General features: G+C 42.7%; 1 protein-coding gene, 1 non-coding gene and 1 pseudogene across 2 annotated transcripts; 1 reads left to right on the forward strand and 2 right to left on the reverse strand.

The window, feature by feature from the left end:
* Positions 1–22524: 22524 nt before the first annotated feature.
* trnas-gcu (transfer RNA serine (anticodon GCU)) lies at positions 22525–22606 on the reverse strand. Its single transcript has one exon. It is a non-coding gene; the product is annotated as a tRNA-Ser (tRNA).
* Positions 22607–23536: 930 nt separating this feature from the next.
* Positions 23537–25795, reverse strand: marcksl1a (MARCKS-like 1a). Its single transcript, XM_062040493.1, has 2 exons — positions 25504–25795; positions 23537–24913 (listed from the first exon to the last, which is right to left on the reverse strand). The coding sequence occupies exons 1-2, from the start codon at positions 25594–25596 to the stop codon at positions 24371–24373; spliced, it is 636 nt and encodes a 211-aa protein (XP_061896477.1). The 5' UTR covers positions 25597–25795; the 3' UTR covers positions 23537–24370.
* A 41299-nt stretch (positions 25796–67094) lies between these two features.
* LOC133645648 (uncharacterized) lies at positions 67095–70006 on the forward strand (annotated as a pseudogene).
* The last annotated feature ends 2083 nt before the right edge of the window (positions 70007–72089 follow it).

A 72089-nucleotide genomic window follows, 5' to 3' on the forward strand; every position in this document is an offset into this window, starting at 1 on the left:
AGGCGACGTGAAATGGAGACAGGCCGGTGGCGGAGCTAATGAGGGAATTGTGAGCGTATTCGATCCATGGGAGATTCTCAGACCAGGTCGAAGGTTGCTGATGACAAGTGCACCGGATGGCTGCCTCCAGGTCTTGGTTGGTCCGCTCGGTCTGTCCATTGCTCTGAGGGTGGTAGCCGGAGGACAGGCTAGGGGAGGCCCCCAGAGATTTGCAGAATGCCCTCCAGACGGCCGAGGAAAACTGTGGTCCTCTGTCGGATACCACATCAGTGGGGATGCCGTGCAGCCGGAAAACGTGGAGCACTAATAATTGGGCAGTTTCAAGAGCTGACGGCAGCTTGGGGAGGGCCACGAAGTGGGCCATCTTCGAGAACCGGTCCACAATGGTCAAGACAGTGTCATTACCCTCGGAGGGGGGTAGTCCTGTGACAAAGTCCACAGCTATGTGTGACCACGGGCGGGAGGGGATGGGTAATGGGTGTAACAGTCCTGCTGGAGCCTGGTGGGATGCCTTGTTCCGGGCGCAGATCCGACATGCTGCCACAAACGCCTTCGTATCTGCCAGAATGGATGGCCACCAAAAACGCTGGGAGAGGACAAAACTGGTGCGACGAATACCTGGATGGCAAGCGATCTTCGACCCATGTGCCCAATCCAGAACGCTGGAGCGGAGCCGAGGAACCACAAACAACCGGCCTGGTGGGCAGCCCCGAGGAGATGTGTCCGACTTCAGGGCCTCCAAGACTTGCCGCTCGATGTCCCACTGGAGTCCCCCAATGACGTGGGTATGGGGAACAATTGGTTCATGTGAAGAATTCTCAAAGGATGAAGAGTAGACACGGGACAGGGCATCGGGCTTCCCATTCTGAGAACCAGGTCGGAAAGTGATGATAAAGTTAAAACGGGTCAGAAATAGTTGCCACCTGGCCTGGCGGGGGTTCAGTCTCTGTGCGGTCCTTAAGTAGGACAGGTTCTTGTGGTCTGTGTAGATGATGAATGGTTGCTCCGCCCCTTCCAGCCAATGTCTCCACTCCTGAAGGGCCAAAATGACCGCCAGAAGCTCCCTGTTGCCAATGTCATAATTTCTCTCAGCAGGGGATAGGCGACGAGAGAAGAAAGCACAGGGGTGCAACTTCTGGTCGGTGGTAGATTTCTGGGAGAGTACGGCCCCTACACCTGAATCAGAAGCGTCCACCTCAACAAAAAATTGGAGAGAACGGTCAGGGTAACACAGAACAGGGGCAGAAGTAAACAACCTTTTCAGCCTCAAGAACGCGGAATTGGCTTCGGGTCCCCATTCAAACGGAACCTTAGTAGAGGTTAGCCTCGTAAGTGGCTCAGCGACGCGACTAAAATTACGAATAAATCGCCTATAAAAATTAGAGAAGCCCAAGAATCTCTGAAGGTGCTTCTTGGAAACCGGAGTGGGCCAATCTACTACTGCTTTTACCTTAGCGGGATCCGGTCTGAGTCTACCCTCCTCAATGATAAAACCTAAGAATGGAATGGAGGATGAGTGAAACTCGCATTTTTCCGCCTTGACGAACAGTTTGTTCTCGAGCAATCGTTGAAGGACTAACCGAACCTGCTGCACATGTTCGTCAAATGTAGATGAATAAATTAATATATCGTCCAAGTAAACAAAGAGAAAACGACCTGTCATGTCCCGAAAAATGTCATTAATGAAACCCTGAAAAACGCCAGGTGCATTAGTAAGTCCAAAAGGCATGACAAGATACTCAAAATGTCCGAGAGGAGTGTTGAATGCGGTCTTCCATTCATCCCCCTCTCGGATGCGAACAAGATGGTAAGCGTTACGTAGATCGAGTTTAGTAAAAAACCTCGCTGATTGTAATGGAGTAAAAGCTGAATCAAGGAGTGGTAGAGGATACTTATTCTTGATAGTAATCTGATTAAGAGTGCGGTAGTCTATACAAGGCCGTAGGGACTTGTCCTTCTTTTCGACAAAAAAAAATCCAGCGGCTACAGGTGCGGTCGAAGGGCGAATGAGGCCGGCAGCTATAGATGTGTTTATGTATTATTCTAGTGCTTTGAGTTCGGTGTTAGACACCTTGTACATACGGGTCGATGGTAATGCCGCCCCGGCTAGCAAATCAATGCCACAATCGTAGGGTCGGTGGGGGGGAAGTGAGAGTGCTCTATCCTTGCTAAACACCGCCCTTAAGTCATGGTAGTGCTTGGGCACGTTTGTCAAGTCTATGTTCTCTATAACAGCGGTGGGTGGCGGTGTACGAGATCCTGCTGCGGAACGAAGACAATGTGTGTGGCAGGTTACACTCCAATTAATAATGGCCGAACGAGGCCAGTCTATGTGCGGGTTATGCTTATGTAACCAGGTTAACCCTAGAATGACGGGCGCGGACCGTGATGGCACAACAAGAAAAATTATTTTCTCACAATGATTTCCAGACAAGCGCAGGTTGAGTGGGAGTGTCTGGTGGGTTATGCTGGCTAATAGGCGCCCATCAAGAGAATACACCCTCTTGGGCACAAATAGTTTGACAACAGGAATCTTATGGAGTCTCATGAATTCAAAATCCAAAAAGTTATCATCTGCTCCTGAGTCAATGAGAGCGCAAATGTCTATTTGTTGGTTAGACCAAGAAAGAGTACCTTTTAGCTGCATTCTGCCTGCGGCCAACGAAGGAGAACGACGACCTCTGGTGGACGTGTCCTCTGGCGAGTGAGGGCGCACTCGTGGCCGTGCGGCGGGGCGCGGCAGTTCTTTGCAGCGGGAGATGAGATGATCAGCGGCCCCACAGTATAGGCAGAGTTGGAGGTGAACGCGACGTTCCCTCTCGGCGGCGGTGAGTCGGCGGCCTCCCAGTTGCATCGGCTCATCTATCTGCCATGAAGGGGGGTTGTCTTCGAGTTGCTCCGTCTTGCAGATGGCAGGTCTAGCAGGCGCTGATTGGCTGCAAGGTGGGGCTTGTCTTCCTAGTCGATCCCTCCTCTCCTCCAATAGGCGGAAGTCGATTTGCACCGCCAGCTCGATGAGATCATCCAGATCAATCAATCAATCAATCAATCAATGTTTATTTATATAGCCCTAAATCACAAGTGTCTCAAAGGGCTGTCGGGAGTGACAGCGGGATCATCATGTGACGAATCTCGTCCGCGAGACCCAGGAAGAAAGCGTCCAATAGTGCTGAGGGACCCCAGTCACAATCGGCCGCCATGGTGCGGAACTCGATCGCGTAATCCGCGACCCGTCGTGAACCCTGTTGCAGCCGGAAAAGGGATCTCGCTGCCTCTCTACCTGGGAGTCGTCGTTGGAAGATTTGCTTCAAGGATTTGGAAAAGTTCGCGTATGTGGAGCTGGAGGTGGTCTGACGGTTCCATTCTGCAGTCGCCCAGGTGCCAGCACGGCCAGACAGGTGAGAGATCACAAACGCTACCTTAGCCCGCTCAGAGGTGAAAGCGGAAGCGTTTAGCTCAAAATGAAGTTCACACTGCGTCAGGAATTGTCTTACGTCTTCCTTTTCCCCGGAAAAACGTTCGGGTCGGGAAAGCCGTATGTTGCTAGTACTAGCGGGTTGTGTAGGCTGGGTGGATGCCTGGTCAGGCACGGTGGTCGAGGTGGGTACGACGGTGGCTAACAGCATGTTGATTCGCTCCAACATGGCGTCTTGACGCTCCGACATCCCCTGTAGACCTCGGCTCAGGTGGTCAAGCTGGTCCCCCTGCTGGTTGATCCTTTGAGCCTGGCCTTGCAATGCTCTTTTCCAGGGGTCTGTCTCTGCGGGTTCCATAGTTTGGCCGGAACTTTCTGTTAGGGTTTGGTGAGGTGGATCCCAAGGATGCAGAGACGAATTTGTGTTTACAATTGTTCTTCCTTTTATTAGGCGGAAGCACAAGGTAGCAAAACAAAGGCGATGGTGGAAAACACAAAACACACCATGTAAAAAACTACTGAGAGGGAAAAAACACACAAAACTAAAAGCGCTAGACAAGGCTAGGAAAACTATACTTCATGAAAGAAGTAAATAGACTGGATACAAAATAAAACGCTAGACAAGGCTAGGAATAATACGGGCCAACCTGAGATGAAAAGCACACGATGAACTAGTGAGTTCTTTTGGCACGACCAACAGGTTGCAAGCAATGGCAAAGTTCCGGCGCTCACCGGTTGTCAGCAGCCTGGTTAAATAGGCTGTTTTTAATTACAGTCAGGTGTGTGCTGCTGCCTTGCGTCAGCTGCACTCCATACTGTGAACGAGAGAGAGAGTGAACATGGAGTGCAGACAACAGAAATAGGCAAGGACATTTACAGATTACCACAATAGTGACGTCATGAACTTGACAGACAGAAAGAGTATATGGCTCTCACAGGAGGATTTGATTTCTAAAATAAGGAATTTTTCAACACTGGATTTTCAATCAAAGCAAGAAGTCATTAATACTAGGAGACCAACGCCAGAGCTGCCAGATTTGATTCAAAGGTGTGTGGTCTGAGGACAGAAAATAACCCTTAATTTCAAAAGGATTGGTACACTCGAAAACAATGGCTTTGTGGCTGTGCTACAAAGAACATCTTTATTGCTTTCCCTGCCTTTTATTCTCAACGGGTGAGTTTGGACCCCAATGGGATATACCGAGGTGGCGACTTGTCCAGGGTGTACCCTGCTTTCCCCCCGAATGCAGCTGGGATAGGCTCCAGCACCCCCCGCGACCCCGAGAGGGACAAGCTGTAGAAAATGGATGGGATGGGATGGATCTGAAAAACTTGCCAAGAAGCCTCGAAAAACATGAAAGCTCATCTGCCCACATTCAAGGTCAGATTTCTTTAAAAACGTTTGGAATATCACGTATTGATCTAGCTCTAGTCTAAATGAACAACGGAGCCTAAATAAAGCATCCACAATGCCAATATTAAGGAAAATCGTGAGATATTAAAAGACCTGATAAACACCACTTGCTTTTTGGGGAAACAGGAGCTTGCATTTCGTGGCAATTATCTCAATTGAGAAAGAGAGACTTTTAAAACTCAAAGAAAAAGAGAAAAAGAAGGACTTCTATAACAAAATCATACGAATCAGAATCAGAATCAGAATAGTTTTTATTGCCATTGTTTGAGAACGGGTTCACAAACTAGGATTTTTTCTTGGTGCAATCGTGCAACATAAAATACATATAACACAGAATAGGTCCAGAAGGAAAGGCGAATGGACTTAATTTACAAGTAAAGGTAAGATATACTCTCTAGTGCAGGGGTCTCCAAACTACGGCCCGCGGGAAGTCCCAAGTAAAAAAAAAAATATATATATTTTTTTTAAATCTGTCCTATCTGATCCTTTTTCCACCGCTTGTTACTCTCGGTGTCTCCTAGCCGCTCAGGCAAATCATATTGTCTAAAAATGCATTTTCCCATCTATAACGTGACATCATTGCGCACGCGCCGGGCCAAATTGTTTTAACCCAATGCGGCCCTCAAGTCAAAAAGTTTGGGGACCCCTGGTCTAGTGTCTGCTCTGCAGTGCTGTGTTAATTGTGTGCTAAGTGTGTTGAAATGTTTTATTCTTACATCATACTGTGTGTTTTTGTGATTTTGAGCCGGTGCCATTGCATCATACTGTATGTTTGTAAATCTGACTAGTGGGTCAGTGCCTCCCCAACCTCAAACCTCATTGCACATCACTGCGTGGTTTACTGTGCATTCGACACTCATGAGTGTTCAAGCAGGGTTTACTCTTCTAGGAATGTCAAAAATAGCATGCTACCTCATGTGATTAATCACAAAAAAATGATCGCATTCATGTATTGACGCCGATTAATCACACATTTTATTTTGACCCTACATGCTCTTTTACCTTAACCGCGGATAGTTACTGGAAAGGCGGCCCAAGTTGCGATATGGTCAATGACCGAAGAATAACTTGTGCTTAATCTGATTTAAAAATATATATCAATCGGCAGTACTCTTTTTCTATTATGCTATTGATCATATATTATTTGGAAAGATTTCTCACTTGGGGAAAAACATGAAATTACACAAGCCGCAGAAGAATCTTGTTTTCCGAATCAGTATATGTTTTAGTTCAGTTACATTACATTAATAAAACTTTGAATAACTTTTGTTTGTTTTACATCAAATGCTCCAAGTACTCAAATAAGTGTCACAATTTTTCCCCTCAGGAAAAAAGGTGGTACCTTTTAAATATGATGCCAACATGTAAACTGTCATGTCTGTGATCATGTTTTGTTTAGTTATGTTTTGCTTGGTTTTTGGACACTTTTTAGTTCCTGTTTTCACTCCTTTGCTTTTTTTTTGTCCCTGGGCGCCGAGATGAGCGGTCACACTCTCTTTCGCTCCCGATCGGGAATTCAAACAACTGCTCGGATTATCCCACACTTCCTCCATTTTTCTACTGTGGATCTCGGATTTATATTTTAAACCTCCTCGGATACTTTACCCTCTTGAAAATGAGAGTCAAGAACGCGAAATGGACATACACAGTGACTTTTATCTCCACGACAATACATCAGCGAAGCACCTTGGCTTTGGAGCTAACGTGTTAGCATCATGCTTGACTGCACATCGAGGCAGAAGAAACATGCCCCTGACTGGAAGGATAGACATAAAGTCAAAAATACTACTATTACTTCTACTATCAGGAGACACTGAACTCAACCCTGGACCTGCAACAACACGTTTAATGTTGTCCCGACTGGCGAAGACTAGCAATGCTACTGCTAGCGTCGCCATCGAAGCTAACTCGGCTACCGGCTCATCTCAGCTCAAGCTCACCTGTGCTCCAGCGATCGGCGGCTCGGCGAAGGACTTCGCCCCGTCCATCGACACGGTCGGAGGCTCGGCGGTGGAGGACAACCCAGTCATCGGAGAAGGCAGCGACTCAGCGGCGGTGAACGACGCGGCGGCTGAGGTGGACGGCGACCCAGACATCGGTGATGGCGGGGGTCCACGCGGCCTCTCCCCGATCCCAGACGGTCGAGGACGCGGCATACACAGGATTTAGAGGCGCCTTTACACAAACATTTTCGTTGTTCTCTTTCTCTTTGTCTTCAAAAAAGCCCGCCAAAAGGAAATCCACCCCCACCCCCGGCAACCCTACCTGGCCTCCCCCTCTCCAACTCCGCCCCCCCCCCCCTTCCCCTTCACCTGGAGGACGATCAATATGCCTCTCTCTCTCTCTCCTCTCTCTCCTTGCTCTCCAACTTCAACAGCAATAATAACCAACAATTTTTCTGATGCTCTTTTTGGTTCCAGTGGACTACACATCATCCACCTTAATGTGAACAGCCTCTCTGGAGCCAAACTTGACCAAATCAGAGAAATGTTCCTCAACACGAAGGTAAAAATCTTGTGTTTCTCTGAAACCAAATTTGATCAAAGTATTTCTGACTCAGAGATAGAAATAGAAAACTTTTCGGTTATAAGAAAGGATAGGAATAAACACGGGGGGGGGGGGGCATTTGTATGTATATTCACCAGGATATTAAATACATAACTCGCACTGATCTTAACCACAATGACCTGGAATCTGTGTGGGCGGAAATCAAATTTAAAAACGCTAAACCGGTACTAATAGGGACTGTTTATAGACCCCCTAATCAGAGTGATTTCTATGGGGCTTTGGAAGAATGCTTGGCAGGGACAGACAACGTGGAGAAAATTATAACTGGGGATCCGAACACAGATATTCAACGCAAAGATGCGCCTGTCTTCAGATCCTTCAGCAAGTTTTGTAATCTGCACGTTCTTTCCCAGCTAATAGCGCTATCTACAAGGGTGTGGGATTCCACCCAATCAACCATAGATCTCATTCTCACTTCAGAGCGTCCTAAAATAAAAAATAGTGGGGTCATGATCTGTGGTCTTAGCGACCACTATCTAACCTTCTGCACCCGCAAAATAGCTAAACCTAAAGCCAATGGCCACATAACAGCCCAATCCAGATCCCTCAAAAAATACTCCAATGACAATTTCAATTCAAAATTAGATGAGTGGGACTGGTCCCCTGCGCTCGCGAGCAACCTGGTCGATGTTGCTTGGGAGCGCTTCAAAACGGCGCTCCTAAAGATACTAAATGACATGGCTCCCGTGAAAACAGTCAGGATCAAAGCCCGCTCGGAACCATGGATGAATCCGGACCTATTAGCTGCCATAAAAGACAGAGACAGGAAATACTCTGAATACCAAAAATGTAAAACAGAAGTAGATAAACAACCCAATAATATCAACCTCAAATTACTCCTTTCAACTCTCAAAAAGCAATGCAATAAATTAAGAAATAAGTCAACCAACCTGACTAAATCCTTAAAAAAAAATTACATTAACGACAAAATAGAGGAAAACACAAATAAGCCACGTGAGCTCTGGAAAATTCTCAACAACCAGCTTCCTGGTTGCAGCCAGAAACTTAAAACAAGACTCACCAACATCAGCATCAAGGAGGGTGACTCCCTCATTACAGACAAAATGGAGGTAGCTAGCAGACTTAACATCTTTTTCACCAGCATAGCCGCAACTCTTGTCAACAAGCTGTCCCACCACTCTGGTCGATTTGGTGTAGAACACATTAAAGCCTTCTACAGAAATCTAGGAGTATCCAACGATGATTTCAAATTAGAAATGGTCACAGCTGATGAGGTGTTTAAAAAATTGAGCGCGCTCCACCCTAACAAGGCCACCGGCCTTGATAATATTCCCTCCAGATTCCTCAGGGACTCTGCCTCCATCATTGCCCCGATCATCACACACATAATAAACCTATCAATTACACAAGGCCAAGTACCAAAATATTTTAAGATAGCAAGAGTAACTCCCCTCTTTAAAAAAGGAAGCAAATTGGAACCTGGCAACTACCGACCTGTTTCTATTCTCAGTTCCATTTCGAAAGTAATGGAGAAAATAGTTTATGAACAGGTCGATAGTTACCTTGCCACTAATAAACTCATGTACAAATTCCAATCTGGCTTCAGAACTAACCACTCCACTGACACATGCCTTCTCTATCTGACCGACCACATCAAACATGAGGTGGACGCGGGCAAATACTGCGGCATGGTCATGCTGGACCTTCAGAAGGCCTTTGACACCGTTAACCACGCTATTCTGTTGGATAAGCTCAGAGCAATCGGATTTAACAAAACCTCATGGAGCTGGATGCAATCTTACTTGGAGGGGAGGGAGCAGGTGGTAGAGGTGAACGGCACCGTGTCCCCCCCCCTCTCGGTGAGCTGTGGAGTCCCCCAAGGCAGTATATTGGGACCTTTACTGTTCCTAATATACATAAACGACATGTCATCAGCATGCGACTGTGAATTGTTTTTGTTTGCGGATGACTCTGCCCTGCTGGTATCCGGCAAGGACAAGTCACAGGTGGAGAAAATCCTCAGTGCTGAGCTGTGTAGAACTTGCACCTGGCTCGCTGACAACAAGCTATCCATACACTTGGGTAAAACAGAATCCATCCTGTTTGGGTCCCACATCAACCTTAAGAAAGTCAATGACTTCACCATAAAAGTGGGTGACATTGTTATCACCAGGAAAGATGAGGTCACCTACCTAGGTTCCATTCTAGAGGCTAACCTTTCCTGTGATAAAATGGCAACCAAGGTAATCAAAAAGGTTAACCAACGAACGAGATTTCTCTACAGAATCTCCTCTCTGGTCAACAAAAGCACCTTGAGGATTCTGGCGGGAACTCTCGTTCAACTCTTTTTCGATTACGCATGCACCTCCTTGTACCCCAGCACCTCCAAAACCCACAAATCTAAACTCCAAACATCTCAGAACAAGCTAGTCAGATTACTTCTGGACCTCCACCCCAGATCCCACCTCACTCCTACCCACTTCTCTAAAGTGGGCTGGCTCAAGGTGGAGGACAGAGTTAAACAACTTGCACTGAGCCTAGTCTATAAAATCCACTATACCTCCCTGATACCGAAGTACATGTCAAACTACTTCCTTAACGTAAATGACCGCCATAACCACAACACCAGGGGGAGCTCCACTAACCACGTTAAACCCAGATTCCGAACTAACAAAGGTCTTAACTCATTCTCTTTCTATGCCACATCAATGTGGATACTTAGTTGTATATTTTCATATGTTTATTTTACTGGAGGCAAAATATTAACACACTTATAATATATTTGATTATAATTTGTATTTAATCCCCAGGCAAAAGGTGACTTGTTGACTAGCACCGAGTTTCGATGTTCTTTGTATTTTATTCATCACTAAAATCCTCAAGTGTGTCGTTTGGCATTTCAGAGTTTGTAACAGCATGGTTTGGGTTGTCATGCCGGAAGACCCAGCAACACTGTTCTCAGGCCAGGAGGTTTTTATCCAAGATTTTGGAATGTTTGGATCGGGGGTCTCCAACCAGTTTAGATTTTGAGTTGCTCACCAAAAGGTCAAAACATATCTGCTCAAACTCTCAGTATTTAAATGCCTAACTGTTCAATTCAGACAGTGTACCTCTAAATAATGACCAATGACCACAGAATAGAACAAAAACAACCACACTTTTAGCGTGGAGGTCTTATTCCTAATTAAAGTACAACTCAAATGTTGGCAGTCATAAATTAAAACAAAAAAACATTTACTTTTGTCAAAATAGCTCTAACAATGATTTCAAAACCTGAACTATCGACTGATATCGCTAAAAGAGCTCGGTACCTACGCAAAGAGGGAAAAATACAAGCAACATGGTCGTCCAACTGCAAAGTCTACATAAAGCTAAATGGTGCACCTGAGCAGGCACAAGTGCTAATGGTCAGGAGCTTAAAGGATTTGGAAAAATTTGCATTGTTTGCTGATCTACATGTTTTGGTGTTTTTACTATGGTGTGTATAGAGTTGACATCTATTCTGCAAATCCTTACTAACTTTAAATGTATTTAACGACTTAATGGCCCAAGTTTTTTAGCAAAAGAAAAGCCAGCCAAAAGCTGCAAGTGCATTAACTAAGGTGCGTCTCCAAAGTAGCCTTGCTTTTGATTGATTGATTGATTGAAACTTTTATTAGTAGATTGCACAGTACAGTACATATTCCGTACAATCGACCACTAAATGGTAACACCCGAATAAGACATCTATTCTGCAAATCCTTACTAACTTTAAATGTCTATCAAACTTCCCAAAAAAGGACTCAAATTTGCCCACTTGAACATCTGTAGTCTGAAAATGAAGGTAATTGAGTTGAGTAAAATAATGTTTGAAAATGATCGACATATAGTTGCGATTTCTGAAAGTCAATACTTAGGTATTTATACAAGGTTCAATATAATTAGACTTGATAGAAACAGACACGGGGGAGGAGTAGCCTTTTATGTACAAGACCACATTCCAATAAAACGAAGAGCAGATCTTGACTTTACAGATGTAGAAGCAATCTGGATCCAGGTTCACTTCAATCAATCAATCAATGTTTATTTATATAGCCCTAAATCACAAGTGTCTCAAAGGGCTGTACAAGCCACAACGGCATCCTCGGTACAGAGCCCACATACACACACTTGCCACATCTAAAGCCATTACTAATCTGCTGCTGCTATAGACCACCTTCCTCTGATGCAGCATATCTTGAAAACATTTGTGCAATGCTTCAGAATGTTTCTGACACAGAAAGAGAAATGTATTTCTTAGGAGACTTAAATATTGACTGGCTCTCAAAAAACTGCCCTATGAAAAGAAAGCTTAATGACACTGCCACTGCATGTAACCTAGCTAAAATGATCAATCTACCAACCGGAATAAATATGAACAATTCAGGTGTATTGTCTTCAACTTGCATAGATCATCTTTTTAATAATTTAGTAGATAAATGCTCAAAGGCCATGTCAATGCAAATTTGATTTAGTGATCATAACATGATTGCTATGGCAAGAAAAGTGAAATTCCCAAAGTCGGACCTAAAATTAAATATAAAAGACTCTAAAAAAAAAACATTTCTGTGATAATGCCTTTATTGAAGACGTACAGAACATACAGTGGGACAGTGCCATACGTAGATTCATATGTAGAAGAGGACCAGTATCCCATTTCCGTTCAGATAACGGCACAAACTTCACAGGAGCTGACACGCGCAATCGCTGCATTAAACAATGGCACAATAGAAAAGGCTTTAATGCATTACAACATGAGATGGAGCTTTAACCCGCCTTCCGCTTCCCACCATGGTGGTGCTTGGGAAAGCATGATCAAACTAATCAGGAAAGTGCTTACATCTATTCTGCACCAACGAAGCTTAACTGATGAAGTCCTGGTCACTGTCTTGTGTAAAGCAGAAGCAATATTAAATGATCGGCCAATTACCAAAGTCTCACAGGATGCAGATGACTTGGAACCTTTAACACCAAACCAATTGCTCACATTGAAAAGGAAACCTGTTTTTCCTCCTGGGCTGTTTGGGATGTCGTATCGTGCCTCAAGCACTTTCAGCATGTGTTTAAAACCCTCGTTATGCACAATCAAATATGGCCTCATGGCTGCACCTATAAACACACCGATAGCGTTTGTGATGGCTTTAGCCAGGTCTGACTGTGCAACAAGGGGCTGCTTAAATGCTGCGGTGATAAGCGGTTGATGAGCAGCCTTCGTTTTCAGTCCTGTCAGTGAAACACCGAGGTGATGTCGCTTTAAGTGCGTGGCCATGCTAGATGTGTTTCCACAGTCATATGGCTTTCTTGTGCCACAGTGCCTATACACAGTCACGGTTTTATCCACTAACCTCTTTCCTTCATCATTGTATTTGACAGGGAAGCCAAAATGCTTAACCTGACTCTCGCCAGACCCTTGTAGTTCGCTGAGCTCCACACAAGGATCTGGGCTCGAGGGCATTGCAAACTCCTTCAAGATAGCAAAAAATAATGAACCAATCAGGATCGCCGGGCGGGATTTCATAGACGTGACATAGCGCCGAAGCGACTGTTTGATTCAAACAACAATGGCGACACGCAGCGAGGAGTCGTGTGCTGACACTGATTCTGCTATTGCAACTGTTTTGCGACATCGATTGTCTACTGACATTGCTGCGTTGTTTCAGTAAAAGTTCTCTAACTTTTCGGTCTGTCGTTATCCAATATGTGGGCTGTTCTGTTTTGGATTTCCCAGCGTCGCTCTCATCAGCGTCACGGGTTGATTTCAATGTGAGTGGTTGAAGTAGCACGTCATTCAAGATAACGGACAAGTGGTTTATCCAATCATCCATCCATTTTCTACCGCTTGTCCCTTTTGGGGTCGCAGGGGGTGCTGGAGCCTATCTCAGCTGCATTTGGGCGGAAGACGGGGTACACCCTGGACAAGTCGTCACCTCATCACAGGGCCAACACATCACATACAATGATTTTTTTTACAAGGCCCTACCTTCTGAAATACATCTCCTATTGAGAACTCCCAGATCCTTGTGTGGAGCTCAGCGAACTACAAGGATCTGACGAGAGTCAGGTTACAAAATGCTCCCATACAGGGGATTTAAATGGCGCGGGGCGTTCAAGCTCCTCCGTTACTCCGCTCGCCATGACCACGCTGGGTGTGGACTGAACATGCGCACAACCTTTTTTTTTTTTTTTCATAAATCAAACCGCGGATCACGTGTGTGCCGAACCGAAGCTATTGATCCGAACGGATCATGGATCAATGTTGATCAGTTGCACCACTATTATGTATGGCTCCAGGATAATAGTACATTAATTGTTATGTCTTCCATGGTCATAAACAATTAGGGGCCGCTTGTGGTGGAGCCATTGTCCTTAGGTGCCTGAGTGGGGATGTGGAGAAGAAGCCAATGACATTTAGTTGCGCACTGTGAAGTGGCATAAAACACTGAAAGTGATTGTTCCTATAACCCCTTTGTTTCAAATGTTTGTTCCACTTGGGGCGCGGGCATCTTGTCTGACTCACACAATACACAGCCTTCCTTGTCACGTATTCTTCCTTTTCCCGCTTTCCATCCACTAATTCAAACTGATCCAGCAGCGCAATCGAAGATTGTTTTATTTACAATAATCAAGTAACAGAATACTCGGGAAACAAAATAAATGGTAGCTTATATAAAGCTGAGGTCTACAGACAGGTGAGGTCTACAGACAGGTGAGGTCAAAGACGGTATGCTGGTGCCCGACTGTCAATCACGCGCCCAGCGCACTCCTGCCCCTTATAGGCCTGCGTGGGAACTTTTCACCACCTGCAAAGGGTGCACACTGACATACACAAATCAATCACTCAAAAATAATAAAATAAACATGGATTCAAGTATGGCCTCTATTTGGCTCCTACACACTGAAAGGGACAAGCGGTAGAACATGGATGGATGGGTGATTGCACTCAGGTATGGTGCACCAGAGACTTATTGTTTTTGGACCGCAGGCTGACGGCAATGTGAGTTTTGTGTTATAAAAATGTATGCTAAGTTTGAGATTAATTTAAAAAATGGACTTTTGTATCACAAAGGAAGTTTGTTTATTCTTGTATTTAACGACTTAATGGCCCAAGTTTGTTAGCAAAAGAAAAGCCAGCCAAAAGCTGCAAGTGCATTAACTAAGGTGCGTCTCCAAAGTAGCCTTGCTTTTGATTGATTGATTGATTGAAACTTTTATTAGTAGATTGCACAGTACAGTACATATTCCGTACAATCGACCACTAAATGGTAACACCCGAATAAGTTTTTCCAACTTGTTTAAGTCGGGGTCCACGTAAATCAATTCATGGTACAAATATATACTATCATCATAATACAGTCATCACACAAGTTAATCATCAGAGTATATACATTGAATTATTTACATTATTTACAATCCGAGGGGTGGGATGAGGAGGGTTTGGTTGGTATCAGCACTTCAGTTATCAACAATTGCATCATCAGAGAAATGGGCATTGAAACAGTGTAGGTCTGACTTGGTAGGATATGTACAGCGAGCAGAGAACATAGTGAGCCCTTCCCCATCAGCTGCAACTGTGGGTCATCCTCATGGATGTCTCTCTATGTCCACTACTTGCTGTACATATCCTACCAAGTCAGACCTACACGGTTTCAATGTCCATTTCTCTGACGATGCAATTGTTGATGACTGAAGTGCTGATAACAACCAAACCTAACCCCCCCACCCCCTCCCTCCACATCCCACACCCCGGATTGTAAATAATGTAAATAATTCAATGTGATTATCTTGTGTGATGACTGTATTATGATGATAGTATATATCTGTATCATGAATCAATTTAAGTGGACCCCGACTTAAACAAGTTGAAAAACGTATTCGGGTGTTACCATTTAGTGGTGAATTGTACGGAAAATGTACTTCACTGTGCAATCTACTAATAAAAGTTTCAATCAATCAATCAATCAATCAATCTGCATTCAGCTGCAACAACGACACAGTTCAAGTGACATTAAACAAACAACAACACAACACAAGAAGAAAAAAAAAAGCACAATACAGCCGCAAAGCACTACTTAGGGTGACAAAAAGTGTCATTTGCAGACACCATCTGGAATGATCAGCATGTGGCTGTGACGTAACCGTTACCTTCTGTAGAATGATCGAAGGCAAGTTCTTGGTTTATTGTAGGCTGTTTTCGTATGTGGGTTTATTGTAGGCTGTTTTCATGAACTTCCTCCCAGCGCGGTAACAACACACACTCACTCACTTTGAGTAGCATACACACGCCACGTATTCATCTAAGGTTTTTCCAATAAACCTTGTAAACCGCAGTCCTGCCCTGGTTGTCGCCTCCTTCCCTTCTCTGAGATACAACAGTACGTTCTGGCCAACAACATGTCGGAACCAGGCGACAGCAGCAAGCCCCAGGCCCAGATAGCCATATCTTCCGACCTACCTATCCTTAGCTCCGTCGTTAGCGAACACCAGGTTCTGTTTACTGCCCTTGAGGATCATCTTGAGAGAGCTTTTACCAGACTGTATTCCAAGCTGGACAACATGTGCCCCGGGGCCAGTTCTGGACCGGTGGTACCTCCACGTGCTTCTCCAGTTCTTGGACCCGAACACAGCATTTTGGAACGAGAGCCCAGGATTGCCAGCCCTAAACCCTTTGAAGGGGTTCTTGGTACAATGTGACCTCATTTTTCGGCACCAGCCCTCCCGTTATTCCTCAGACGGCGCCAAGATTGCATTTATTTTTTCCTTACTTTCGGGCCCGGCTCTCAAATGGGCTACAGCTGCAGTTGACAAGACCATTGGGCTCAACTCTGACTATTCTGCGTTCCGTGCAGAATTTCGGGCTGTCTTTGATCACCCCAAGGATGGGGGGGACGCGGCCGGACGTCTGCACTCCATCTCGCAGGGTTCACGTTCCGTGGCAGCCTAGACCTTAGAGTTCCGGACTTTGGCGGCAGACAGCGGTTGGGATGACCGGGCGCTCCAAAGCGCATTCCGTCGCGGCCTTTCCGATGAAATTAAGGACGGTCTACTGAGGGACAGACCCACGTCCTGCAAAGACCTCATTGAACTGGCCCTCCAATTTGACATTCGACTTTGTGAAAGAGCAGCAGAGCGAGGTCAGAGAGGTGCCTCTAGGAACCAGACTTGGCCTACCTTCAAGACAGAGGTGGACCCAAAAGATCAGGCTCACCAGCAGAGGGGATCCTGGTGAGCCATACTTTATTTCCCCGTAAAGAGGAAAACCCTGACATTCTGCTACCCGCTACTTTGGCCTGGGACAAGAGGAACATTCAAGTGAAGGCATTTGTGGACTCGGGAGCTGACGAGAGTTTGTTGGACTACACGTTCGCCCGGGAGATGGGCATTCCCCTGATATCCTTGGACAAGACGCTGCCTGCACAGGCTCTAGATCAGACCTGGGCATTCTGCGGCCCGCGGGCCGCATCCGGCCCTTTGTGCGTCCCTGTCCGGCCCACGTGAGGCCAATTATAAATTACAAAATAAATTTAAAAAAGTATCTATGTCGAGTGTGCAATACAACGGTGCTGCTTTTGTTTTGAAAATCGTTATTTGTATTACTTCCGTGTGGACGTATGCGTGTGCGTGATGGTGAGTGAATGTGAACAGCTGCAATTACAAAATAAAGTTGAAAAAACATCTATGTCCTGCGCGCAATACAACTGTGCTGCTTTTATTTTGAAAAGTATTATTTATGGGCGTGTGTCCGTGTGTAACCTGCGAGTGAAGGTGCAAATGCAGCGACAAGTGATGCACGGTTTACACCCGAGACGCTAAAAAGACAAAAGTTGATGAGGAATGACGTGTTTTCAACAAGACATGAACTGCAAAGCAACGTCCCCTCTAAGGTGCGTGCCTGCGCAATTGCGCACTGCTCAAGCGTCCGCTGCGCGCAGCAAGTATATGCCACGCACCAAATCAAATCCCATCTGAATTCTAAACAAAATAAACATATTTATTCTATGGAATTTTGCAATGCAACTTTGAGTGACAGTGACAACAAGCGGCCCTAATGGTGTTCGTCAACACCGTTCAATTGAACACCGTTCAATTATTGTAATGTCTATCGAGATGCTTCGAGGACAGGAATTATATCGATCACTTTATTGAGCAAAACTGTTTATATTCGGACATAACCACACCAAAAACATGAGTAAAACAATTCTATCTCGAAAAACTAGTCATTTTCTGCCGTACAAACCAGGCCAAAACCAACTTGTCATCTGTCACCAACACGCATAGCACTAAACCACTGGTGCGTTTATGGCCACACAAAAAGTCGGACAACTCAAACACCACACAAAGTTACACTATGACTCCTCAGTCATACGTGTGCTTATTTTACTGTCATTTATTATAAATGTTAATTTATTTATATTAGTCATGGAATGCTGTTACACACACTATGTTGAAGTATTACTATTATTATTAATTATTATTATTATTATTATTATTATTTATCTTACGGTATATATCAAAAATAATATTGAGCAAAATTTAATTGAAATATTGTCGATGTGGCCCTCCAGCAGTGCTCGGGTAGCTCATGCGGCCCCCGGTAAAAATTAATTGCCCACCCCTGCTCTAGATGGACGACCATTGGGCCCCATCAAGTACCGCACGGAGCCCCTTTCCATGACCATTTCTGGAAATCACAGAGAAACCATTAGTTTATGGGTGCTGGAAGCTCCGGTAGCCCCACTGGTACTTGGAAGATCTTGGCTTCGTCACCACAACCCCCATATATCTTGGTCTTCTGGCAGAATTCTGGCTTGGAGTACACCCTGCATGGCCAACTGTCTTGGGTCAGCATCTCATCCGGTCTACCACTCCACTACCACGACTCCCCATGCCGATCTCTGGTTCCAGCTTGCTACCATGACTTAGCCGAGGTCTTCAGCGAGGTACGTGCCCTGGGATTACCCCCTCATAGACCTTATGATTGTGCCATCGAGTTACTCCCTAACGCTACCTTGCCGTCTAGTCGCCTATACAACTTGTCTCTTCCAGAGAAGGAAGCTATGAGGAACTACATCACCGAGGGCCTTGCCTCGGGCATCATAACACCATCCAAGTCTCCACTGGCGGCGGGATTCTTTTTCGTGGCCAAGAAGGACGGATCCCTTCGTCCCTGCATTGACTACCGTCACCTTAACAACATCACCATTAAGAATAAGTACCCTCTTCCTCTACTCAACTCATCTTTTGAACCTTTGGCACCTGCTACCATATTTACCAAACTGAATCTCCGTAACGCCTATCACTTGGTCCGGATCAAAGAGGGAGACGAGTGGAAGACTGCTTTCAACACTCATATGGGGCATTATGAGTACCGAGTGATGCCTTTTGGACTCACCAACGCACCTGCAGTTTTCCAAACTCTTGTCAACGACATTCTTCGGGACATGCTGGACCAATTCGTGGTAGTATACCTAGATGATATTCTCATTTTCTCCCGTAACCTCTCTGATCACCAAAGACATGTTCGACTTGTCCTGCAACGGCTTTTTGGAAAACTGTCTATTTGTTAAGGCAGAAAAGTGCTGTTTCCACTCCTCTTCGGTGGAGTTCCTCGGTTTCGTGGTCGAAAGGGGTCACATAAGGCCAGACCCGAAGAAGGTGGAGGCCGCGGTGAAGTGGCCGCAACCTACTACTAGGACGGAACTTCGGAGGTTCCTCGGCTTCGCTGGCTTCTACCGTCGCTTCATTCAAGACTTCAGTAGAGTTGCGGCACCACTACATTCGCTTACGTCTACTAACGTTCCTTTTGTGTGGACTCTTTTGGCGAGGAAGGCCTTCGAGGAGTTAAAGGAGCGTTTTGTTTCTGCCCCCATTCTAGTCCATCCCGACTTAGAAACTGCTTTTTTGGTGGAGGTTGACGCCTCAGACTCTGGGATTGGGGCTATTCTCTCTCAACGGTCCAAAAGTGACAATTTGGTTCACCCTGTTGCTTTTTTCTCCAGGCGCCTGACCCCGGCCGAACAGAATTATGATGCTGGGAATAGAGAATTACTGGCAGTCCATGAGGCCCTGGTGGAATGGAGACACTGGTTGGAAGGAGCTAGACACCAGTTTCAGATCCTAACCGACCACAGTAACCTTCTACACATCCGTGCTGCCAAGAGGATCAACAACCGCCAGGCAAGGTGGCAGCAGTTTTTCTCTCGCTTCAATTACGTGCTTTCTTTCAGACCTGGGTCCAAGAACACTAAGGCTGACGCACTGTCCCGGTTATTTCTGAAAGAACCTACCGGTCCGGCAGTGGCAGAACCCATCCTTCCTTCCACTCGTATCATTGGGATGGTAACTTAGAAAGTGGAGGACCTAGTTAAGGCTGCACTGCGTTCCAATCCAGGACCGGGAGGTGGACCTCCCAACAAACTGTTCGTCCATCGGGAGTTACGACCCAGGGTCCTGGATTGGGGGCACTCTAGCCTGTTCTCATGCCATCCTGGCTTTCAACGAACCCTATCACTGCTGCGAAGATGTTTTTGGTGGCCATCAATGGCCAAGGACACTCGTGAGTTCATCGCTGCTTGTTTAACTTGTGCCCGTAGTAAGATGTCACACAGGCCTCCTGCTGGTCTTCTTCACCCTCTCTCCATTCCTGCCCGTCCTTGGTCACACATCGCCCTGGATTTTGTCACAGGATTTCCAGCCTCCAGAGGTAACACCACTGTCCTTACTATTGTAGACCGTTTCTCCAAAGCAGCCCATTTTGTTCCACTGCGAAAGTTACCTTCTGCCTCAGAGACTTCTGACCTCCTCACACTTCACGTCGTCAAACAACATGCATGGTATTCCGATGGATATCGTTTCTGACCGAGGCCCTCAGTTTACATCGCAAGTATGGAGAGCCTTCTGCAAGGGTATCGGGGCCTCGGTCAGCCTCACATCGGGATACCATCCCCAGAGCAACGGGCAGGCTGAAAGAACTAATCAAAGCTTGGAGACCATGCTCCGATGTGTCGCCAGTCATCAACCCACGTCCTGGAGCAAGTTTTTGCCATGGGTGGAGTTTTCTTATAACTCCTTGAAGAGCTCCGCTACCGGTATGTCCCCATTTGAGTGCTCATTAGGTTATCAACCCCCTTTATTTCCCCAACAGGAAATGGAAATCGCTGTTCCCTCTACTAGAGCTCATATTAGACGGTGTCAGAGGGTGTGGAGAGCCGCTCGTGCAGCTTTGGAAAGAGCATCTGAGAAAATGTGTCGCAACGCCAACCGTCATCGTATTCCAGCCCCGTCCTATAAACCAGGACAACAAGTGATGCTTCTCACTAAGGACCTCAGTCTCCAGGTACCATCTAGAAAATTGGCTCCCCGTTATGTTGGTCCGTTCTCCATCATTTCTATCATAAACCCTGTATCTGTTAAATTGGCTCTCCCACCCTCGGTCAAGCGGCATCCTGTTGTCCATGTTTCCCAGATTAAACCGGTAGCGGAGAGCGCTCTGTCCCCTCCTGTCCCTGCCCCCCCACCCTCTAGGTTTTTGCCTAATGGAGATCAGGTTTGGACGGTCAAGGAGATCCTCAGGGTCCGTCGACAAGGTAGGGGGCTTGTTTATCTGGTCGACTGGGAGGGATATGGACCTGAAGACAGATCATGGGTGCCAGCCTCCTACCTTGCCGATCCCTCACTTCTAGGGGACTTCTACCGTGCCAATCCTGATGCTCCTCGGCGCTCGTCGGGGGCCTCGCATAAGGGGTGGGGTACTGTCATGACGCGGAGTCGATCCCAGGTTTCCACTGCAGCTGGAGCTGCAGGCACCTCTGCTAACCCCTCTGCTGGCAGGACGCTCAAACACACCTCTGCTCACACTGAGCACAACACGCCCACACAGCAACAAGTCTGCAAGCAATCACTGATCAGCACACCTGGACTTGACGAGGGGGAGCGGCATAAAGACCAGCGGACCCAAGGAACCTTTGCCAGAACGTCGCTAACCTTCCAGTAAGCATCACGTCTGGCATTCCTTTTCCCAGTGATTTCCTCGTCCTTGTTTTGCTCTATTTCTCCGTGTTTCCCCCTGGTTCATGCCCTTTTGTATTTCCACAGTGACTCTCCTGACCTCCGTGATCATGCCTTGTCACTCGACACCCATCCGGATTCCTAACTGCCCACCTCGATCCACGACCTCCCTGCTCGGACCCAGACCACGCTGCCCTGCTCTTGTCCACGACCACTTGCCTGTCCATGAACTGCCTCTTCGCCTTTGCCCCCTTGGATACGACGAAAGATACAACCAACATTTACAGACAACAACCCTTGGTAACATTTACATTATAATTTTACACATAGTCAACACTCACTCACTTTGAGTAGCATACACACGCCACGTATTCATCTAAGATTTTTCCAATAAACCTTGTAAACCGCAGTCCTGCCCTGGTTGTCGCCTCCTTCCCTTCTCTGAGATACAACAGATTGTTGATGACTGAAGTGTTGATACCAACAAACCACCCCCCCCCCTCTCTCCATATCCCACACCCCGGATTGTAAATAATGTAAATAATTCAATGTATATACTCTGATGATTATCTTGTGTGATGACTGTATTATGATGTTAGTATATATTTGATAGTATATATCTGTATCATGAATCAGTTTAAGAGGACCCCGACTTAAACAAGTTGAAAAACGTATTCGGGTGTTACCATTTAGTGGTCAATTGTACGGAATATGTACTTCACTGTGCAATCTACTAATAAAAGTTTCAAACAATCAAAAACAATCAGTCTGCCGTAAACAGCATTGTTGTGACACTGTTAAACAGAGCAATACTGCCATCTACTGTACATGCATATGTGACACCTTCCAGTGAAGAACTCCGGTGTTTTTTAAAGTCTCCCACAAAACGGGCTGATTCGGCTGAAGTTTGTGCGGCTTGCTCTGGTCTTCCATTCCCGTTTTGAGTGCACCGTAAACCGCCACAACAAGGGGTAAAGCAGGAAAAGTGTAGCCCGTTCTGTCGCAACGGCGGAAAGTGCTGCCTTCAAGTACCCTCGGTTGATCTGACAGTCAAATCATCGAGTGACAAAGACTGCTGTTGGCTAAATGAACTCACGTTGTATGTGTTAAAAATAAACAGGCATAGAAAGAGACGAAAAAGATACGACGAGGATGGGATTCGAACCCACGCGTGCAGAGCACAATGGATTAGCAGTCCATCGCCTTAACCACTCGGCCACCTCGTCATATGATGCCGTTGAGTGTCAATTTTTCTATAAGAATACGTCTGTCTAATTTCACATTATTGTGACATACATCTGTGCAGTGTGAAACTTTGTGGTGAATCACAAACTGAATTATTAACCTAAAGAATATACTTTAAGAGGAAAAGAAGATGAAAATCGACTGCGACTGTTAAACACCCTGTCCATGAGAGGGCGCTGTAGACCAACATATGCTAAATAAATTGGCTAATTTGACAATGCTGACGTCTTATTCCTTTGTTACAATAAAAAAAAAAAAACATTTTTGATGTAGCGTATTAATAAACGTCACACGTAAAACCCGACTGACGAGAGAGGTAGAAACAAACCAAGTACATTGGTGTTTTGTTTTCTTTAATGAGTTTGCATATACGTCATATTTATGGGAACTACGTTTTAATAGTGACCACAACAAAAATAAAGGACATGTACGCACTTGATTAAAAATGTTGACATTCTGACGTAACAGAAGACGAAACGTCTTTTGCCCTAATTCGATTGGCCAATTTCATGTCAATCAAACTTAGTCTACCTTTAAGCTCCGCCTCAAGAAACAAATCAGCCAATCGTGTTTATCTCTCGGAGACCCCAGATTGATAGGGTATTTCTAGAATTGTATTTGTTTGACAAACATTTGTTTAAACCAGAACACTTTCTATATATTTATGTGTATTATCATACTTCATATTATACAGTAATACTTGAATGTATCTTATCATTAAACGTATTAGGAATGAAGATGTATATAATTATGGGCTGTGTTTTACTGTACGTGACATACACACCAAACTAGAATCATTATTTTCTTTATTTATGATTAGTATTTGATGACCCAATTGAACTAATTGTAGCATAAATATGAGTCAAGTAAATATGTTCCTTTAAGTACAAATCACAAAAAATAACACATACTGAGGGGATCAAACATTTAACTTTATTAAAAGTTACAATAAAACCATGAACATCTTCAAACAATAGCAAAACAAAAAAGAACCAAAAACATTGGCCAAAACATATTTACAGAGAAAGTTTGCAGATAAAAAGCTCACATTTTGTACACAACCCCAACCCGCATCATAAATTCTGAAATGCGACCGCTGCAATATTCAAAAAGCCAGAATGGGGTTTAATATCGCTTGAAAAGAATCAAACTGCACAAAAGACATTGATCTTCTCCCATCTCCTCTCATCCTTTTTTACCTATACATGAGAAAATACTTCAAATTTGGGGGTAAAACATAGGAATGTAGAATTTAAAAAATGAGTAGGTGTCCATAACAGTCATTTGGAGTGAAAGAGATGGAATATGCCCCGCTCTGCAACGGTGACAATCGTTAGGTCCCCCAAAAAAGCTGAAAATAAACATGTTATAGAACTGCCACGATGTCAAAACGATGCATCTCCAGAAATCATTTATTTGGGGGGGTAAAAAAAGTCAGTATTCCTTATTCGCTCCTCATTCAGTTCATGACTTTCTCCACATGCTGGTCCCTGTTTGTACCATGAGGGGGCGACACAAGCGTTACATCAATCTGAGGGCCCGGTGAGATTCCGTCTGTCAAAGTACAACTTAATTTTTTTTTTTCTTAAAAAGGCAAGTGAAGTGTTGACTCAGCAAAACGTGATATATCCTGTATCTTCTGTTGTAGTTCTGTTGTATAACTTTAAGAACGTGGCTTGAGTCTCTCTTATATATATTTATATACTTTAATCTTGGAAAATTAGTTCAGTGGCTGGAGGGTGCCGTCACTCTGCACTGGCGTTGCCCTCTGGGGCTGCGGGTGTCGTGTCCTCGGCTGGGGGGGTTGCAGCGGCGGGGACCGCCTCCTCGGCCGGGGCAGCCTCCGCGGCCGGGGTCTCCTCGGCTGCCTTGGCCTCTTCCTGCGGGGCCGCGGCTGCCTCGCCTTCTTTGGCGTCGGCGGCTGGCGTCTCCTCTTTGGTTTCCTTGGCCGTGTGGCCGTTCTCCTCGGGCTTCTCCTCGCCCGCGGGGGAGGTGGCGGCGGCCTCCTCCTTGGCTTCCTCGCTGCTCTTCTTGTTTTTCTTCAGCGAGATGCCCTTAAACTTGAAGGAGTTCTTCAGGGAGAACTTCTTCTTCTTCTTGCCATCCTTGGGGGTCTCCCCCTCGGTCTTAGCGGCCTCCCCCTCGGCGGCGGGAGCAGGCTCGATGGCGTCTCCGGCGCTGGCCTCTCCTTCCTTGGCCGGTTCGGCTGTGCCATTGCCATCTCCGGCGGCGACTTCCCCGTCTGGCTTGGCCGACACGTCACCGTTTGTCTTCACGTGGCCGTTTTCCTACACGACAGAGAGATTATTAATGTGGAAAATCACAATTTCTTCTTAGCTGGTGGCTTTGATTGACAGCCTGAACCACCCTCAGTGGCCACACGGGGGCAGTGATGCTGCGTGTACAATCAGCTAAAGGAACAAAGGAATTTCCTCTAACGGCTCTCAACTGTTCTCTCCATCAATGTGTTCTGGGTTTTTAACGCATCAATCATTATTTATATTGCAAAAGCGAGGATATTACAAAAGAGCTTAAATTGTCTTTACTCATTTTCAATATGTGTTTTTTAGGCTTTAAAACGCCTGATCAAAAAAAAGCGTGCAAAATCTACCAAGCCGGTGATTTTGTACTGCACATATTTTGTCTGCGATAAAAAATGCGTTGTATTAAAAATAGGGCTATGTGTGTATTTAGCATGAAAATGGAAGATGGTTGTAAATGAACTGTCATCCCTCAGGGGACAAGACCGAACAAAGGCAGCAGGTTCTCCACTCGACGGTTATTCCTGCTTTCAAGCTCACTTGTTCCCATTTATTTTATAAACTTTCGGGGTTTTTTTTAACCTTTTGAGCAAGTAGCAACAGTTTGCTTCGCTCACCTGGCCGTTGGCTTTGGCTGCTGCGGGGTCTGCGGCGACGGCGGCAGCTTTCCCCTCGACAGCTACATCTCCCTTAGACATGCTGGCTCCCATTTTTACTTGCTTCCAACCAAAAAAATGTGAAAAAGGAAAAAAAAAAAACGGTTCCAATCCAGCTCAGGGAGGGTTAGATTGTGAGTTCTCGCTGAAGAGGTGAGAAAAATCCTTCCTTCACTGAGTCGTGAACACACGGGAGCTGCCCGAAGCTTTGACTTTGACGCGAAGGTTGAGTCCAAATGAGGGGATGAGGAAGACACAACTGTGTGTACTTCAACCGCGCCTCAAAAATCGACCGAAGTCTCCGCCCATGGGCGTGTCCTCGGAGTCTTAACCAATAGGAGGCCGGGGATGAGCCTCATCACCCTCTGTCTTTGCAACAGTTGCCTCTTTGATGCCTTATGATGGCTTCAGCACTCTGGGTTTAGTAACTTTTTTGTACGATCACTTGTTGATGTTTTTTCAATTACAACATGTCATTGTTTATCTTCTGTTAGATCCACTTTGTTTATATAGCACATCAGTTTTACTAAGTGCTTAAAACTTAAGATACAGCGCATCCGGAAAGTGTTCGCAGCGCTTCACTTTTGCCACAGGATGTTATGTTGCATCCTTATTCCAAAATGGAATGAATTCATTTTGGTCCTCAACATTCTACACATAATAACCCGTAATGATAATGTGAAAATAAATTGGCATTTTGCAAATTAATTAAAAATAAAAATCACATGTACATTGCTGATTTCATCTTAGTCTAGTCAGGGAGGTGACCAAGAAGCCGATGGTCACTCGGTCAGAGCTACAGCATTCCTGTGTTGAGAGAAACAAACCTTCCAGAAGGACAACCATCCCTGCAGCAATCCACCAATCAGGCCTGTATGTTATATTGGCTAAACAGAAGCCATTTCTGTCACGGCCCGAGCGCACTGAGGTGCGCATTCATGTGTGCGCTGCGCTGAGCGCACTTCCAGGAGCGCACCTCCAGGAGCGCGTCAGTCCGGCTGCAGCAAGCAGCTGCAATCAATCGCCAGCTATCAGCGCACCTGTCACTGATCAGAGGACCTGCCTTCATAAGCCTGCACAACCTGCTATCCCTGGCCAGAACATAGCTACCTGTCCTGTACAGTAAGCCGAATATATCAAGCTCTATGCACTCTTTGTCTCTCTGTGTTCCTCCCACCCCGTTGTGTTCATTTTGTCCCATGTCCTCCTTGTCGTTCCAGCAGCGTACCTCCATTCCCGTGTCACGAGCTGTGTGCCTTGTCTTCCAGTGTTCCCTCTGCTTCCCTGGCTGTCTTTTGGATCTCGATCTCCCGCCTGGACACAGACTTTTGACGCCTCTCTCCTCTCCTCGACCTCCCGTCTGTCTCACAGATCTCTGAGCTTATCTTGCCCCCCATGGACTACCGCCTCTCGCTCAACACTTCCGGGTAACAGTCTTCAGGTAATCTCCACACATAGTCGCACACCGTACACTCTTGAATTTAGTCACACTCCATTCTCTTGTTTATTAATATTATTATTTTCTTATTTCATATATATTGTTTGGAAATAGAGCTAAACGACATCCCTCCTGTCTGCGCCATCGCCTTTCCTCTGTACACATAACAATTTCTTAGTAAAAGTTTGCCAAAATGCACCAGAAAGACTCTCAGACCATTAGAAACAACATTCTCTAGTCTGATGAGACCAAGATTAAACTCTTTGGCGTGAATGCCAGGCGTCATGTTTGGAGGAAATACGGCACCGCTCATCACCAGGACACCGACATGGCGGTGGCAGCATCATGCTGTGGGGATGTTTTTTTAGCGGCAGGAACTGGCAGGCTAGTCAGGATAGAGGGAAAGATGAATTCAGAAATGTACAGAGACATCCTGGATGAAAACCAAAGCTTCCCATCCAACCTGATAGAGCTTGAGAGGAATGGGCGAAACTGGCCAAAGATAGGTGTGCCAAGCTTGTGGCATTGCATTCAAAAAGACTTGAGGCTGTAATTGCTGCCAAAGGTGCATCAACAAAGTATTGAGCAAAGGCTGTGAATACTTATGTACATGTGATTTTCTAAGTTTTTTATAAATTTGGCAAAAAAAAAATCTAAACACTTTTTACATTGTCATTATGGGGTATTGTCTGTAGAATTTTGAGGACAACAATTAATTCATGCCATTATGGAATAAGACTGTAACATGTGACAAAACTGAAGCGCTGTGAATCCTTTCCAGAAGCACTGTAGCAATAGACAGTCAAAAACAAAGCTCAGTTGGACCTGTCCCCACAGATCCCTTTTTAGATGGAAACAGTAAAAGATATGTACCGTTTCCGATTTTTATCCCCACGTAAACAGTGTTTTTGGTGCTCTGAAACAGAAGGGTGGGAAGGTCTGAAAAGGGGGCAAAAGAAGCCACCAGAGTACCCATAAATGATGACGTCGCACCCTCCTTCCTGCCCTGTCACCACCCCGACAGGAGTAGACACGTGCAAGAGCGGTCAACAACAAAGCTGTGATTGTGATGTACAGTGGTTACTACTATTAGCACTATGGCAACAAAACTTCATCATCTTTGATCAAGTAGACATACACATAATACACACATCATATTCTTTTGAATACAACAATGTCAAGCTTGGGCCACAAAGGAAAAAGCTTGTTTGTCTTTTTTACTTCTGTAGAGTACTGCTAAAACTATAGTGTTATATACTGTACTAATTTAATATTGTAACTGTTGTTAAAGGTGTGGAATGATAACAACAATATGTTAATTGTGTGTGTGGTGTAAACAATGACTTTTTAAATTAGTGCACATACAGTATCAAACCATTAAAGACTACATACATTCATCTATAAACACAATCCAACATTCTCATTTATTTTCCTTCATTCTGTCTCCTCTGCGACTGTCGTGCCTAGTTGCATGTTACTTCAAAGTAGACAAAGTAAACCATTTAGAATGTTTTCTCACCTCATTGCAAACACTATATTAGGAAATATGAACAACACACCACCACTAAGATTATGCAACATAACTCAACAGTTACATTTCTGCTTTTGTTGTCCACTCCAAGACTCCAAAGGGCAAATTATCGCTGGTTTGACTCTAAGGATTTGAGGGAAGCTGAAGAATGAGGCGAGTTTCAGTGGATGAAGAATCTTCATGACTCAGCCAACATTCTCCTAACATTTCACAGTTTTCTAATTAAGTGTGACACTCAGAGTAATTCCAGAGCGTTTCAATTTTGTTCACGCCCAATACTTACGACGTACAACACCTGTTCTAGTTTAGTCAGTCGTGCCACAAAGCTTTGACAACATTTGGAAAGTTTACATTCGACAAAACTCCCCTGCAGAAAATGTAAAGTGAATAAAATGTGAATTGGAATCCCTATTGAAATATAAGTTAGACATTTATCTGTGAGTCTGCCAATTATCTTTTAAATTGATCGTTTCGCACACTGATTTGTTTGGACCCGCCGAGTGTTTGGCCATTTGTTCACAAGTTGAGTCAGAGCAGCTGTATTTACTCAAAATGTCCATAATTTAATGCTAATTTCATGAATTTAATCGATTAGAAAAGCAGCATCGCTGTAAAAAAAGCACTCTTTCGGTTTCATTTTTTTTTAGCTAATTTTCCAATAATACCAACCTTTAAAAAAAACAAAAAGATCATAGCTAACATTTTGAGCCCTACTGACTTTGAATTATAGTAGGTGACTATAACATAGTGCATTTTCACTCCATAACTTTCTTACTATTTATCACTAGAAAATGATACTTATAAACCGCTTCTTATGAAGCTGGCTGTGGCACATTCTTTCTGACGTCACTTCCTGTGTGGGGCGCAGTCTTTCTGGCGTCACTTCCTCTCTGAACTCAGTTTGTAAACTATCGATGAGTCCATACAAAACTAAGAGCCAGAGATTACGAAATAGACAGCGCACCATGACAGCGCTGCTCCCCCGGCCCTATTCAGATTTAATCAGTGAATTTTCAGAGTTTATCGCTGATCTAGTGACGCATGCAGATATTATAATTACAATGGGGGATTTTAATATCCATATGAACACCCCGTTAGACCCTCCATGCATGGCGCTCCAGACTATAATTAATAGCTGTGGTCTTACACAAATAATAAATGAACCCACACATCACAACAGCAATACGATAGCCCTAGTCCTTGTCCGGGGTGTCACCACCCCCAAAGTTTTGGTATTCCCGTACACTAAAGTAATGTCCGATCACTTCCTCATAAAATGTGAAGTTTTGACTCATTGTCAACAAGCTATTAAAAGCCTACTGAAATGAAATTTTCTTATTTAAACAGGGATAGCAGGTCCATTCTATGTGTCATACTTGATCGTTTCGCGATATTGCCATATTTTTGCTGAAAGGATTTTGTAGAGAACATCAACGATAAAGTTCGCAACTTTTGGTCGCTGATAAAAAAGCCTTGCCTGTACCGGAAGTAGTGTGACGTCACAGGTTGTGGAGCGCCTCACATCTGCACATTGTTTACAATCATGGCCAGCAGCAGCGAGAGCGATTCGGACCGAGAGAGTGACAATTACCCCATTAATTTGAGCGAGGATGAAAGATTTGTGAATGAGGAAAGTGAGAGAGAAGGATTAGAGGGCAGTGGAAGCGATTCAGATAGGGAATATGCTGTGAGAGGCGGGTGGGACCTGATATTCAGCTGGGAATGACTAAAACAGTGAATAAACACAAGACATACAGTAAATATACTCTACTAGCCACAACACAACCAGGCTTATATTTAATATGCCACAAATTAATCTGCATAACAAACACCTCCCCCTCCCGTCCATATAACCCGCCAATACAAATCAAACACCCGCACAACACACTCAATCCCACAGCCCAAAGTACCGTTCACCTCAGTGAAAGTTCATACAGCACATATATTTCCCCAAAGTTACGTACGTGACATGCGCATAGCGGCATGCACGTACGGGCAAGCGATCAAATGTTTGGAAGCCAAAGCTGTATTCAAGGTAGCGCGTCTGCTATCCAACTCAAAGTCCTCCTGGTTGTGTTGCTGTAGCCAGCCGCTAATACACCGATCCCACCTACAGCTTTCTTCTTTGCTGTCTTCATTGTTCATTAAACAAATTGCAAAAGATTCACCAACACAGATGTCCAGAATACTGTGGAATTTTGCGATGAAAACAGACGACTTAATAGCTGGCCACAATGGTGTCCCAATATGTCCGCACAATCCGTGACGTCACGCGCAAACGTCATCATACCGAGACGTTTTCAGCAGAATATTTTGCGGGAAATTTAAAATTGCACTTTACTTATCTAACCCGGCCGTATTGGCATGTGTTGCAATGTTAAGATTTCATCATTGATATATAAACTATCAGACTGCGTGGTCGGTAGTAGTGGGTTTTAGTAGGCCTTTAATAACCAATGCTTTAGCAGCCACCACATTAATGCTGTCACAACTACGACTCTTGCTGGCCTTCTGCCCTTGATAATGGCATCATTCCCAACTGATGTGGGCCCTATCAATAACCTCAATAACAACTTAAACGATGCCCTGCACAACATAATTGATAGTATAGCACCACTAAAGCTAAAAAAGGTCCCTAAAAGGCAGACCCCCAGGTTCACAAAAGTAACCAGAGGTCTTAACTATCATGTAGAAAGCTGGAACGCAAATGGCGTGCGACTAACCTTGAAGTTTTCCATCAAGCATGGAGGGATAGTTTAACAACTTATAAACATGCGCTTACCTTAGCTAAAACTAATTACTACTCCAATCTCATCCGCCTCAATAAAAATAATCTTAAATATTTGTTCAATACAGAAATATCGCTAATCCAACAAGGGACTCCTACCAGGAGCTCCACCCACTCAACTGATGACTTTATAAAATTATTAGAAAATTGAACTCATTAGAAAGGGGATTAAAGGCCTACTGAAACCCACTACTACCGACCACGCAGTCTGATAGTTTATATATCAATGATGAAATCTTAACATTATAACACATGCCAATACGGCCGGGTTAACTTATAAAGTGACATTTTAAATTTGCCGCTAAACTTCCGGTTCGAAACGCCTCTGAGGATGACGTATGCGCGTGACGTAGCCCGGGGAACACGGGTATGCCTTCCACATTGAAGCCAATACGAAAAAGCTCTGTTTTCATTTCATAATTCCACAGTATTCTGGACATCTGTGTTCGTGAATCTGTTGCAATCATGTTCATTGCATTATGGAGAAAGAAGCTGAGCAAGCAAAGAAGAAAGTTGTCGGTGCGAAATGGATGTATTTTTCGAACGAAGTCAGCAACAACAGTACACAGCCGGCGCTTCTTTGTTTACATTCCCGAAAGATGCAGTCAAGATGGAAGAACTCGGATAACAGAGACTCTAACCAGGAGGACTTTTGACTTCGATACACAGACGCCTGTAGAGAACTGGGACAACACAGACTCTTACCAGGATTACTTTGATTTGGATGACAAAGACGCAGACGTGCTACTGTGAGTATGCAGTTTTGGCTTCTAAACATTTGATCGCTTGACCGTATGTGCGCAACTTTTTTTTGCGTATGTACGTAACTTTTTAAAAATTTATAAGCTTTATGAACCTTGGGTTAGGTGAACGGTCTTTTGGGCTGAGTGATTGTGTGTGTTGATCAGGTGTTTGAATTGTATTGGCGTGTTCTATGGAGCTAGGAGCTAGCATAGGAGCTAGGAGTTAGCATAACAAAGACGTAGGTGTTTTTATGCAGGATTAATTTGTGTCATATTAAATATAAGCCTGGTTGTGTTGTGGCTAATAGAGTAAATATTTGTCTTGTGTTTATTTACTGTTTTAGTCATTCCCAGCTGAATACCAGGTACCGTGAGTATGCAGCCTTGGCTGCTAAACATTTGATAGCTTGACCGTACGTGCGCGTCACGTACGTAACTTTTTAAAAATATATGAGCTTTATGAACCTTGGGTTAGGTGAACGGTCTTTTGGGCTGAGTGATTGTGTGTGTTGATCAGGTGTTTGAATTGTATTGGCGTGTTCTATGGAGCTAGGAGCTAGCATAGGAGCTAGGAGCTAGCATAACAAACACGTACCGTATTTTCCGCACCATAAGGCGCCCCGTGTTATTAGCCGCACGTTTAATGAACGGAATATTTCAAAACTTTGTTTACCTATTAGCCGCCCCGTGCCATTAGCCGCACCTACGCTACGCTAAAGGGAATGTCAACAAAACAGTCAGATAGGTCAGTCAAACTTTAATAATATATTACAAACCAGCGTTCTAACAACTCTGTTCACTCCCAAAATGTAATGTGCAAATGTGCAATCACAAAAATAGTAACACTCAAAATAGTGCAGAGCAATAGCAACATCAATAACTCAACGTTGCTCATACGTTAGTGTCACGCAACACACAAAATAAACATTTAAAGCTCACTTTCTGAAGTTATTACTCATCTACAAATCCCTCGAATTCTTCTTCTTCGGTGTGCTTCACTTGTTTTTTGACACCATCGATGATGTGGACGCGCATGCAGTCGTAGATCAACAGGAACGGCGCTGCGTGAAAAAAGTCACCCGGTGTCTTCGCGTAAACGTCTATCAACCACTCGCTCATCTTTTCTTCAGCCATCCATCCCTTCGAGTTAGCTTTTATGATGACGCCGGCTGGAAAGTTCTCTTTTGGCAAGGTCTTCCTTTTGAATATCACCGTGGGTGGAAGTTTCTGGCCGTTAGCATGGCAAGCTAGAACCACAGTAGGACGACTTCTCATTCCCTGTGGTGCGAATATTCACCGTACGTGTTCCCGTTGTATCCACAGTGCGGTTCACATGAATATCAAAAGTCAGTGGAACCTTGTACGCGTGTCTCTTAGTAGGAGACATTTTGTTGTCTTTACAGAAAAACAAATGAAATTAAATATCCGCGAGCTTCTTCTTCTACGGGGGCGGGTGCTCACCTTGGCGGTTGCTTACAGTAGAAGAAGAAGCGCTTCCTCTTCTATGGGGGCGGTTGCTTACCGTAGAAGAAGAAGCACTTCCTCTTTTACGGGGAAAAAAGATGGCGGCTGTTTACCGTAGTTGCGAGACCTAAACTTTATGAAAATAAATATGAATATTAATCCATATATAAGGCGCACCGGGTTATTAGCCGCACTGTCTGCTTTTGAGAAAAATTGTGGTTTTTAGGTGCGGCTTATGGTGCGGAAAATACGGTATGTGTTTTTATGCAGGATTAATTTGTGGCATATTAAATATAAGCCTGGTTGTGTTGTGGCTAATAGAGTATATATATGTCTTGTGTTTATTTACTGTTGTAGTCATTCCCAGCTGAATATCAGGTCACCCCCTCTCACAGCATCTTCCCTATCTGAATAGCTTCAACTCCCCACTAGTCCTTCACTTGCACTTTACTCATCCACAAATCTTTCATCCTCGCTCAAATTAATGGGGAAATTGTCGCTTTCTCGGTCCGAATCTCTCTCACTTCATGCGGCCATCATTGTAAACAATAGGGAACTTTGCGTATATGTTCAATTGACTACGTCACGCGACTTCCGGTAGGGGCAAGCCTTTTTTTTATCAGATACCAAAAGTTGCAATCTTTATCGTCGTTGTTCTATACTAAATCCTTTCAGCAAAAATATGGCAATATCGCAAAATGATCAAGTATGACACATAGAATAGATCTGCTATCCCCGTTTAAATAAAAAAAATTCATTTCAGTAGGCCTTTAAAGATAATGCGTCCTAGCTCCAATCGGGTTCTGTTAACGCAGATACAATCGTATGTACGACGGATATTGCCCCACAAAATATACCATCTCTTTTTGAAGTAATAACATTAGAGGAACAAAACAAACAACATGATTACTTGACCCACTTCCTGGGCAACTTAACAAGGAGCTGTTTGTAATATTAGGAGAATCACTGCTAAATATTATTTACTCATCACTATCCTCTGGTACTTTTCCTCTAGCATTCGGACCTAACCTCAATCTTGACCTCATGGTAAACTACCTGATCCTCGAAAAAATTGTTGCGCAGCAGCTAAATGAACACTTAGCGACTAACAATCTCTGTTAACCCTTTCAGACCAGTTTCAAGGCAAATCACTCTACAGAGACAGCCCTCGCAAAAATAACTAATGATCTATTGCTGTCTATGGATGCTGATGCGTCATCCATGTTGCTGCTACTTGATCTTAGCGCTGCTTTCGATACTGTCGATCATAACATTCTCTTAGAACACATCAAAACACGTATTGGTATGATAGACTTAGCCTTTTCTTGGTTTAACTCCTATCTTACTGACAGGATGCAGTGCGTCTCCCATTACAATGTGACCTCGGAGTATGTTAGGGTAACGTGCGGAGTTCCACAGGGTTCTGTTCTTGGTCCTGCACTCTTCAGCATCTACATGCTGCCGCTAGGTGACATCCTACGCAAATACGGTGTTAGTTTTCACTGTTATGCTGATGACACCCAACTCTACATGCATGCCCTTAAAGCTGACCAGCACACCAGATTGTAGTCATCTGGAGGCATGTCTTAATGAAATTAAACAATGGATGTCCAACAACATGTTGTATCTTAACGCTAAGAAAACGGAAATGTTGATTATCAGTCCTGATAGACACCGGCTCTTATTTAATAATAACACCTTAACATTTGACAACCAAACAATTACACAAGGCGACTCTGTAAAGAATCTGGGTATTATCTTCTACCCAACTCTTTCATTTGAGTCACACATTAAGAGTGTTACTAAAACGGCCTTCTTTCATCTCCGTAATATCGCAAAAATTTGTCCCGTTCTGTCTTCCACCGATGCTGAGATTATTATTCATGCATTTGTTGCGTCTCGTCTCGAACACTGTAATGTATTATTTTCGGGTCTCCCTATTTCTAGCATCGAAAGATTACAGTTGGTACAAAATGCGGCTGCTAGACTTTTGACAAGAACAAGAAAGTTTGATCGTATTATGCCTATACTGGCTCACCTGCACTGGCTGCCTGTGCACTTCAATCAATCAATCAATCAATGTTTATTTATATAGCCCTAAATCAAAAGTGTCTCAAAGGGCTGTACAAGCCACAACGACATCCTCGGTACAGAGCCCACATACTTAATCCAATCCAATCCAATCCACTTTATTTATATAGCACATTTACACAACAAGAATGTTTCCAAAGTGCTGCACAGCCATGTTAAAAACAATATTAAAAACAATATTAAAAACTATATTAAAAACAATATTATGCTACACCAATGACTGAATAAAAACAAAGAATAAATGAATAGAAAACCAATACAGAGACAATATAAAAAATAAATATGATTAAAAACGATTTTAAAGGGTGAAACCAATTAAAACAGTAAAATAGACATCAAAATGTATAACCCTAACCCTAACCACACAGGACAACAGAGGACAGAAGACCACACAACTCACGTAGTGTTAAAAGCCAAAGAATAAAAGTGGGTCTTTAGACGAGACTTAAAACACTCCACTGTGGGAGCAGTTTGAACATGGAGGGGCAGAGTGTTCCAGAGTTTAGGGCCGACCACAGAGAAGGCCCTGTCTCCCCTGGTTTTAAGTCTCGTCCTGGGCACCACGAGCTGGAGCTGGCTCTCGGACCTCAGAGCGCGCGCAGGAGTGTAAATTTGGATGAGGTCCGAGATATACTGAGGTGCCAGTCCATGTAAAGCTTTAAAAACAAACAGCAAGGATTTAAAATCAATTCTAAAATGAACAGGGAGCCAGTGCAAACTCCGAAGAATTGGGGTTATATGCTCACGTTTCCTGGCCCCTGTTAAAAGTCGTGCTGCCGCGTTCTGGACTAACTGCAACCGGGAGAGAGCTTTTTGGCTAATGCCAGCATAAAGTGCATTGCAGTAGTCTAGGCGACTTGAAATAAAAGCATGCACGACTTGTTCAAAAAGGTTAAAAGATAAAAATGGTTTTACCTTTGCTAAAAGACGAAGATGATAAAAACACGATTTTAAACTTAAGCTGCGACTTTAAGGTTTTATTACTCATGTATAAAATACTAAATGGTCTAGCTCCATCCTGTCTTGCTGATTGTATTTTACTATATGTACCGGCTAGAAATGTGCATTCAAAGAACTCCGGCTTATTATTGATTCCCAGTTCCCCACATCTGCGGTCCCTTCCAGAGTTTCACATTGTTCCCATAGGGTTGAGTTTTTTCTTCCCCTGATGTGGGATCTGAGCCGAAGATGTCGTTGTGGCTTGTGCAGTCCTTTGAGACATTTGTGATTAAGGGCTAAATAAGTAAACTTTGATTGATTGATTGATTGACTGATGTGCTCAGACAGACAGAAAGACACCAAATCAGCTTGTTTGCCATAACGAGGCAATGGCCCGTCATTTTGGAGTTGTTCGATTTTTCGTGTAATCCTGTGGATTTGAGTTTATACTGAATGTGGTTTCTGTCTCAATCTAAAGCCTTTATGATCCTTTCTGGCAGATGAAATCAAACTATCCCCATCTCTTCCATTATCAAGTCCCCTTAGTGTTGCAATAATAAACCTGTTCTGCTGTCGTCTTTGCACAACTTGATTCCTGTATGATTTCATTTCAATTATCGGGAGCATCTCTGTCTGACATTCCAAGAATCCAAAAGCACAAGGATCAACCCCTTTAACTCATACATACCCTTTCACAATCATGTCACAACTGTGGTATGTGAGGTATGCACACGCCACCCAGAGTTTGATCTCCATCCTTTCACCGGGCTGAACTTCCCAGAGTGGAATACACCCTCAGGGGTTTTAAATCTGCAAACATCCCCCTCCCCACCATTTCTTACCCTCCTCCATCTGACCATGCATTCTCCCAGAATGAGTCAAGAAAGTGAACAACATCTTTCAAAGCATGCCTTATTCCTCCATCCAATATGCGTCTAATCGTGTCTTTGGAATTTATCTGTGATTTGGGGGACGTCAGTGAATTGAGTATTGACCAGTGTAAGGACTACACATTAAGGATGTTTGATGACTACAGAAAGAAAGTTCTCACAGCAAGGCACACTTCTTTCTCTGGGAACCTGGTCTAACCAGAAATTCCTTCAACTGTATATTCTTCCCCCCCCCAAATGTGTCTAGAATTCTTTAACTGCAAAGCATATTAGATTAACAGTCTAGTTTATGCTGGCATGTTGAACAAAAAATGTAAATCCGTTGATGTTTTATCATGCAGATGCTGTGTGTCAAGTCTACATAAAAGTTGTTGAGAGAGTATGTTTTTACAACGCAACATCTGTGTAAATTGTTGTTTTATAGCTGTCTTTGCCAAGTTTAGGGTTCATGACCAAAAACTGATCCCCATTGTGTCATGATGTCTCAGAAAGCTGCAAGCTGTTTTACAGATCATCAAGAAGACAAAGCATTTAGGAAATTCATCTTGTTTTAAATGTGTGTAGTTTTTTATTAATAGTTCATAAACTACATTGACATACTGGTGAAATGTGGAAAAACAGGCAAACATTCAGGCTATGTCAACAACAATATATTTATGTGTTTTGGCCTCTCGTCCACAAGCAAATGTAAGTTTTTGGAGTGGAGATTTTCAAAAACTCAGCGTTGACAGTTAAATCGAGCTTTTAAGAACACTTTTAAGACAGTATCTTATGTTTTTAAACAACTAACATGAAACTATTGACTTACTGGTGTTGGTTTCATCCATACACAGTAAGAACAAAAATAATAAACTTGTTTCCTGGGCTCTGTGGAAGTGTGCGCTGATTTTAAAGATTCTAAGGTCATTGTACATATAATACAGAGGTGGCCAACCAGTCACAAACCAAGAGCCACATTTTTAACTGTATTACCGCAAAAAGCCACATCATACACATTGGCCCATCCACACACATGCACACACCTTTGCTCAGCCATATTTGTTGTAAATGTCACACACCAACATGATAATGACCGAAATTAACTTCCACAGTATTAAGACCAAAGGCCAGACTTTTTTTGTAACAATGAACATTATATGCAGTCTCACTCAGACAAATTCCTTGTTCAACCAAGTCGAAGGCACTGAGGATTTGAAGCTTTGAAATGCACTAATGATACCTGACATTTAAGGCAAATGGACTCATTTCTATAAGCATAAATTTTACCTAAAAAAATATTGAACATATTAAAGAGGATTTTTTCCCCGTTGGAAAACCGAGATTTGGCCATCACCTGATTACTGCATTCTCACTCGTTCGTCCATGTTAATGGGCGTATATTGTCCATCAAAAGCTGAAATATTACCACAACGGGACATTTGGCTTTGTAATCATATTTTTTTCTTCCCAATTTTCGTTAGTTTGCAGCACCATTCACTGGCGAGTGGCAAGTACAAAGGCTGTCTGTACTTATTGTGTGTGTAAAGCTGGCGGTCCCACGCTCTGCCCACTAAAACAAAGATTGTGAAAGAGTGAAAAGAGGGCTCACTGCGTTGGGTTAATTCCACTGTTAAATAAGGTGTTGCAAATAACAAAAGTGAGACGTCTTTCGCCAAGAGACAATTAAAGGCCAGGCTCTACAATTGTAAATGGAACATGAAATATTCACACAGGCGCTTGTGTTCATTCACAGATTTAACAAAAGACAGTGCATATAATACGACAGCCAGGAGAGGCCATTGACCCATGTCTTTGTCTTCCTCCTGCGTGCATAGTTAAAAGGACTTGGAGTTGTTTCTTGGCCTGGTTTTCGCTTTCACTTCCTTCTCAAGGCTGGTCGCCTCTGGGCTTGTGCTGTCTTCTTTGGCGTGTGGTGGTCTGGCCTTTCAGGGCCAGTTGGTGGTGGTGGTGGATTTCCGTTTCTTTTTTTGATGGCCTGGTCGATCGCCTTTGGCTTTGGGGCTGTGTTGTGTGCATTTTGTCAAGTCTTCTACTTGATGATGAGGGTGAGTGTATAACACGCTAAATGGCTGACTGAATGATTGTGATTTAAAATAGTATTGGTCCACCGTGACCCGGTCTGCAATTTCATTGGTCTGATGTGATGAGACTGAATTTGTTGTCGGAATCTGGAGCTTGTGAACCCGGAAAAATCCATAACCTAGCCACACTATTGTATAAAGCATGGGGAAAAACATTGTAGCCTATAGTTGGGAAATTAAGGCATACTTGCCAACCTTGAGACCTCCAATATCGGGAGGTGGGGCTGGGGGCGTGGTTAGGGGCGTGGTTAAGAGGAGAGAATATATACAGCTAGAATTCACCAACTCAAGTATTTTATATATATATATATATATATATATATATATATATATATATATATATATATATATATATATATATATATATATATATATATATATATATATATACATATACATATGTACATATATATATATATAAATACTTGACTTTCAGTGAATTCTAGCTATATATATATATATATATATATATACATATACATATATATATATTTATTTTATTATATATATAAATAAAATAAATATTTGAATTTTAGTGTTCATTTATTTACACAAATACACACACACACACACACACACACACAACACACACACACACACACACACACACACACACACACACACACACACACACACACACACACACACACACACACACACACACACACACACACACACACACACACACACAACACTCATCTACTCATTGTTGTACTTGAAAGTACAAAAGTACAATGCTTTGTTAAGGGTTGAATTGTCCATCCTCTTTCTATTCTCTGTCACTATTTTTCTAACCATGCTGAACACCCTCTCTGATGATGCATTGCTGTGTGGCACGTACAAAGGTGCTTTCATCAAATGCACGAGAGTGTGGAATATTCCATCTCTCCCTAACATGGCCCAAAATCGGTCAACCCTTGCTTCCTGGGGAAGATCTTCCCTGGCAAGCAATTGGTACTCCAGTACTTGTACCCGGAGGCTGGTCAGGTCCAATCACAGCTGCGGCAGACTTTTTTTGGGGGGGGCGTGGCCTCCAGCTCCGGCTGAATACCGGGAGTTTGTCGGGAGAAAATCTCTGTCGGGAGGTTGTCGGGAGAGGCGCTGAATATCGGGATTCTCCCGCTAAAAACGGGAGGGTTGGCAAGTATGAATTAAGGTAAACGTCCCAACACTCCTGTACTCATCTGAAACCTGGACAACATACCAAAGATGTCCTCTATGCATCTTAAACATCACTGGGGGGACAGAAGAAACAATATCAGTGTCTTGAGGGCGACCGAAAACTAGAAGCATCAATGTTAACAGCAGCAGTGGTCAGCTGATGCAGAGTAGGCATATTGTTTGAATGTCTGACAACCATTTACCAAAACAGAGTTCCTATTCCCAATGGAAAAACGGAAGAGAGGACAAAAGAGGAGGTATGAGGCCCGCTTGAAGAAGTGGAACATCTATTTCAACAACTGGGAAAAAAAATGCAAGTAACCAAAACAGCTGGAGATTTATTTTTTTTTTGTCATAAAGAAATACAATCATGTGTGCTTACGGACTGTATCCCTGCAGACTGTATTAATCTATATTGATATATAATGTATATATTGTGTTTTTTATGTTGATTTAATAAAAAAATAAAATAAAATAAAATAAAAATATTATTTTAAATTTTTTTTAATTTCTTGTGCGGCCCGGTACCAATCGGTCCACGGACCGGTACCGGGGCGCGGCCCGATGGTTGGAGACCACTGCTTTACCGGGTCGCGGGGGGTGCAGGAGCCTATCTCAGCTGCGTTCGGGCGGAAGGTGCGGTACACCCTGGACAAGTCGCCATCTCATCACAGGGCCAACACAGATAGACAGACAACATTCACACTTACATTCACACACTAGGGCCAATTTAGTGTTGCCAATCAACCTATCCCCAGGTGCATTTCTTTGGACTAAAACTACTAATATACTACTACTACTAAATATACAGTAAAGTCCATCAGTCAGTGAGCGTGTAATATAATATTACACCACGTCTTGAAATAAACAATGTCTTTGTGATGAACAGGCGCTGTAAATAATTCAGAAAAGACTCATTTGTCTACAACAGGGCTGACTGGTGGCCCGGGAATGACACCATACCAACCATCGAGTTCATTTCAAAACATTTTTGTATCAAATTCCTAACAACACAAAAGTGTTCCTGTTGTATTGAGGAACTTGGACCACTGTAAACACATTGGCAGATCCTTGCATTGACATTTAAACCTTGCTAGCAAACATAAAACACTGGGGTCCAAACTTACATAACTGAGGCAATCACTGAGGTACCCCTTTAAGTCCTCTCCTTCTTAGCAGTCACACATTTTTTTTTGTAATGTGATTAATGTAACTAAGGTGTTTAGTAGTCTTTCGTTCAACTTCTTCTGTTATACTCTTAGTGTTCCTTAAGGTTCCATTTTAGGTCCTCTCGTTTTCATCATTTCGATGACAGTAAAGTCCATCAGTCAGTGAGCGTGTAATATTATATTACACTATACGTGTTGAAATAAACAATGTCTTTGTGATGAACAGGCGCTGTAAATAATAATGTGATTAATGTAACTAAGGTGTTTAGTAGTCTTTCATTCAACGTCTTTAGTTATACTCTTAGTGTTCCTTAAGGTTCCATTATAGGTCCTCTCGTTTTCATCATTTCGATGAAATGAATTCAAATAACTTTTTTAAAAGCAATTTAGTTGAATAGCCCTGGTCAACAAGCTCAAATATTTACAAATAAAAATGACACCAAGCGTCTACCATCTGTTGACTACACTACACGCTCTTGCACTATGCGTTGTTTTGATGAAAAGGCCTGATTCCCTCGAGAAAAATGTGACTGTGTCTGGGGGACTTCCTCTGACCTTGGGCTGATGACTTATTTTTGTCGTGTTTAATTTTTTTTCCCTTCACTCAGAGACAGTCAATGATCTTGTTTGTGCCCATCTTTCACGGCCTGGCTCAGGATGAACACTAAAATCAGATCAGAGGCTTCATTGTGTGATAAGCATCCCAAGTAGGAAGCATGGAGAGGGTTTTTTTGCATGCAAAAAGTTATCTCAAGGAGTTGATTATTTATTTCCTGAGGGCATTACTTAAAACTTTCCATAAAACCATCATAGAAAAACAAAAGGAGGTTTCCATTAATTAGTAAGGGATCAATTATTAAATGGATGGCTTAGTCCTCATTATAATGGTGTATTATCGACATCCGGTTTAGATAAGCATGTGGGATGGAAAAATAAGAACATTTCCAACTCTAGCAAATGTTGATCATAATTTTCAGATCATATTTGTGCAGCATCTCATATGTTTCGTATGTGCAAAATTTAGAAGTTTGCATTGCGAGGCACTTAATTCCAAAGAGAATAGGGTGCACAATTCCCTTCGCTGGCATGAACAATGGTGTGTCCACTTTAGAGAAAGGGCTTTGTGATGCTAATTAATTCGATCAACTAGCTTATTGACTGCAAAAGGGCCCTCACCAGCAGGCCAGCACAAAGCGGCACATGGCAGCCATCTTGGCAGTGACGTATCTGTCGTGTTCTGGCAGGAGGAGGAGAAGGAGGATGGAGCCTAGCAGGGTGTCCAATGCTTGGCCAAAGTTGTGTCTTTGATTTGCCTCATTAACATTCACACAGTAGCTTGAAAATATAAACTGTAAAGATGGCGGGAAAGGACGAGCAATTGTTTTGACGCGTGTTAGTTTCGCATCCCCCACAACGCACACATACACACACACGCACGCACACACACACGCTCACACACACACACACACACACCTTTTCTTCACTAGCCTTGTCTCTCTTTGGTGGTAGACACACTCATGATGCTGCACACCCTCCCAACATTTCTGCATGAGTACAGACATGCCACAGAGCCAGTTACCATGGCAACTGCTGCTTCTATCCACTGCCGTTTTTTAAGGGCAGAGATTGATTTGGTGGGAAGGCGGTCAAGGGCAAAATGAAGAGAGGCTCCTTTGCTTGTCTAATCATCTCAGATGTGTTATTACTTTGTAATAATCACACCTTTTTCTCATTAATTTCAGATCATATATTTTTATTTTATTTTACGTGTTTTTTTCCTTTTCCAGATGAGACTGAGAGAGAAGTACAAAGACAAGGTGGGGGTTAAGAGGTCCATTGATCATTGATGAATGAAGGAGGAGAAGAAAGACGCTGGCTGGAGTTGCTAGGTGTGTGCCAGACGGGGGTTGTACAGTTGTAGGGCAGCTCATTCCCACTGGCATTAGTGCTGCAGCGTTACTAGGTCAGTGTGTCATCATCTCATTCATCAATATCGCAGCCTGCGTTTTTTTCCTCCACTCTCCGTCTTTGGCCCGCCTTTTTCTTACAGTTGATTTTTAGGGCAGAAGTGGTGTTTTTCTACCACTTTCCATCATTTGAAAGCTATAATGCATCAATGTAAGTTAAAATGTCTGTTTTGTAGATGGTGCTTTTATTCTTAATAGTTGATGGGAAAACATTTGATTTACAGTTTTTTCCGGACTATAGAACGCACTGGTATATAGGCCGCAGGATTCAAAGCGTAGGAAAAAAGTAGCGACTTATAGTCCGGAATTTACGGTAAATAAAATAGGTTCATAGTAATAATATTTCTATCACGTATATGAAACAGGGCAGCACGGTGGTTAGTGCATGTGCCTCACAATAGGCTTTCTGTGTGGAGTTTGCATGTTCTCCCCGTGACTGCGTGGGTTCCCTCCGGGTACTCCGGCTTCATCCCACCTCCAAAGACATGCCCCTGGGGATAGGTTGATTGGCAACACTAGATTGGCTCTAGTGCAGTGGTTCTTAACCTTGTTGGAGGTACCAAACCCCACCAGTTTCATATGCGCATTCACCGAACCCTTCTTTAGTGAAAAATAAAAACCTTTTTTTTTCAAATTCAAGAAAAAGTCATATGTTTTTTTTACTGGTGCACAAAATGAACCGTGCATGAACATCACCTTGTTTAAAGAACAAAACCAACACAGTGCATGAACTCACAACAAATTACACAACTTACACACATTGATTGATTAACGTGGACAGGGGCGCCGCTAGGGATTTTGGGCCCCATGAAAATAATCTTTACAGGGCCCCCTGTATTATAATTTCATCATCATTAGGGGCCTCTCTGGGCCCCCCTCCATCATGGGCCCATAGAATCCGTCTCCTTTACCCCCCCTTTTCGGCGCCCCTGAACGTGGACCCCGACTTAAACAAGTTGAAAAACTTATTCGGGTGTTACCATTTAGTGGTCAATTGTACGGAATATGTACTGTACTGTGTCCTTTAAAATCTACTAGTAAAAGTTTAAATCGATCAATCAAACAACCTGCAAATCAGATGGAAAATTAGAGGGAACATTGTTTGGGGGTATCCATATAACGCCGATAGAGAGAAGTTTTTATTTACACGATAAGTCGGATGTGTCTATACCTCCGTGGCGGAGGCTCCGCTGAACCCCTGAGGCCGACTCACCGAACCCCTAGGGTTCGATCGAACCCAGGTTAAGAACCACTGCTCCAGTGTGTGAATGTGAGTGTGAATGTTGTCTGTCTATCTGTGTTGGCCCTGCGATGAGCTGGCGACTTGTCCAGGGTGTACCCCGCCTTCTGCCCGAATGCAGCTGAGATAGGCTCCAGCACCCCCCGCGGCCCCGAAAGGGACAAGCGGTAGAAAATGGATGGATGGATATGAAACAGTCATGTAACACAATATACTGCAAAACATGTTTTCTGGAATGCACCATAATGATCATGGGATTCAAGTGTTCCTTCCTTTAAATTTGGATTGAAATTCCTGTTTTCAAATTCATGGAATTGAATCTGAATTTGGGAGACATTCTAAAAAATAAATTAAACAGTGGACATATTGTCCATCCCGCAAATGCATTTTTGAGCTGATGGGTGACTTAAGGGCTGATTTGGAGCCGGCATACACCAAAGTGAAACAATAAACTTCTTGCGTCTGGATCATGCCAGCCGACAATCAGTTGTCTAGATCGAAAATGTGTTGCAGATTATGGAAGTGTGCTGCATGTCCCACAACATAACAAAACACAGGTTGGAGCATGATGCCATAGTTGTGCAGGAAAATGAAAAAACTCAAATGTCACCGGCTAGATTAAATATATTGGTGATATTTATTAGAGAGGAGCCAGATGAGGTGGTTCGGGCATCTGGTCAGGATGCCCCCCGAACGCCTCCCTAGGGAGGTGTTTAGGGCACGTCCGACCGGTAGGAGGCCACGGGAAGACCCAGGACACGTTGGAAAGACTATGTCTCCCGGCTGGCCTGGGAACGCCTCGGGATCCCCCGGGAGGAGCTGGACGAAGTGGCTGGGGAGAGGAAAGTCTGGGCTTCCCTGCTTAGGCTGCTGCCCCCGGGACCCGACCTCGGATAAGCGGAAGAAGATGGATGGATGGATGGATTTATTAGAGATGCTCGATACTGAATTTTGTCTTTCTTTTTTTAACCGATATTCGATATGCCAGTACTGTCCAGAAATTAATTTGTGATATAAATATATGCAGCAGCGCTACCTTCAAACTGAAATCCGGTTACATCTTGTGTAATGAATGAACATATGCTACTGGATGTATTTCCCAAATATTAGTGCCAAATAAGACAAATGTTGCAATGTATGTTATAAGAAAAGCTTCAATAAAAAATCATGACCAATAGTCAAGTAAAACAAAATGTTCTTCCACTATCAATAAGACAGGTTAGTGTTTTGTAAAAAAATTACAAATGAGCATCCAATCAAAAATGTTGAATATTAAATAAATATTGCATACAATATTACATACATTTCAATATGGTACATTTAAGAAAAAAAGTATAAAACTCTGGACTGATATTATGAACTGGTTATGGCTGGGTATTTTTTTAAACACCTTCTTATCACTCAGAGGTATTCTTCCTAGGTGTGATATTAGATTGGAAGTACAGAATGGAATGGCCATACCTTACACTCGTTTCAAATTGCATATTTACAAATTACATTTAGAATTTGCATATTACCTGGGGATAGGCTGATTGGCAACACTAAATTGGCCCTAGTGTGTGAATGTGAGTGTGAATGTTGTCTGTCTATCTGTGTTGGCCCTGTGATGAGGTGGTGACTTGTCCAGGGTGTACCCCGCCTTCCGCCCGAATGCAGCTGAGGTAGGCTCCAGCACCCCCGCGACCCCGAACGGGACAAGCGGTAGAAAATGGATGGATGGACAATCCTAAAGCAAAGCATCATAAATAATTCCAGAACGGAAAGCTAGATTGATGTTTGTGGAGCACTACACAGCTTGATGAGGTCATCACTTGCCTCAATTGTAGGTACGGGCACCGAAACCCGGTTTTTTAATGGCACCTGTGCCGACTTAAATGATACTAACCAGAGCAAAAAAAGCTATGGATACTTCATTTCGGTGCTGAATAAATGCAGATTTAGCACCTGCAACAAGTGTGTAATGTCACAGTGGCCAAAATATTAAACATACCGTAATTTTCGAAGTATAATTTGCTTCGGAGTATAAGTCGCACCGGCCGAAAATGCATAATAAAGAAGGAAAAAACATATATAAGTCGCACTGGAGTATAAGTCGCATTTTTTGGGGAAATGTATTTGATAAAACCCAACACCAAGAATAGACATTTGAAAGGCAATTTAAAATAAATAAAGAATAGTGAACAACAGGCTGAATAAGTGTACGTTATATGACACATAAATAACCAACTGAGAACGTGCCTGGTATGTTAACGTAACATATTATGGTAAGAGTCATTCAAATAACTATAACATATAGAACATGCTATACGTTTACCAAACAATCTGTCACTCCTAATCGCTAAATCCATCAAGTCTCTTACGTGAATGAGCTAAATAATATTATTTGATATTTTACGGTAATGTGTTAATAATTTCACACATAAGTAGGGATGATGTTTGATAAGGAATTATCGAGTTCGAGCCTATTATCGAATCCTCTTATCGAACCGATTCCTTATCGATTCTCTTATCGAGTCCAGATAGGTTGTTGTATATGGAAAAAAACACACAATATTTGGTTTAACAAAAGCTCACTTTTATTATATAATAAAAAAATAAAATCTAATAAATAAATAAATATTGACTGTTACCCACCTAAAAAAAATAAAATAAAATAAATAATTATTGACTGTTGTTACCCAAAGTATATTAAGTGGGATTTTTCAGAGAAACAAATATATACAGTAACACAAAAACAACCTGTCTCTGTGATCACTATAGGTGTATAAATAATAATATAGTGTTAAATAAAATCAGTCCCTTGGGCACAAAACTGAAAATAATACAGCTCTCCAAAAAGTGCACTTCTGCTGCTATTTGACATAACTGTTTGTTATGATGCTTTGACATTTTTGCACTTTATTTCTTTATTGAAAGAAAATTCTATGAAGAGAAAAGTTGTTTGCAAATGTGGTTACAATGCTAAAAAATGAAAAGTTAAAGCTAAAAAAAGAAATACACTTTATTGAGTTAACATTATTTCTTTATAGGGGGAAAAATGTTATGAGCTAGAGATTATGACAACTACACTACCCAGCATGCAACGGGAGTTATGAGCATGCGCGGTAGCCCCGAAAAGTGTTGCATGTTGCCACGCTGTGAAAGTAAACGTCAAGATCTCAGCCAACACGCCTCGTATGCATTATTTATAATTAGACAGACAACACATCTACAGTGTGATTTTGTTTTGTTTACAAGGAAAGAAAAACAAAAGTTAAAAAAGGGAGATATGTTGTATATATATGTATGTGGTGCGATTGTTTTAAGAACGTTGCGACAGCTGCCGTAAAGGAGGTGCGTTGCTAGCCTGGTTGCTATGTTTCCGGTTGGTCGTAAAAGTGTTCGTCATGTGTTTTACCCTGCTAAAATCTTTCAGTAAAGTTATTTGATGGATTATAGCTTTTGTTTTGAACTTTATTACACCTTGGAGCGCCTTTTCCCGTCCATTGTTTTCCTGCTTTCGCTATCTGCGCCTAATGACTGAGCTACATGACGTCAATTCTTGTGATGTCCCACGGAGCATTTCTGGTCGGGACGGGATTCGAATAAATAATCAACTCTTTTCCTTTACTATAGTGGTCTCGATAACAGGTACCGGTTCTCAAAAAGGGATTCGAGTCTGAGGACTCGGTTCTTTTCTTATCAAACAACCGGGAAAACCGGTTTCGAGTATCATCCCTACACATAAGTCGCTCCTGATTATAAGTCACACCCCCGGCCAAACTATGAAAAAAACTGCGACTTATAGTCAGAAAAAAACGGTACTTCTTAAAGAAAACCTCTGCCTTGTTTTATTGAATACTTAGGCTTACTACGCAGCTACATTTTAATGTTGAGCATTATGGTGGTACTTTTTTTCTGAGGTGGTACTTGGTGAAAAAAAGTTTGACAATCACTGATTAATGCATGTAATTGAAGTATTTAAAATAAAAGTCTATTCAACATCAATGTCACACAATTCCAGAAAAATAAAAAGGCCTTTTTTTTTTTGTTTTTTGTTTTTCTTCACAAGATTTATTTTGAATTTTAAAAATGTAATTACTGCTCATTTTAAGTGCAACATGTTGACTTGTGAGCAGCAGGGCTATTCCATCCAGCAGGGGTATTCCAAAGCCAATTTTAGGCTGCTTCTACAGTTAGCTGGCTAAGGTTATACAGGGTATATCCCTCATAACCGTATACCTGTCCCCACACACACAGTGCCATCGTTTAAGACACCCTACCCCCTCCGTCCGCCGGCGCAATGGGACCTAGTACGCATGCGCGGAAAATGGCAGACGCGCATATACGTATATTATGTCATAGTCACCTCTGACCTGGAAGTGTATCCTTACACTGTGTCTCAATGTAGCCTATTGCCACATTTCTTTTAACAGTAAACCTTGCTTGCCTCAGCATCAGCAGCTGTTAGACTATTGTAATGAATCACACCTGAGCCATCATACATGAATCATATCTTTAAAGGACGTGTGGAAGTAAACAATGTGATAAAGAACGTTTTACAACAATACATCTAGGGATCTAGATATCTGGTCAGGACACTCCTCACTCTTTTACCTTCATCGTCCATTCTTGCAATCATGCCTGTGCTTGTAGGCTGAAATTGGCGGTCGTACTTGACGGCCGCAACCACTTCATGGCTTCACAATAGTTATGGAGTACACAACTAGACGTTGAGTAATCGCTCGACATACATCGCGGACAATAGCTGATAGTCTTGCTTTGCCAGTCCAAATGCATTCGCTGTTTTACGTAGTCTTCCCTCGTCCACAGGGGCCAGCATTGTCGTTGTTTCCCCTTCGACAAATGGACAAAGTTTTTCGCCAAGTAGAATCACAGCTGATCTGGACATTTGAAAGTTCTCTTGTTGTTCTGCTGGCACAACACACTCATTGACAAACATATTCCACCAGGCTGCCGTTCTTCTAAGCCTTATCCAAAACTGTCGCTCAACATTACTATGTTGTCGTCTGAGATGTGTTGTATCCCAAATAGCTGCAATCACACGTTTCCTTCTTTTAAGGTATTCATGTGTGATTTCTACAAGGGTCTGTACATGTAAAAGAAGGAGAAACACGGGCATGTCTGGATGACTCTCCTCCATCTTTCCAGTGGTTGCCTCCGAGTTAAGAAACGGCTTGTTATGAAGCTGACTGTGGCACGGTCTTTCTGGCGTCACTTCCTCTCCGAACTCAAGTTTGTAAATGATCGATGAGTCCATACAAAGTTAATAGCCGGAGATTCAAGAAATACACAGCGCACTTACCCGTGTAAAATATTATCCAAAGAGGGGAACCTTAAACGATGATTTAGTGTGGCTGACACGGGGTTTAGGCTAAATAATTATTAGTTTAAGGAGTTATCCGGCTTAATGTAGACAGGGCCTTAGAAAAGACCTGCGATGAACAGCAGTTGACGCCTGTCACTTTATTAGCATCTTTCATGTGCCACATGTTTTAACAGCAGCATTGGTTTGGTATAATAAGACCTTTTAAAAAGGACACTGTTTGAGTAGTGTCTAACTGTTTCTGGTTGAAGAAAAAACATACAAGATCATGCACCAAATCTGGGCAATTAGTTTGATTCGAGGGCCACAGTTTTGATGTTGAAAGTCTAAAAACAACATTTGGAAACATCCGGCGGGCTGTGTAGAAAATCTTAACGGGCCGTATACTGCCCAGGTGTGTCGTAGACAGATAGTGGGTTGATCTATTACAGGTCAGCCAATCATCCCCACCCCTCCACAGGCTCATTAGTTCTTGTTTGGTACACACAGATATGACACAACAACCTCTTGCATGCAACCACATCAAAACATGTTTACCCTTTTACACATTCACCCACACACACACACACACACACACACACACACACACACACACACACACACACACACACACACACACACACACACACACACACACACACACACACGCACACACACACATTCTTGTACTTTTTACCTTCTTGGGACCTCGGAAAAATGCCTACCTCTTTAGGACCACTTTTTCTAGATATATAAAAATGTATATATTTACAACATTAATAATGTATAAATATATATGCAAATATAAAAAAGGTAAGTTTAAGTACATTTTTTTTTTGTAATTAGTTTTTAATCTTCATTATTTACTTCAAGTTATTACAGTACATCTCTATATACATATTTATTTTATTTTATTTTTTAAAATTTTGGCCAAAGGGGGACACATTTAAATTTCTTACACACACTTGTTATTACATATATTGGCCAGAGAGGGAGCACTTCAAATGTGTACACACACTTGTTATTTCATATGTTGACCAGAGTACTTTTAAAAACCTGACACACAGTCAATTTGAAAAATCCCTCCTTTTTGGGACCACCCTAATTTTGATAGATTTCACCACCAGGGGTGCAAATGAGACATTCTATATTAGATGCAATGGTTTACTGTATTGGGACCATGATTTCGGTTCCTAACTTGTTCACCGGTCCTCATATGGAAGGTACTTTACCTTGTTGACATGTCAAGAAGGGTAGGAATACAAGAAAACACACACACACACACACACACACACACACACACACACACACACACACACACACACACACACACACACACACACACACACACACAGTTCTGGGTTATCTTCTTGCTAGGGTCCCCCCTCCCCCGTTACCCCCCAAATCTGTGCGATCACTCTCCCTTAACTCCTGTCAAGTTCTCTCTCTCTCTCTCTCTCTCTACAAAGTGGTAAAAAACATGTCATTTGCTATAGATAATATCTTAGAATGTATAACCATTGAAATATGTCAGGAAAAAAGCAAAAACATATTCATCAGTTGTATATATAGATCACCTAAGTCAAGTATAGAAACATTTGAAGAATGGATCAAGGCAACTTACATGGACAATGGTCAAAGAATAATGTTCTTATGTGGTGACTTTAATATTGACTTATTGAACCCTAAAAAGCAAAAGTCTATTGATGACTTCATTGATACAATGTACAGCATCTGTTTATATCCTAAAATCACAAAGCCAAGCAGAATCACAGCACACTGTGCCACGCTTATTGATAATATTTTTACCAATGATTTTGATAATAACACTACAAGTGGTCTACTTATAACCGACGTTAGTGATCATCTGCCAGTTTTTACAATATATGATGGAAACTACAAGAAGAACATGGAAGACAAAAGGACATTTCGAAGACTGTGCACAGAGAAGAGGATGATTGCCTTCAAAATTGAGCTACAAAAGCAAGATTGGGACAATGTTTACAATGAAAAAGAGGTTGATGAAGCATATGAACATTTCTTAAACAAGTTCATAATACTTTATGACAAACATTGTCCATGGATACAACTCAGTAATAAGCAGAGAAAGAATAATCAACCATGGATGACAAAAGGATTAAAAAATGCTTGTAAGAAGAAGAATACACTATATAAAAAAATTATAGCACAAAGAACTATAGAGGCAGAAATTAAGTACAAAAAGTATAAAAACAAGTTAACATACATAATACGATCATGTAGAAAAGAATATTACAGTGAATTATTGGACAGGAACAAAAATAATATGAGAGCAACATGGGGCATCCTCAATAGCATTATTAAAAATGGAACTAAGAGGGACTACCCTCAATACTTCTTAGACGGAAATAAAAAAAATGACAACATAAAGGAAGTGGTTGAAAGCTTCAATAATTATTTTGTAAATATTGGACCAAAATTGGAAGAAAGGATTCCAGACCCAGTTCCAATTGAGGACTATAATGATACCATAGAGCGAAATCGCAACTCCATGTTCCTCAGTAATGTGACACAGGAGGAAATAGTTACAATCGTGAAAAAATGTAAATCTAACACTTCAACTGATTGTAACAGAATTGATATTGAAACGATAAAAAAGGTTATTGAAGAGATCTCAGGACCATTAATGTATATTAGTAACCCATCCATCCATCCATTTTCTACCGCTTATTCCCTTCCCGGGCGGAAGGCGGGGTACACCCTGGACAAGTCGCCACCTCATCGCAGGGCTATATTAGTAACCTATCATTTCAAACAGGTACATTTTCAAACAAAATGAAAATTGCTAAAGTTGCACCAATTTATAAGACTGGAGACAAACATCAATTTACAAATTATAGACCTGTTTCTTTACTTCCACAATTTTCTAAAATCATTGAAAAACTGTTCAATAACAGATTAGAGAGTTTCATGAATAAAAATAGAATACTTGAAGAGAACAAATATGGATACAGAGCTAATGTTTCAACTTCAATGGCTTTAATTGAAATTACCGAAGAAATTACCAATGCAATAGATAGTAAAAAATGTGCGGCAGCAGTTTTTATGGATCTAACTAAAGCATTTGACACTATTACTCACAATATTTTAATAAAAAAACTAGAACGATATGGCATCAGAGGGTTAGTCTTAAACTGGATAAGAAGTTATCTAATGAACAGGAAACAATACGTGAAGCTAGGCGAACACACGTCTACAACACTAAATATATCCTGTGGTGTACCTCAGGGATCAATACTAGGACCTAAATTATTCAATCTCTATATAAATGACATTTGTAAAGTTACAAAAGATTTAAAGTTAGTATTATTTGCGGATGATACAACAGCGTTTTGTTCAGGAGAGAACACACAGAAGATAATACAAATAATAACAGAAGAAATTAACAAATTAAAAAGATGGTTTGACAAAAACAGACTATTGTTGAATCTCAGTAAAACTAAAATAATGCTATTTGGTAACAGTAGAAGAGAAAGTCAAACACAAATACAAATAGACGGAATAGAAATTGAAAGAGTAAATGAAACCAAAATTCTAGGTATAATGATTGATGATAAATTGAACTGGAAATCTCACGTAAAAAATATACAACATAAAGTAGCAAGAAACACGTCAATAATGAATAAAGCAAAACATGTTCTAGACAAAAAATCACTTCACATTCTCTACTGCTCACTAGTGTTACCATATCTGAGCTACTGTGTAGAAATATGGGGAAATAACTACAAAAGTACACTTCATTCACTAACGGTGTTACAAAAAAGATCAGTTAGAATAATACATAATGTCGGATATAGAGAACATACAAACCATTTATTTATTGAATCGAAAATACTGAAACTCCACGACTTAGTGAATTTGCAAACAGCTAAAATTATGCACAAAGCAAACTACAATCTGCTACCCAAGAAAATACAACAATTCTTCTCAAAAAAAGAGGAGAAATATAATCTTAGAGAGAAATGTAATTTAAAACATTTGTATGCACATACAACACTTAAGACCTTCAGTATATCAGTATGTGGAATTAAATTATGGAATGGATTATGCAAAGCAATCAAACAATGTACTAATATGATCCACTTCAATAAACTCTTCAAACTTAAAGTGTTTACAAAGTACAAAGAAGAAGAATACTGAATTTATTTAATTCATCCATTCGTTCACTCTCAAAATAATCTTACTTATCTCATCATATGAAATGTAACTTACTTCACCAGTTATTATTTATTTATTTATTTTTATTGTGGATAAATGGAGAACAGGAAGTGAACAAAAGTTTTAGAAACTGTTATGTCAAAGAAAAGGGGTAGGATTAAATAAGCTCTGCTTCTTCCTACTCCTTTTCGAACATGTTGAAAAGAGAAACTGGAAATTGTGATGTATCATGTTGTATGCTTGCATGTTCGAAATAAACTCAAACTCAAACTCTCTCTCTCTCTCTCCTCAAATGCCCAACCCCCCTGAACCATCTTCATTGTGATGCAGATTTAAAGATGAAATGGGGGATGGGTGCAGCGGGGGGGATGGGAAACAAGGAAGATGGCGGAGAAGCTGCACTCTGTGGTAAGTATGACCTGGAAGCCCTGCTGCGTCTCAGCAGGCAGTCTGGCGTTGGCTGCGAGGGGAACAGGGGAGGGGAGCCAAAAGACAGAGAAAAGAGAGGGCAATTCCCCTCCCCCCCACTTAAGCTCGCTCCCCCGGTTGAAAACATGACTCAGGGTATGTCCCCGCAGCAACGTTTAGGTTTCATTTTTGTTTGAGGTTTTAAAAAAATTAATGCGTCCCCACAATAGTGAGTCGCATCCAGGCAGAAACGTTTCCTGGGTGAGAATGATGTAATACAGCGCCTCGCCATAAGTGGCGCTGTAAGCAAACAAAGCCACCGCATCCACTAAAACTAAAGAAGAAGAAACAGCGTATGGCACAAAGTTATATTCTCCTGTCACTCATAAAAAAAGACCCAACAAAAAGTGATGACGTGTAGAGAAAGTGACTCTTTGGTTTGGACAGACAACGAGGTGGAATTACTCTGAGTGTCACACTTAATTAGAAAACTGTGAAATGTTAAGATAATTTTTACTGGGCGTCATAAAGATTCTTCATCCACTGAAACTCGCCTCATTCTTCATCTTCCCTCAAATGCTTAGAGTCAAACCAGCGATAATTTGCTTTTTGGAGTCTTGGAGTGGATAACTAAAGCAGAAATGTTCCTCTGGTTGGTTTAATCATACTTTAATCTTCACAAGCTAACTGCTACCAGCTACTTGATATGCTACATCAGAGCTAGTCTAGCTAGCGTGGTGATGTAACTATTGAGTTATGTTGCATAATCTTAGTGGTGGTGTGTTCATATTTCCTCATACTGTATAGTGTTTGCAACGAGGGGATGAAACATTCTAAATTGTTTTCTTTGTTTACTACGTCCACTTCTACACTAAGCCGGCTAAGGTTATCCACGCTATATCCCACCTAACCTTATCCTTGTCCACACAAACACAATGCCACCACTTAAGACCCCATTCCCCCTTTGGCGCAATGCGACCTAGTACGCACGCTCGAAAAAAAATGTGTGCGTCATAGTTACCTCTAACCTGGAAGTGTATTCTTACCCTATGTTTCAATGTACACTATTGCCACATTTCTTTGAACAGTAAACCTTGCTTTCCTCACCATCAGCTGCTGTTAGACTATTGTAGTGAATCTCACCTGAGCCGTCATACATGAATCATATCGTTAATGGACTTGTGAAAGTAAACAATACTATAAATAACATTTTACAACAATCAATTTAGGGATCTAGATATCTGGTCACGACACTGTGCTTGTAGGCTGAAATTGGCGGTCGTACTTGACGGCCGCAACCACTTCATGGCTTCACAATAGTTATGGAGTACAAAACTAGACGCTGAGTAATCGCTCGACATACTGTACATCGCGGACAATAACTGATAGTCTGCTTTGCCAGTCCAAATGCTTCCGCTCTTTTCCGTAGTACTCCCTGGTCTACGGGAGCCCGCATTCTCGTTGTCTCCCCTTCGACAAATGGACAACATTTTTCGCTAAGTAGAATCCCAGCTGACCTGGACATTCGAAAGTTCTCTTGCCGTTCCTGTGACACAACACTCTCGTTGACAAACATATCCCACCAGGCTGCCGCTCTTCCAGGCCTTATCCAAAACCGTCGCTCAACATTGCTATGTTGTCGTCTGAGATGTGTTGTATCCCAAATAGCTGCAATTGCGCGTTTCCTTCTTTTAAGGTATTCAAGTGTGATTTCCACAAGCGTCTGTTATGAAGCTGGCTGTGAAGTGAAGTGAAATTAATAATATTTATATAGCACTTTTCTCTCGTGACTCAAAGCGCTTTTACATAGTGAAACCTAATATCTAAGTTACATTTAAACCAGTGTGGGTGACACTGGGAGCAGGTGGGTAAAGTGTCTTGCCCAAGAACGGCAGTGACTAGGATGGCGGAAGCAGGGATCGAACCTGGAACCCTCAAGTTGCTGGCACGGCCACCCTACCAACCGAGCTATACCGCCCCTGTGTCACTTCCTGTGTGGGGCGCGGTCTTTCAGGCGTCACTTCCTAAACGATCGATGAGTTGAGTCCATACAAAGCTAAGAGCCTGAGATTCAAGAAATATACAGTGCACTTTTATAATTTATCCAAGGAGGGGGACATTAATCGATGGTTTAGTGTGGCTGACTCTGGGCTTAGGCTAAATAATTATTCATTTAAGCAGTTATCTGGCTTAATATAGACAGGGCCTAAGACACACGACAGCCGCGGAGGAGACAGAATAAAGAAAAAGTGTTTGAAGGAGGTGCACACAAATGGGAAAATAAAGGAGAGAATGTTGGATTGTGTTTTTAGATTAATGTATGTAGTTTTTAATGGTTTGATACTTTATGTGCACTAATTTAAAAAGTGAATCTTGTCCAATAAAAAAAGTAAATAACTGTCTGTCATTGTTTACACCACACAAACAATTAACCAATATCTTATTGTTCTCATTCCACACCTTTAACAACAGTTACAATATTAAATTAGGAACAATATTAAATTAGGACAGTATATAACACAATGGTTTCAGCAGTCATGTACTGTAGTAAAAAAGACAAACAAGCTTTTTCCTTTGTGAGCCAAGCTTGACATTGTTGTATTCAAAAGAATATGATGTGTGTATTATGTGTACGTGTCTGCATTGCATGTCTACTTGATCAAAGACGATGAAGTTTTGTTGCCATAGTGCTAATAGTAGTAACCACTGTACATCACAATCACAGCTTTGTTGTTGACCGCTCTTGCACGTGTCTACTCCTGTCGGGGTGGTGACAGGGCAGGAAGGAGGGTGCGACATCATCATTTATGGGTACTCTGGTGTCTTCCTTCGCTGCATGGAAACGACAGAGCCATAGTTTTCAGACCTTCCCATTCTGGAGTCAGTTTTCAAAAACTTTTATTTCAGACCACCAAAAATGCTGTTTGAAAGGGGATAAAAGGCTGAAACGGTACATACAGTCGTGGTGAAAAGTTTACATACACTTGTAAAGAACAAAATGTCATGGCTGTCTCGAGTTTCCAATAATTTCTACAACTCTTATTTTTTTGTGATAGAGTGATTGGAGCACATACTTGTTTGTCACAAAAAACATTCATGAAGTTTGGTTCTTTTATGAATGTATTATGGGTCTACTGAAAATGTGACCAAATCTGCTGGGTCAAAAGTATACATAAATAAAGTTGATTTGATTTGATACAGCAATGTTAATATTTGGTTACATGTCCCTTGGCAAGTTTCACTGCAATAAGGCGCTTTTGGTAGCCACCCACAAGCTTCTGGCAAGCTTCTGGTTGAATTTTTGACCACTCCTCTTGACAAAATTGGTGCAGTTCAGCTAAAGTTGTTGGTTTTCTGACATGGACTTGTTTCTTCAGCATTGTCCACATGTTCTCAATGGGGTTTAAGTCAGGACTTTGGGAAGGCCATTCTAAAACCTTAATTCTAGCCTGATTTAGCCATTCCTTTACCACTTTTAACGTGTTTTTGGGGTCATTGTCCTGTTGGAACACCCAACTGCTCAACCTCCGGGCTGATGATTTTAGGTTGTCCTGAAGAATTTGGAGGTAATCCTCCTTTTTCATTGTCTCATTTACTCTCTGTAAAGCACCAGTTCCACTGGCAGCAAAACAGGCCCATAGCATAAGACTACCACCACTATGTTTGACTGTAGGATTGGTGTTCCTGGGATTAAAGGCCTCAACGTTTCTCCTCCAAACATATTGCTGGGTATTGTGGCCAAACAGCTCAAAATTTGTTTCATCTGACCACAGAACTTTCCTCCAGAAGGTCTTATCTTTGTCCACGTGATCAGCAGCAAACTTTAGATAAGCCTTAAGGTGTCGCTTCTGGAGCAAGGCGATGCAAAACACGCTTGACTGTGGACACTGACACCTGTGTTCCAACAGCTTCCAATTCATTGCAGACCTGCTTTTTGGAGGTTCTCTGTGACGACTGGGTCGCATCGTGATAAGGGGCTTGTTCTCCCAGGAATGCAGACGGGCTTCGGACACAGCTTGCTGGTAGGAAATTATTTATTTAAGGAATAAATCAGACAGAACAAAGAAAATCGTGCTCATAGCACTTAAGGCAAAAACTAAATGGGCTAGCGTGGGAGCTAGCAAGCAAAATAGCCTAGCGTGGAGGCTAGCAGGTATAGAGCAGGAATCACACGTTGTCAACTGTTGCATAAAGCAAATTAGGAAGCCAGACCGAGTGAGGCCAGGGCATAGACTAAATAGCCCTCTGATTAGTGCCCGGACAACAGGTGAGCGTCCCGAACACTAACCAGAGGCAGGTGAGTGCAATCTGCTGTCATGGCAACTGAAACAAACAAAATCAAGAGGTGCTGAAAACACAAGTGACTAGTAAACGTAAACAGACTATGATCCGGGCAGCGGATCATAACAGTTCTGAGTTGACTCTTGATCATCCTGACCAATTTTCTCTCAGCAGCAGGTGATAGCTTGCGTTTTCTTCATGATCGTGGCAGTGACAAAACTGTGCCATACACTTTATACTTACAAACAATTGTGTGCACAGTTGCTCTTAGGACCTTAATCTGCTTTGAAATGGCTCCAAGTGACTTTCCTGACTTGTTCAAGTCAATGTTTCGTTTTTTCAGATCTGTGCTGAGTTCCTTTGACTTTCCCATTGTCGCGCTTGTAACCGAGTCTAATGATTGCATTGTATGAGCCCTATTTAAATGGGCTCAGAGAAGTCAACAGGTGTCGTCAATCACAATCACTCACATGAATCAGAATCAGAAATACTTTATTAATGCCCGAGGGGAAATTAAGTAAAGAGGCCATGCCTTGAAGCTAATTTGATTTGATTGTAACTTTTCTACATCACCAAAATTGATCATGTATGTTGCTGTATGTATACGCCTACTTTTGACCCAGCAGATTTGGTCACATTTTCAGTAGACTCCTAATAAATGCATAAAATAACAAAACTTCATGAATGTTTTTTGTGACAAACAAGTATGTGCTCCAATCACAAAAAAATAAGAGTTGTAGAAATTATTGGAAACTCAAGACAGCCATGACATTATGTCCTTCACTACTGTATGTAAACTTTTGACTACGACTGTATGTTCACGGTTTCCACCTAAAAACAGTTCTGTGGCGACAGGCCCCCAGGCTCTAGATAGCAACATCTTTGTATCATCTGGAAACACAATGCATGCTTTATGCGAGAGCAGCTATTACAATGCATGAGTTGTGATGTAGATGGTTTGTCTAGACATAATACGTCTTAGCAGTCGCACACTAGCATCCTTATTAAATGGAAATGAACAATCGTCACCATCACTGGTGAATGGCATTGTATTAATCTGTGCCTAATTTCTAACACCATCTGTTCGTCACTGTCTGTATCGTGGTAAGTTTAGAGTTTCTATAAGTGTGTCAGGGTCTGTGCAAACATGTGTATTATGAGTGTGATTGTCTGCCAGGCTGTCTAGTTCTTATGTCTACAGCTTAAACCACAACCACGCTCATCCCAGCTGTCAGTGCAATCATGTCTCAGCACAGAGCACAGTGGAAACGAGGGCTTGACCTTCTGACTGTAGTCTGTTCTGACATTGTTTTACACAAGAGCAAAATTAACAGAACATTGTCATTTTAGCCGCCCATTTACATGATATGATTATTTGCAATTCAAACTAGATGTTTTTGTTTTCTGTCTTGACATGTGCCAGTAAAGTGTCCCCTCGGTTCACCTTTTGCACCCTCATTGTATCGCAGTATTGTAAATTGTTAATGCTCATCCTAATTTGTGAAAATTAGTTTATGTTGGATTAATATTAATAAATCAAATATTTTAATTGTTAAACATAAATAACCTGTTTAGGACTGTGTGAATATGTTTTTTAAACATAATTAGAGCCCTGTAAACATGAAATGACACCCATATAGTCACTTTTACACTTGTTTCACGCAATATAGTATCCTTGAGTGTGTACTACTGTATAGTACAGTACTCAGCCCATAGGATCCTTCAAGCGTCATTGCTATGGATGTCACCTGGCCACTATACAACACGGCCACAACGTGTAAATACTTCGTCACATACAGTACATTAGAACTAGGCGTCCATGAGCTTAAACCTCGGGCATGTGTTGTTTTGCAAAAAGTTGGTCAAAAGTCAAATGATCATTAGCTCAGGTATTACTTGTTAGCATTCCGCCTTGCTACCAATGTGTGTCCTGCGTTGTCATTCTACATAGCTCACCCTAAAAGTGTGTTACTGATGTCAAAGATGAAGTGCATCTTCAATCAAGAGAGTTCATCTCCAGTTTGCCCGGACATGTGGTTTGCTGTTAGCCTGAAGAGCTGCGCAAAACGTCTGATGCTACGTCCCGCTGTTATCTTTGAACATAACCAGTGTCAAAGTCTGCTATGTGCTTTTGATTAGGCAGGAGTTAAAAGGTTGTTCTGCCAAAAAATTATTAAATTGAGATCTTTGCAGGGAAGATACGGTAGCGCCAAGATTAGCCGCCCGTTCTCGTTAGCTTGGTTCACCCTTAACCAGGATGTCCGGCTTGGTGAATATATTTATCAACATAATCATTTAAAATGAGACAAATACTGCACTGTAATACATACCGGTACATTAAAATTATTTAGGCAAAAAACATGTAGAATATTCTTAAAAATATAAATTGAAAACAAATCTGCGAGGTAGTGAAACCTTGCTATTTGAAACACAATGTAGCAAGATTAGTGCCAGGTCATGTCGTGTTTGGTTTTTGGGCATGTTTTCTGTGTTATGAGTTATACTTGTGCTTGTACTTAGCGCTTTTCTACCTTCAAGCGACTCCAAAGCGCTTTGACACTTTTTCCACTTTCACCCACACTGATGGCGTGAGCTACCATGCAAGGCCCTAACCCCGACCCATCAGGAGCAAGGGTGAGGTGTCTTGCTCAAGGACACAACGAACAAGACTAGGATGGCGAAGCTGGGGATCGAACCAGGGACACAACGAACAAGACTAGGATGGCGAAGCCGGGGATCGAACCAGGAACCCTCAGGTTGCGGGCACGTCCGCAACCAACCAACTCACACTGTTGACCCATGTTTTTATTTTGTTTCCACTTCATGTTCTGTCTGTGTTAGCTTGCGTAACTTCCCCCCTGCTTTCTCGCACTGTTCTGATCACCTGTGTGACCATAGTGCTTATGTTTTTCACCTGCTGCTAATTATAGCCTGAGGTATTTATAAGCACACGTGAAGAAGCACATTAAAATAACAATTATTGAATGACAAGGCACTTCATATAAATCTGTTATTCTAGGCCAGATTCTAGGCCACATCATGCTCTATCACTGATTAGAATATTAACAGACATTTTCTGCATTCATTTCCGGTGGCTCCGTGACATTTTCATAAGCTCTGCACTGCTAAACTAGTCATCATCGTCACTGGGGAGTTCTTCCTTTCATATGTTAAAATAACATACAGTGTTAGAGTGTTTAAGAAATAATATACTGAGATTGGCCGAAAGGGACAAGCGGTAGAAAATGGATGGATGGATGGAGATATATATATATATATATATATATATATATATATATATATATATATATATATATATATATATATGTAAAAAATAAATAAATAAATATATATATATATATATATATATATATATATATATATATATATATATATATATATATATATATATATATATATATATATATATATATATATATATATATATTTATATACTGTATACATATATATATATATATATTTATATACTGTATACATATATATTGTGTGTGTGTCTGAACATATTATATTAATATGATGGATATATAATTGATATAATAAATATATAATTAATATAATTGGATTGGATTGGATTGGATATATTAAGAGTATGTGAATGTTTGACTCCTACCTTGTTTACTTCCATGACAACCTTAAAGTTCTGTAATCAATTGAAAATATCAAATAGCTAAATTGTGCCAAACATGTACTGTATACGTGTGGAGAGATTGTTTAAAATGTTGCCCATCATGCACTCTAATGGATTTAAATAGTTGTAATTTAGAATTTTTTAATGGTGTTTGGACGTTTTTCATAATACCCACAATGTTCAGTGAGCAGGTGTGACATGTTCGTTTAATTTTTGTAATGGTTGATTTTATTTATTTTTTGCACTATGACTGGGGAATGTAGTTTGGAATGTGTCATATAAGTAAATGCTGTGCTTTTATTTCAAAGTAATTTCAAGGGTCATTGATCTAATTTACTTACATTGTCCACAAAATGGCAGCAAAAAGATTCATTTGAAAGCACGCCACAGTGCGATGTTTTGATGAACTCAGGACGTCGCGCGGGCCAAATTGAAGAGGTTGGACGGCCGCACTTAGCCCGCGGGCCGTAGTTTGGACACCCCCAAAATATAGACAGTCTCATCAGAACCCACCTTAGAAACAGACATGTCTGGATCGGTCAGTGAAGTGAAGTGTAATAGTAATAAAAGCCTGTGGTTCCAAAAACCTCACACAATAGGAACTGCTGTTTCGAAATGAGAATGTGCGATATAGATCGGACTACAGCAGACAGTCTGATCTCTCTGCTAAACATGTCTTTCATGTACTGTACGTCTTGGCTGAGTCACAGCTTTCTGTCAGACAACCATTTTTACACAACAGATCCTGCCTTGCACATGGTATTACCTAATTTCTTCTGTGTGAAAGCACAGTGTGAAGATTAGACTGACTTGGAAGATTGTAACGTGTGACCCTTTTAAAGTGTAAGCCACGATTACCCAAAGATTCCAGATACTGTACAAGGTTGCATAGCATGAACAACGACTCTGAACGTGATACTACACACAGCAATAGATAGTAAGGGTTGAGGCTTTTATCCACACCAATTTACTGGTTTAGCTCCATTCGCACAGCGGGGCTTCCCATTTCCATGTCAACAGTTTCTCTGTTCAGAGTGTCTTTAACTGATGAGATACTTGTCTTGAGTCGTTTGTTTAAAAGCAACAGACGGATTTACTGCTGTGACTAACACTTCAGACGATGGACAAACAAAAGCCTTTCCTACCTACAATGTTTCACAATAAAAGCCTTAAACTCTCCAATATTTCAAATCTAAAATATTTGTATTTACAGAAATGTTCAGACCATAAGCCACTGCTTTTTTCCTACGCTTTGAACCCTTTATACAATGCTGCAGCTAATTTATGGTGCAAATACATTTAGCCTCGTCACCGTCGCATCAGACCAATGACGTTGCCAATTGGGACAATGTTCACCAATGAAATTGGTCACATTCAATCAAACTTACTCACATTTAGTCAGCCATTAATGTGTCATGGACTCACGCTCATCATGGAGAAGATATGGTGGAATGCACACAACGCAGCCCAAAAGGCAAAAACAATCGACCCGGCCATCGAAAAAGGAAACAGACGCCACACGGAGCGGATTATCACCCATACTTGCCAACCCTCCCGGATTTTCCGAGAGACTCCCGAAATTCAGCGCCTCTCCCGAAAACCTCCCGGGACAAATATTCCCCCGAAAATCTCCCGAAATTCAGGCGGAGCTGTAGGCCACGCCCCCTCCAGCTCCATGCGGACCTGAGTGAGGACAGCCTGTTTTCACGTCCGCTTTCCCACAATATAAACAGCGTGCCTGCCCAATTACGTTATAACTGTAGAATGACCGAGGGCGAGTTCTTGGTTTCTTATGTGGGTTTATTGTTAGGCAGTTTCATTAACGTCCTCCCAGCGCGGTAACAACACACAACAACAGCAGTCACGTTTTCGTCTACCGTAAAGCAGTTCGTCTGCCGTAAACAGCAATGTTGTGACACTCTTAAACAGGACAACACTGCCATCTACTGTACATGCATATGTGACAATAACATCTACGGCTTTTAGAGAGTGCAGTGCACAACTGCACACAAAACAAGGAGACGAAGCAGAAGAACGAGGAAGATACAGCCGTGGCGACGCCGACGACGAGTAAGATGAAGAAATATGCTTGTAAGTTCCAAGCCGCAGCTGCGATTGGACCTGGATAGCCTCCGGGAAGAAGTAGTGGACTACCAAGTGCTTGGCAGTGAAGATCTTCCTCAGGAAGCAAAGATTGACCGGTTTTGGGCCATGCTAGTGAGAGATGGAAGATTCCAGACTCTAGTGCATTTGATGAAAGCACTTTTGTGTGTGCCACACAGCAATGTATCATCAGAGAGGGTGTTCAGCATGGTTAGAAAAATAGGGACAGAGAATAGAACAAGGATGGACAATTCAACCCTTAACTCAACAATGAGTAGATGAGTGTTATGTGTGTGTATATGTGTAAATAAATGAACACTGAAATTCAAGTATTTATTTTATTTATATATATACATATATATATCAGTGGCGTGCCGTCACTAGAGGCAGGGGAGGCGGGGCCTCACCTGCCATCATGGAAAGAAAAAAAAAAGAAAAAGAAAAAAAAATTAATTAAATTGTTATATGTATCCAGTGATTATACTAAAGTTATTTTCCATTTAACTTCACCAGTTTTAGATTATTTTTATTTTTATTTTCACATTTGCCGTTCAAATACTGAGAAGAGACGGTGCGGTGATCAGCAGCCAGTTGAGGCACTTGTGCCTCACCATGGATTGTGACTCGGCTAACTGCTGGCCTGCTGTGCAGTGACACCGTATTGCTATATGAATTATATTATACATTTCCATAGTTTAGTTAGCTGAGGTATATAATGTACAGTGTATTTTGTCAACAACTGTATGTGTGTAACTTATTTTTAGTGCTGAGCGATCATAAATCTGCTGCGGAGACACACGGTGTGAGGCTCATATCATAACCCCGCCTCCTGGTGCCAAGCACCTCCGCCGCAGAATGCACCGCCCGACGGGAGCACCGTGGCCACACCAACCAAAGCCCACACCCAAACCCTCCACGTGCTAGACCGAATCCACCCAAAAAAAGTCACTTAACAAGAAGCCAAAAAGTGCAAAAACAACAATGCTCGCGCTGCAGGAGCCGCGAACGACCGCATGGACACAACATTAGGTACACCTGCACTGCAGGTTCATATGTTTTTAAATTTGACTGTGATGATGCAGTCGTGCCTCACCAGACATTAACCTCACCGCACGCCACTGATATATATATATATATATATATATATATATATATATATATATATATATATATATATATATATATATATATATATATATATATATATATATATATATATATATATATATATATATATATATAATAAATAAATATATATATATATATATATATATATATATATATATAGCTAGAATTCCCTGAAAGTCAAGTATTTCTTATATATATATATATATATATATATATATATATATATATATATATATATATATATATATATATATATATATATATATATATATATATATATATATATATATATATATATATATATATATATATATATATATATATATATATATATATATATATATATATATATATATATATATATATATGTTTTAGTCTGGCTAAGCCAGTGACTCCTAGGAAAGACTGAGTGGCAACCAAGAACAGTTTGGTCGACTACTGGAGAGACAGTTGGCAGCTTGGAAAGACGGCACCCGGGACAGTATGGGTTAGCACCCCAGCCTGTATCTTTCGTGAGAAAGAACCCACATAAGCTACGGAAAACCCTACAGAGCAATACCCCCAGGAGATCCCGAGAGGGGGGGGGGAGGATGAGATCTCCCATCGGACGGACCAAAGGTTAACGACCCTCGCAAACGAACTGACTACGAGTATGACATGTATCTGCGGCAAGCTGTGCAAAAATCAACGTGGCTTAAGAATCCATCAGGCCAGAATGAAATGTTTGGAGCGGGAGAGCGAGGTTCAACGCACAGGTCCTGGACCTGGTGAGACGCAGGAGGAGCCCAGACAGGAGACACCCCACAGATCCCAGTCCCTCCACGTACCAAAGTCTCTCAATCCCAGCAGAGTAGTTCCACAGCAGCGGATTAAATGGCCCCAAGCAAACAGACGGAGCGAGTGGCGGCAGTTTGATGAGGATGTGTCCAACATCATCCAAGCCACAGCCAAAGGAGATGTTGACAGCAGGCTCCAGGCAATGAGTACAATCATCGTCAGCTATGGCTCAGAAAGATTCGGACGGATGGAGAAGGGCAACACTGAGGCCACCCCCTACACCATGAACCGCAGGGCCACTAAGATACACCAACTGCGCCAGGAGCTTCGAACCCTCAGGAAACAGTTCAAGAGAGCTGCTGAGGAGGACAAACAACCTTTAGAAGAGCTGCGCAACATCCTGCGGAAGAAGCTGACAACTCTCCGCAGAGCAGAGTGGCACAGGAGGCGTGGAAGAGAGAGAGCTAGGAAGCGAGCGGCCTTCATTGCCAACCCCTTTCGGTTTGCTAAACAGCTGCTCGGGGACAAGCGCAGTGGCCGGCTTGAGTGCCCAAGAGAGGAAGTGAATCGCTTCCTCCAGAATACCATGAGCGACCCACTGAGGGGACAAAATCTAGGACCCAACAGAGCGCTCATCAGCCCTGCGCCACCAACGGCAGAGTTCCAGTTGACAGAGCCCAGTTTGAAGGAGGTTGAAGAGGTCATCAAGGCAGCCCGCTCAGCATCTTCCCCGGGCCCCAGTGGTGTACCTTACCTCGTCTACAAGCGCTGTCCAGGGCTTCTCAAGCATCTGTGGAAGACCTTGAAGGTGATCTGGCGAAGGGGGAGAGTGGCCGACCAGTGGAGGTGTGCAGAGGGAGTTTGGATCCCCAAGGACGAGGACTCGAAAAGCATCAACCAGTTTCGGACTATATCACTTCTGAGTGTGGAAGGGAAGGTGTTCTTCAGCATCGTCTCCCGAAGACTGACCGAGTTTCTCCTCAAGAACAACTACATCGACACTTCAGTGCAGAAGGGGGGGATTCCTGGAGTTCCCGGCTGTCTGGAGCACAACGGTGTCGTCACACAGCTCATCAGAGAGGCCCATGAGAACAGAGGGGAACTTGCTGTGTTGTGGTTGGACCTGACTAACGCCTATGGGTCCATCCCACACAAGCTAGTTGAGCTTGCGCTACACCGCCACCATGTTCCCAGCAAGATCAAGGACTTGATCCTGGATTATTATAATAACTTCAGGCTCCTGGTCACTTCTGGGTCAATAACCTCTGACTGGCATCGCCTTGAGAAGGGAATAATAACAGGATGCACCATCTCCGTTGTCCTTTTTACACTGGCGATGAATATGGTGGTAAAGTCTGCTTAGGTGGAATGCAGAGGGCCTCTATCCAGTTCAGGTGTTCGACAGCCCCCCATTAGAGCCTATATGGATGACCTTACCATCACTACAACATCAGTACCAGGGAGCAGGTGGATCTTGCAGGGATTGGAGAGGCTCATTGGGTGGGCCAGGATGAGTTTCAAGCCCGCAAAGTCAAGGTCCATGGTGCTGAAGAAGGGGAAGGTGGTCAACAAATTCCAATTCACAATCTGAAGAACGGTCATTCCATCCATCACGGAGCAACCAGTCAAGAGCTTGGGAAAGCTCTTTGACTCCAGCCTGAAGGACTCTGCTGCTATCCAGAAGTCTACTGAAGAGCTTGGAGGGTGGCTCACCAAAGTAGACAAGTCTGGCCTACCTGGTAGATTCAAAGCCTGGATCTACCAGCACTCCATCCTTCCCAGAGTTCTGTGGCCTCTCCTTGTATATGCAGTCCCAGGAAGATCAGCAGCTTTCTGCGGAAATGGCTGGGTCTCCCCCGCAGCCTCAACAGCGCTGCTCTGTACGGGACAAGCAACATCCTGCAGCTACCCTTCAGTGGGCTCACTGAAGAATTCAAGGTGGAACGCACAAGAGAAGCCCTACAGTACAGAGACTCCAGGGACTGCAAGGTGTCATCAGCCGGGATTGAAGTGAGGACAGGAAGGAAGTGGAAGGCAGAAAAGGCGGTGGAGGTGGCTGAGTCACGCCTTAGGCAAAAGGCACTGGTTGGGGCCATAGCAACAGGGAGAGCAGGCTTGGGCTACTTCCCAAAGACCCAAGTTGGCCAGGCCCGGGGCAAAGACAGACGACATCTACTCCAGGAGGAGGTCCGAGCAGGCTTGGAGGAAGAGCGAGTGGGCAGGACAGTGGGACTCCGGCAACAGGGTGCATGGACAAGATGGGAGGGCACGTTGCAGCGCAAAGTCACCTGGTCAAACATCATGCAGGCAGACCTCCACCGCGTCCGGTTCCTCGTGGCAGCAGTTTATGATTCCCTCCCTAGCCCAGCAAACCTCCATGTTTGGGGGAAGAGCGAGACACCCTCCTGCTTCCTTTGCTCCGGAAGAGGCTCCTTGGAACATCTCCTCAGCAGTTGCCCAAAGTCTCTGGCTGATGGTCGCTATCGCTGGCGTCATGACCAGGTACTCAAAGCAGTTGCTGAGAGCATAGCCTCAGCCATCAGCACCAGCAAGCAACATCATGCGCCAAATAAGGCAATCTCATTCATCAAAGCTGGAGAGAGACCGTGTGCACGTCCAAAGATAACAACAGGACTCCTTCACACAGCCCCTGATTGGCAGCTACACGTTGACCTGGGAAAACAACTGAGGTTCCCCCAGCACATTGTAAAAACATCTCTACGGCCAGACATGATCATCATCTCAGAGGCTTCAAAACACCTCATCATGCTGGAACTAACAGTGCCTTGGGAGGAGCGGATTGAGGAAGCCAACGAAAGGAAATGTGGCAAGAATCAGGAGCTGGTGGAGGACTGCAGGGGCAGGGGCTGGAGGACTTTCTATGAGCCAATAGAGGTTGGCTGCCGTGGCTTTGCAGGACGCTCCCTCTGCAAAGTGCTTGGCCGATTGGGAGTCACAGGGGTGGCCAAAAGCAGGGCCATTCAATCCGCAAGTGAAGCGGCAGAGAAAGCCACGAGGTGGTTGTGGCTGAAAAGGGCAGATCCGTGGGTTGCTACTGGGACACAAGCAGGGACTTGATCACCCCGGCTGGGTCGCCTGGACAAGGGTGTATGATGTTGTGAGACCCGAAACACCCGATGAATCCAGGATACATCACTGATGATGTGTCCCAGTGCATCCAGGAGATGTATCTTTCAAGTATGTCTTAATTCGATTATCCAAAAAAATAGTGCTCGATACCGTGGTAGAGCGTAATATGTATGTGTGGGGAAAAAATCACAAGACTATTTCATCTCTACAGGCCTGTTTCATGAGGGGTTTTCCTCAATCCTCAGGAGATTTTACTGGAAGCATTCACATACCATGGTTTATATAGGGCACAGAGCGGGTGGGTACAGGCAGGCGTGGGGGCGTGGTGATTGGCTCATGTGTTACCTAGGAGGTGTTTCTTTCTGTGACGGCATGCTGATACAATTTCGCTACGCTTGTTGTATATATATATATATATATATATATATATATATATATATATATATATATATATATATATATATATATATATATATATATATATATATATACATATATATATATGAAATACTTGACTTGGTGAATTCTAGCTGTAAATATACTCCTACCCTCTTAACCACGCCCCAACCACGCCCCACCCCAAACACGCCCCACCCCAAACACGCCCCTGCCCCGCCCCCGACCACGCCCACCACCCCCCACCTCCCGAAATCGAAGGTCTCAAGGTTGGCAAGTATGTTATCACCACCAACAATTGGCCCCGAAATCCCGGAAGAAGACAACATTTAAGGCGAAAACTAGGCTGAGAAAAAGCTGAACAAAGCAAACCAGAGTCCCCTCAACTCTGACACCGAAGAAGACGACCCCATCGGCTCCCAGGTACGCTCAGGAGTCAGGAAATTACGGTAATAGAGTCATGAGTACAGACATACTGCAGGTTCATTCATGCAGGACCATTTTTGACTAAAACTGGGGAAAAATGTGACTTGATTGTTTGTTAATGCAACAATCGTCTTCCATACATCAATTTTCCATACCAGGGTCTCAGAAGGCCTATCCTAATTGACTACCTCTTGGGCTAGTAAACCACAGCGCACCGTCTGGAGTCACATTACTTTATTAATTTTATAACTCAATTTAAATAATGTTGTTGTTGAACTTCCCGTGGATTCCATATTATCGTTGTGTAAACAGACTTTTAACACTATATAGAGACCCTATGTTTTGACTTGGCTGATCCTTTGGCTCATCACAGCTTCAATCAATCAATCAATCAATCAATGTTTATTTATATAGCCCTAAATCACAAGTGTCTCAAAGGGCTGCACATCCTCGGTACAGAGCCCACATACGGGCAAGGAAAAACTCACCCCAGTGGGACGTCAATGTGAATGACTATGAGAAACCTTGGAGAGGACCGCATATGTGGGTAACCCCCCCCCCCCCCCCCAATCCCCCCACCCCCCACCCCCCCTCTAGGAGAGACCGAAAGTAATGGATGTCGAGTGGGTTTGACATAATATTGTGAAAGTCCAGTCCACAGTGGATCCAACACATCAGCGAGAGTCCAGTCCATAGTGGGGCCAGCAGGAAACCATCCCGAGCGGAGATGGGTCAGCAGCGTAGAGATGTCCCCAACCGATGCACAGGCTAGCGGTCCACCCTGGGTCCCTACTCTGGACAGCCAGCACTTCATCCGTGGCCACCGGACCTGTGCGACTCCCTCTCCATAAGGGAGAGGGGAGCAGATCAGAAAAGAAAAGAAAAGAAACGGCAGATCAACTGGTCTAAAAAGGGAGTCTATTTAAATGCTAGAGTATACAAATGAGTTTTAAGATGGGACTTAAATGCTTCTACTGAGGTAGCATCTCTAACTTTTACTGGGAGGGCATTCCATAGTATTGGAGCCCGAATAGAAAACGCTCTATAGCCCGCAGACTTTTTTTGGGTTCTGGGAATCACTAATAAGCTGGAGTTCTTTGAACGCAGATTTCTTGCCGGGACATATGGTACAATACAATCGGCAAGATATGCTGGAGCTAGACCGTGTAGTATTTTATACGTAAGTAGTAAAACTTTAAAGTCACATCTTAAGTGCACAGGAAGCCAGTGCAGGTGAGCCAGTATAGGCGTAATATGATCAAACTTTCTTGTTTTTGTCAAAAGT

Source organism: Entelurus aequoreus, linkage group LG03 (assembly GCF_033978785.1).
Source record: "Entelurus aequoreus isolate RoL-2023_Sb linkage group LG03, RoL_Eaeq_v1.1, whole genome shotgun sequence".
Taxonomy (NCBI): domain Eukaryota; kingdom Metazoa; phylum Chordata; class Actinopteri; order Syngnathiformes; family Syngnathidae; genus Entelurus; species Entelurus aequoreus.

Bases quoted from the DNA above. Each gene is read 5' to 3' on its own strand.
- marcksl1a (XM_062040493.1), bottom strand. From the start codon at position 25,596: ATGGGAGCCAGCATGTCTAAGGGAGATGTAGCTGTCGAGGGGAAAGCT. The intron at 24,914-25,503 runs GTGAGCGAAGCA...TCTGTCGTGTAG, and splicing joins CAGCCAAAGCCAACGGCCAG to GAAAACGGCCACGTGAAGAC.